The sequence below is a fragment of the Elaeis guineensis genome, chromosome 3 (assembly GCF_000442705.2).
Source record: "Elaeis guineensis isolate ETL-2024a chromosome 3, EG11, whole genome shotgun sequence".
Classification (NCBI taxonomy): Eukaryota; Viridiplantae; Streptophyta; class Magnoliopsida; order Arecales; family Arecaceae; genus Elaeis; species Elaeis guineensis.
The window spans coordinates 110,707,658-110,773,501 of record NC_025995.2 but is presented as its reverse complement, the minus strand read 5'-3'; the positions used below and the strand labels follow the sequence as shown (position 1 = coordinate 110,773,501).

The following is a 65,844-nucleotide window of genomic DNA, read 5'->3' as shown; positions in this document are numbered from 1 at the left end:
TCTCCTATATCTCCTAATTATACACGTTCAATGCGACTCCCACATCCTGATGGTCCACTACGGCCTACCTCACTATACCCAATAAAATTTGTGACATCACACTCATCTTCATCTTCAAATTGTGGCACTTTGAGTGAAAGGACCTCTATAAGAATATCATTTATCTCACAACTGAGAAGTGCATTCAAGACAAGTTCACCACCAACCTTGACCCCACCTCAGCTCTTCTTCAAGAATAATTGTGCCCAGCGAATCTCCCATGTCGATCGATAAAAAGATATTGTCACTATCATGTATGTCGACCCAAACCTCTTCCACCACTTTGATCTCGAGAAGACTATCAACCATATCGAGAAGTCTGTAACTGTCAGTGCCAAGTTCTACAACATTTTCAAATCGTTTATCCATATTTGTGTCACCTCCTACTTTGTTTGCACCTTCGCCTCCTCAGCGATGTCGGATTCCATATTTTTAAAAAAAAAAAAAATACATCACATAACAACTCTAACGAGAGATTATGTGATCACAATTATAATAAAAATACTTTTCATCTCCAATAAAATAAAATATTTCACTCAAATAAACAGTTGAAGTATCAAAACAATATTATGATCATAATTTCTATCCTACAAGGCTGCAATATGTGTTATTAAAAATTTCATAATTGTTAACGTGTGCTGTATACCTAATATAAGGTTTTCCAAACACGATAACGGTTATTTAAGTCTCAAAAGTGGCTGGTCTCCTCTGCCATACTATACAGTAAGCTAAGGGTTCAGTGGCGCCATGTCACGTTCATGATACTTAGGCATGAGCTTTGCTGCTGGGTTATGCTTGATTCTGCTTCTAAAATCTCATCATCGCACAACTCCCAGCTGCTGCATTATGAGTTCTTCTTATACGATTCTCTTATAAAATGGGCAATCAATTCTGTCTCTTCTATATGTACATCCTCTTGGAGTCCGCTAGTCTTCCTGGACTTATTCTAACTTCTTGTATGCCTCATTGTCCATCATTATTAGTGCTGCTGTACGTATCAGCGTTGCTGCTTTGGGCATGTAACATGTATACATTGTCTTATTTCAATTTAATATAATTTCGCTTCTTCTAACCGGGGAAAAAGGAGCTGGTTCATTTTTCACACCGCAGTCCCTCCACTTACAAGTAATACCCAGACCGCCTTCTTGTAGTGGATCGAGGTTCCATCGAGTCTTATCCTCTCTTTCCTCATTTCCAAACGTTCGATTCTTCTCACTTCCCCCGAGAAGGGATAAGAAAAACGACGGGGGCTAGTTTTTGAAGTGGGAGCGGAGTTGGTAGGTTGGCAGAATACAGAAAGGACAAGTCGCATGACTCCCTGCCTGCACTGATCTTGGCACGCAAGCAGAATGCAGGCCAGAAACCCTGAGGTTGCAGTATTAGCTTGACATCAAAGTCCGCCGAGACGGATTCACACCTGACGTGCAACCTTGCCATTGCTCCAAGCGGAGACACTGCAACATTTGCTCAAAGGCCGAGAGAGATTGAGACGTAGATAGAAAGCGTAAGGCAGAGCACAGAAGAGTACACCCATCAGACAGCAGCGACCCGGGACAGCTTTATAAAGCCAACACTGATGAGCATTGACTTCTCGCCCCCCTTCTTGAAAAAACGTCCAATGGGCATTTTATTGGTGGGATTAGAGGTCACGACAAGGAGGTAGAGAGAGAGAATCCCAGCCCTCCGTTTGCTTGAATTTTCCCGCATGTCTTTTGGCATATATGCCATCGGATGGCACTGGTTGGTTGGCATTCCTTCTCTCTCTCTCTCTCTCTCTTTTTTTTTGGTAGGGATTTGTTGAACGAAGACGAGAGGCTGGGAGCAAAGCGAAAGCCATGAATCTTAAATGTGGTGAGGGAGATTATTAAATGAAATAAAATGTTTGTGGGGGAACCATCAGACCACCCCCCAAACCATACAGTGGGTCTGGTTTTCTTGTATGAGGCCCACCACAGCTCCGTATGATGATACTGTTCCAGAGGGACCATTTTTTGGTTGGTCCACTAGGGTAATCACATGTACGGTTCTGATAATTACGCCCAGTTGCAGGGAAAGGGGAAAATTAGCTCGTATAAACTAATGATCACATAAATAAAGAATACTTTCCCTAGTTTAGATTCCTTGACTCTTGTTTTAACTTGTTCGTTTGTGCATGTAATCACCGTCAACATCGGATTATCAAGACAGCTAATGTTGCTATTTTTACTGATTGATGTTTTTATTTTTGTTGTCGTTAGCTTGAAGGAATAACAAATTATAACCCGATGCAGAAAGGGTGGAAAATATTCAACGCAAACTAATCCGTATATTGATAAACAACATCATGTACATCTTTCATATCTTGACACTTGATTTAACTTGTTCATGACCGTCAATGCGATTGTTAAGGTTTTGGTGATGGGTGATGTGATATGTTCTCTTCGCCTCTCCCCTCCCTCTCTCTGCGGTACGTTACATTGGAATGGTATTGAGAAGTTTAACGCCTGGGTGTGATATTCTCGTCCTCTCTGTGTATGTATCTGGAGGGTTCTCTGTCATATATTATTTGCGTTACATGCTCTCCTGAAATTTTCAAAGCTATGGGCCCACGGGTAGGCCTCCGAGCACTACAACGAAATGACGTTACGTAGTGGACACTGCAGAGATTTCGGATTTAGACATGGCTCAAGATGAAACTTAGCAAGCTAATCGTAAATAAGGGCATGCAGTACTGCCACAACAGTAGCTTTTGGAAGGGCTGACGCGCGCAACGTTTTAACTCCAAATTTAGAGAGAGTTTTTGGACATCTGAGTCGTAAATTTGCTGCTGAGCCAAAGCTCACCTTCAATGAGCTGGTCTCAAATAACAAGTCACATGTCACAACTTGAATGATGCTCCCAAGGAGATGGAGAATATGGGGCTAATCTAAAGGGCCCTAGGATCAATGTTATTCTGCACTTCACAAGCTACGGCTTGACATCTAACGTTCAGAGAAGTAAGAAAAGAAGATTTGGGGTTGAGCCAGTCCAGAAGAAAGTATCAATGTATGTTTGAGTGTAATATATATATTATTAAGGTTGCACATGCTGTAATAGATGGTACTGTGCGTGCTCTTCATCCGGCAAGATTTCAGAGGTAGGATTTTTTGGTTATACGATTATTTTATTAAGGATTGATTATGCAAATAAATCTCAAACTATTTGGGAGTTTTTAATTTGATCATGAACTTCAATTTAGTATAAACAGACCATCAAACTTTTCAATTCATTTAATTCATACCTTAGCCGTAGATTTTATGTAGCAGTCACCATAAAATTATTATGTGATGTTACCTTCCGCATCATCTTACATCATAATTCTATCACAGAAAGCAGATAGAATTTATAGGCATGATCCGAATTAAATAAATTTAAAAATTGGATGATCGAATTACATAAAATTAAAGTTCAAAAAAAAATTAGAAATCTCAAATAGTTTAAGATTTTTGTATAATTAATCCTTTTATAAGAAACTTACTGAACTTATGCCATGTTCTTGGTAAGAGAAATTTTTATTTTTACTCATAAAATTAGTGAAAAAAATGCATGTGCAATGAGTGCAGTTGGAATTAGTGGCTACACCTGTGAGATGCAACTAGCTATCTTAATGTCCTTTTAGGAGGAAGTGCATATGCTAAATTTTAAGAATTAAATTAACAGCTGATTTATTGAGATTCATGGAACATCATTAGTTGGCTGTCAATATCGAGGAAATAGCAAGCTGTGACTCAAATGATGGGTCGAATCATGATAACATTTACTTGTCTGCAAGTACTCTGCTCCCTGGAGCTCCATTTCATAATAGATAAAGGAGCAAGATTCTATCCATTTACACAACTCCAATGAAAATATTTGATGAGAACATTAATGAGCATATAAAGGTTAATAGATTTGTGGATTTGCTTAGACTTGATGCTAGAATATATATCTTGCATGTTTTTTACTTGGTCAATGTTATTGTCATCAGCATAATTATATAAAAAAAAAACACTAGGCATTTTATTAATATTTAATTGATTTGAATATTATCTCATTCACATTTAAAAAAGATGGGTCATTGAAAGAGGTATGGGATCATAAAATAGTTAATTTTTGGTAATTGAAAAGAAAAACGGACATAGGCATATGAGCAAGCATGAAATGGTGGTTGAACCTTAGTCCATCGCAATTTAATATGTGAATGTTTAAATTCAATTTGGGGCTTGATCCTCCAATGCGAGAGTGGGCCCTGTAAGCTGAATACAACTCACTCGCATGAGCCGACAAAGCAGATGAACAACCAGCCAAAAGTAGTGGGGCTGACTCCTTACGATCAAGTTGGACCGGACTCCCCTAAAATGTAGTCGCAAAACCTGGGTCAAAATCTACCACCGTCCTTTAATCCATGTAAGTAGGCCATAGTCAAGTTTTAAAGAACTGAGCTATAAGCTTGTGTCCATGACTGCTGTACATCATCTGCAATCTAAATAACTGGTAGGTGGCAATATAATCAACACTGTGTCCAACCATATGTATCTTTTAAGCTTTGGATCCTTCAAGACCTAGTTGTTAAAAAACTAAGGAACATGAGAATCTGATTCCCAGATGCTGCGCGCATATTGTGAACAGAAATTGTACAATATTACAACACGATTCATGCAAAATTTTGGACAACCATTATTTGACACCCACCATGCAAGGCATACAAGAAGAACCAGGATATTCTTACCAAAAAAAAAAAAAGAACCAGGATATTAAGGAATTTAATCTAAATAATCACCATTAAATCCCAGCCATCCAAGAGACCAGCCAAGCACCTACCAAAAGGAGTTCTCACATGATCCATAAGCCCGAAAAATCATCAGCTCTCCTGACAAGAACAATCCCTTCTAAGAATTAAGTACTCTCATTTTTAGTGGTCGGTAAACCAATTTCCATCCCAAGCATCTAAAAATTTCTCAAGCTCACGTAGTGACGCGTAAGTGCCCTTGGCCGCCCCACTTGACCCCACTCTCCTCCTCTTCGCCCTTTTAGCACCGATGATACGGCCGGATGGCCCCTGCAACCGCTCTCTTGTCGACAGCCCAAATAACATATCCCCACCACCAACAACGCCCCCGCCCCCTCTCTCTGTCACACACAAACACCACCCACCTTCGTATGGTTGGTAGTCCTTGACTGCACCTGAACTCGTTCACAGAGAGGGGGAGAGAGAGCTAGAACCAAGCTTCCAAGACTCTCCACCATGAGACTTGTTCTTGTCTTCTCTCTCTTCTTCCATATTTTTAACACCTCTCTCTCTCTCAACCAAGAAGGTCTCTATCTTCTCGAGGCCAAGCGAGGCCTGGACGACGCTGGCAATGCGCTGGCCGACTGGAACCCCCGCGACGCCACCCCGTGCAACTGGACCGGCGTGTTCTGTTCCCCTCCCCTCACCCCTTCCTCCGACCCCATTGTCACCTCCGTCAACCTCTCCGCCAACAACCTCGTCGGGCCCTTCCCCGCCGCCCTCTGCCGCCTCCCCTCCCTTGCCTCCCTTTCCCTCTCCAACAACTACATCAATTCCTCCCTCCTGGACTCCTCCCTCCGCCCCTGCTCTTCCCTCTCCCACCTCAACCTCTCCCTCAACAACCTCGTCGGCCCCCTACCCGCCGCACTCGCTTCCCTCCCTGCCCTCCTCTACCTCGACCTGTCGTCGAACAACTTCTCCGGGCCGATCCCTCCCTCCTTCGCTGACTTCCCTCGTCTCGAACGCCTCTCGCTTGTCAACAACCTCCTAAACTCCGCCATCCCTTCTTTTCTTTCCAATGTCTCCACCCTCCGCGAGCTCAACCTCTCCTACAACCCCTTCACTCCCGGCCCCATCCCCGCCGAGCTCGCCCAACTCCACTCCCTCGAACAGCTCTGGCTCGCCAGCTGCAATCTTATCGGCGAAATCCCCCCCGAACTGGGCCGCCTCGCCAACCTCACCAACTTCGACCTCTCCACCAACTCCCTCTCTGGACCCATTCCGCCGAGCCTCACCCAACTCTCCAGCGTCGTCCAGATCGAGCTATATCACAACTCCCTCTCCGGGCGCATCCCTTCGGGCTTCTCGAAGCTCGCCAATCTCCGTCAGATCGATGCCTCCATGAACCAGCTCGAGGGTCCGCTCCCCGAGGACATCTTCGACGCCCCTCTGCTCGAAAGCGTCCACTTTTTCGATAATCACCTCACCGGCAGCATCCCCGCCCGCTTGTCTCGCGCTTCGAACCTCGTTGATCTCAAGCTCTTCCGCAACCGGCTGGATGGCTCGCTTCCGGCGGATTTCGGCAAGAGCTCCCGTCTGGTGTCTCTTGATCTCTCCGACAATTTGCTTTCTGGGGAGATCCCAGCGGGTATCTGCGACCATGGCGTGCTCGAGGAGCTCCTCTTGATCGATAACTTCTTCGGCGGGAGCTTGCCAGAGGGTCTCGGACGCTGCCGGACGCTCACACGGGTCCGACTCACGAACAACCGGCTCTCCGGCGAGGTCCCGGCCGGCATGTGGGGCCTGCCCCATATCTGGCTTCTCGAGCTCAAAAATAATTCCTTTTCCGGTGGGATCTCTCCGGTGATCTCCAACGCGGCAAACCTCTCCAACCTCGTCATTTCCGATAACCAGTTCAGTGGCGGTATCCCATCGGAAATGGGAGCTCTGTGCAAGCTATATGAGTTCTCCGCGTCGAACAACCGGCTGACGGGGCCCCTGCCGTCGTCGCTTGGCAACTTGGCGGAGCTCGGCCAGCTTAACCTCCGCAACAATTCCCTTTCCGGAGAGTTGCTCAGAGGAATCGAATCATGGAAAAAGCTCAGCGAGCTGAACCTCGCTTATAATGACCTCGCCGGTGGGATACCGCAGGAGCTCGGCGACCTACCGGTGCTCAACTATCTCGACCTCTCAAACAACATGCTCACCGGCGAGATCCCTGTCCAACTGCAGAACCTGAAGCTCAACCAGTTTAACGTATCCAACAATCAGTTGTCGGGATCTCTTCCTCCCTTGTTTGCGAACCAAGTCTACCGCAATAGCTTCTTAGGCAACCCTGGACTGTGTGGGGACTTGTCGGGGTTGTGCCCTGCTTCGGAGGGAAGCAGGGCTCGCCATGGTTTCGTCTGGTTGCTCTGGGCGATCTTCATTCTCGCGGCGCTGGTCCTGGTCGTTGGGGTGGCGTGGTTCTACTGGAGGTATCGGAACTACCGGAGGTCCAAGCTGGGAATGGACAAGTCTAAGTGGACGCTGACCTCGTTCCACAAACTAGGATTCAGTGAGTATGAGATCCTGGACTGCCTCGACGAAGATAACGTGATCGGCAGCGGGGCCTCCGGGAAGGTATACAAGGCGGTCCTCAGCAATGGAGAGGCAGTTGCGGTGAAGAAACTCTGGGGAGCATCGAACAGGGATGCGGACAATGTAGAAAATCAGATAGTTGATGACCATTTCGAAGCGGAGGTTGCGACTTTGGGAAAGATCAGGCATAAGAACATCGTGAAGCTATGGTGCTGCTGCACCCACAAGGATTGCAAGCTTTTGGTCTATGAATACATGCCAAAGGGAAGCTTGGGGGACATGTTGCACAGCAGCAAGGGAGGGCTTCTGGATTGGCCGACGAGGTATAAGATTGTAGTGGATGCGGCGGAGGGGCTCTCCTATTTGCATCATGATTGTGTGCCACCGATCGTGCATAGAGATGTGAAGTCGAACAACATCCTGTTGGATGGGGAGTTTGGAGCACGGGTGGCAGATTTCGGGGTTGCAAAGGCAGTGGAAGCGATCGGGAAGGGGCCAAAATCTATGTCAGTTATTGCGGGTTCATGTGGATATATCGCCCCAGGTTTGTTCGATCCATGTTTCTATATATTCTTCTTTTGTTGGATATATTTGTTAATTTCTATCCTCCCATGACAGTATTATGCAGGCAATATCTGCAATCTATTCTATACTTCCTAACTGCTGTCTTGTTCGGTAATACTACCTTATTATATCCACAGATTTTTATGTTTTGATATATATGTTTCATATTTTCTTCTCTATGCAGTTTATTCTTACTGATTACTCTCCTTATCTTGAGCTTTTAGTCTTGACAACTTTCAGAAATTTGCGTCACTAGTCTAGACGGAAGAGGTTTTTTTTTTTTTAATTTTTTCTGTTCTTTTCGTTTAGATTCGTTTAAGCTCTGTAGTTGAAGATTACTTGTCTGCCGTTCTTATCTGATTTGCATAAAACTTGAGGCCATAGTCTACTTTTCTTATCTCGTGGAAAGCCAATTTATTTCCATGTGTATGGTTGGAAGACTTGCCCGTGTTCTCTCTGGGAAAAAGTCTAATTGTCTCTGCCCGTGCCTTACTCTTCAACGCTTGTGTTTTGTCTCAATGCATATATTTAGTCAACTACTAAAGCCTTAGAACTTTTATGTTGCAGATTTCACATACTAACTTCTGATGTATTGCAGAGTATGCTTACACTCTTCGGGTGAATGAGAAGAGTGACATATACAGCTTCGGTGTCGTCATTCTGGAGCTCGTGACAGGGAGACTCCCTGTGGATCCAGAGTTTGGGGAGAAGGACCTGGTGAAGTGGGTATGCGGCACAGTAGATCAGAAGGGTGTGGAACATGTGATCGACCCTAAGCTTGATGTGTGCTTCATGGAGGAGATCCAAAAGGTCCTCAAAATAGGCCTTCTTTGCACCAGTTCTCTCCCCATCAACCGCCCTTCTATGAGAAGGGTGGTGAAGATGCTGCTGGAAGTGAGTCCCGACAAGGCTAAGCCCGAGAAGAGGGATGGAAAACTCTCCCCCTACTACTACGAAATCGCATCCGATCAGGGGAGTATTGTTTGAAGACGAAGGCTTTTCATCCTGGCTGATGTTGGGAAGCTTCATTTCAGTTTCCGTCCAAGTTTTCTGTAATTTGCTTTCAAGGAAAGTGATTCAACTTATCCGGTGGAAGACTTATGAGGCAGGTAAGAAATATTGTGAACGGATTCTCCGTATGCTCCTTTTCTTGTAGCTCATGGAGCTCTGAAGGAGGGGAAAAAAAAAAAAAAAAAAGCACTTCCTTTAGGCATCATGCTATTTGCTACTTTGTTCTGGTTGCTGCTGGCACAGGATTCGTGCCACCAGTCAAGTGTTAAGCAACCTTAGATTGTACAATCTGTTTGAATTCTTGAATGACGCCATGTGTGAAAGAGTTGGAATGGCATTCACTTTCACCCTGAGATATTACAGTTACTTTAGCTTACAGGTATGTTACATCGCTATCTGGAAGACAGCTATATAAATTAGGGGGAATTGCTCTATGGACCTCATTAATTTCTAGAATGCCAGATGGTCCGCACTCTGCAGTATATCTAGGCAATTTTCTTACTCCCACCGAGAGCCTAGATTCCGGGGCTAGTCCTAAAATCTATTTTATCCTTGCCTGTTGCTGGTAAATTGATAACTGGCTATGCAACATGTCAAAATGCCCTTAGATATGTCCACCTCCCACTTTGCAAAAAATATTCAACTAAATTGTATGTTCTTGAAACTAGTATTAGGTTTTAAGGGCGGTATGATCTGGTAGATCAGAGTAATAATATGGAAGGTACAGGTGGTGGTTGCCCATAAATTGTTTTCCGAAGCCAGACAGAGACAAGCTTGGAAGGAAAAAGACCGTGGTTTTAACCATGATGCTAATTAAGGTAAGTGATCGTGAGACAATGTTAAATCAGGAACTAGCTGGATGACAGTTTGCTTGGATAGAGAAAGATATGGCCCAGCGAAGTTGAAGATAGAACGCCGAGCAGGTTGAGGGTCCTATCGAAGCATTGATGCCGAAGTTGTTCAAAAGAGTGCTGATGGTTGAAATAGTTCTTGTTGGTATGTTTCTAGAAAGCAAGAGGATGGTAGAATAACAGGAAAAGATATCAGTGCCCTTTCAGCTATCAGAACCTAATTCATGACAACTGAAATGGGATACGGACGAATCTGATCCATGGAACGAATCAACTAGTAAATGAATGGTTTTGAGTTTTAAGATGGAAGGAAGATGTGAAGGATGGAGGACATCACTGTCATGACAGTGGCCGCAGTGGAATAGGCGGGGAGAATTCCTCTTCTGATAAAAGCGGCATTAAGGAGCACCTTAGTAAGTCTATGATTTCGACAGTCAAACTTTGCTTTTGGCACTCCCTCCTGAGGCTAACAATGGTGAAGTAAATTACACTGAAAGAAAATCCTGTGACATAAAAATTGATCATGCTCATCATAAAGCCATACGACTTAAAAGCAGCATTATGGAGCATCATAGAAAGTCTATGGATGATTTGGGCAGTCAATCTTTGCTTTTGGCACTGGTTCTTGGGGTCAACAATGCCGAAGTAAAATAATCAATGAAAGAAAACCTTCTGACATGAAAATTGATCATACTCATCTTAGAGCCCCAAAAATTTGCATAATGCTGCTTCTTAGGTACAAGAGTTAGTAGTTTTTATTTTTTATTTAAAAACATTCCAAAAGCGTTTTGTCAATTTGTTAATAAGTATGATCAAGGAACTAATATTTTAAAATAAAAATAATTAAAAAAAAGAGGCTAAGCTCCAGAGGCAAAAAAAATTACTGCATCACAGAGGTCATGCACAAATTTGAAGCCATTCGATCTGCAAGACTTGCACATGTTTAATATCACGTTTCTCTGAGCAGCTTTGTTGGGCTGCTTCTGCTTCATAACAGCATGGACAGAGACAATGGACTCGTCTAATCACTGTAAATGATATCTATTAAGCCCAAAGAACCTGAGTCAAACGTTAGACATAGCGAAATTCTGTGTGCACCGTGCGAAAATCGCGCACCACGGTGATTGAATCACACACAAAACCGAAGAGGGCGAAAAAAAAAAATTCAGACCCCACACATCAATTCATCGCGCGCGGTGCGTGGTTTCGTGCACCGCGCAAATTGCTCGACATAGATATGAACGGCCGCCCTAGCCTCCACCATGAGGGCACTAAAGAACATCCCCTGGTAGCATTAATAAAATATGTTCACTCCTACTCTATGTACACAACCATTTACCATATCAGCGAAGGAGACCAAAAGAACTTCCCAGATTTTGTGTTTGATTCCATTGGAAAAGATTACTTCAACTCAGGATCCTACTAGGAAGTCTAAACTTCACACGCCTCCATAACTTTCCATAGATTTGGTATAACGGTGCCTCTCAAATGCAACAATTTATCCACTAAAGCCATTTGTCTTTTCAGTTTTAAAACTCTAAATGATCACTGATTGAATGCTGGAAACCTCTTCACGGCTTACAGGTTCCAAGGTTATATGCAAGGCATTTAAAACATCCAGATAATGAGAACTCCACGCTTGTACTCTACTTCAGTTCAAGGTATCCAAAGTTGTACCTTTCAACTCATCGTCGTGGTTACAATGTTTTATTGCAAACTAAGCACTGTAATTGGAGCTGCTGTAATCCCCATAGAGCTGTTCTTCAGGGAAAACAAATCCATCCAGCAGGGAACTTTGCTACGAACTCATTCAAATACCTGTGACTGAAGTGTCATGGCATTCTTTTTTGCCAAAATGAAAGCTCTGGAACATTTCCCACTTTCACTAGGAACAACTGCCGTCTAAGATGGAACAGCTGCTATTAAGTCTTAATCATTGATCAAATGCTTAGATAATTAGAAAGTAACTATTAGCCTGATAGATGGCATGATTAACCAGGCCACTGATTATTAGATAAAGAAGCCAAGGATCCACCTTCAGTTGAAGGAAAATAACGTATCCATGGGTTGAGCACAATTAAATGCTCCATAAATTTAAAATAATTCTATGGATCACTAAAAATATAATAAAACAGAAAAGGCACACGGTCAGAAAAGCACATCATTTAAGCTCAAATCAAACCCTTTTTTTCCCTTTTTTGTTGTATGGGGTGACTAGTGAGATTATCACATGGTGCTAATACAGCAGAACATTTGGCGACTAGGGTGTCTTTGCACCAAGACTTTCACTCAAGGGAGTGGGAAAGCTGCTGTGAGTCGCATACCAAGATTTGTTTTACATGAATCATGTCATTGTTCCATACATCAAAACGGACTAGCTGAAATTTTAACATGGCTGTAGATGAGAAAGTATGTACTAAAATCAACAGACTGTTCCCTTTCAAATGCGCAGAAACCAACCAGGAAAAATCACAAGCATACTTCTGTACAGATGCCTAAACAAAGAAATGAACCATCAATCAACAGTATGCAAGTTAGTATGAACTCAATGATGACATGATAGCATTACAAACATGAAAATGGCGCTTACCTTAAAATATATAGGGCTCTGTAAGTACAGAACATCTGTATACGGAGCAATTTGTGCTAGTTTAGATGATTCCACACCCTGCGAACAAACCACGCACATATTTTATGCTCTCTCAAGTCACCAGATGGTTACATGATGAAGAGCTACTTTTGAAGGACATGCTTCTCATAAAGAGCAACAATCTCCTTTTTGTTAGGATTCCTCAGCTGCAGCAGTTGTCCACCAAACCCATGCTTAGTGAGGTCCTGCTTCAGCTTCAGAATTGTGAACTTTGTATGGTCATCTGATTCAGTTTCTTGATGTTCCTGGCTCTGGGTGTAATTTTCTTCTCCTTTATAAACAGAACCACCATCTTCTGTCTGAGTAATCTTTAAAGGGCTTGTAGTACTCTTAGATCTCTTTCTACCCCTCACCAACCCTTCATCAACCTCCATATCTTGGACAGATCCTGTGCCCGGATAATTATCTACTCTTAACCGTTTCCCATGAGAAGCAGCCCTAAGCTTACTATCAAGTGCGGTCTCATTTAGACGAACAGATGTCAGTTCTTGATGGAGTGCATCTAGTCTGCCTTGAGTAGCTTGTAGCTGCAAAGACAAGGCCTCTGATCTGCTGTTGGCCTCAGCTCGAGCTGCACGTTCTGTAGCCAGAAGACTCTCAAGGACTTGGACTGTGTTGGACCTTTGTTCGTTGCTCCGACTCAATAGATCCTCTATTTCTTTCTCTCTCTCACCAACTCTTCTCTCAAGTAACGTGACCTTAGATATGGCATCCATTTCAGATTGACGCAACCTCTCCACTTCATCCATCAGCTTCACTTTCTCTTGCTCCATGCTATCGACCTGTCGTTCAACTCTTTCAATTATTGCTAATCTTTCCATTGCCAACTGCTGCATTTCACTCTTCTCCTTCTGAGCAGCAACTACTTCTGCCCGAGCGGTATCAGCCAACTCAGTAGCTCTCTTTGCATCCCTTTCTGCGACCTTGAGCCTCTCTTCTGCATCATCAAATTTCTTGCACTCAGCAACGTACTTTTCTTGGAGATGGTTCTTTTCTTGTTCCAGTATTTTGGCTTCCCTCTCATATGACAGAACTTTAGCTTTCACAGAAGCCAGGTTTGAATTTAACTTTTTTATTTCATCCATCAAGGCCAAAGTTTCCAACTCATGATTCTCCAGCTTTGTCTGAGCAGCCTATAGAAAAAATTGGATGAAATTGCAATCATCATCATCCTGAACATCATCATTATCCACTTGCATGTAATAAAAGAAACACAGATTTCATTTAAAAGAAAAATGAAAGAAGAAGCAAATGTTCCCTGAAGATCTAAATTTTACCTCCAGCTGCGCAACAAAAATAGTCGCATGGTTCTCAGTAGAGTCAAGCTTGGCATTTAAGTTCTTGATTTCCTCTTCCTATCATCAACAACAACATATAAGGATTGAACATATTATTACGATGGATGAAAGGCAAAGAAACAATGACTGACCTTTTCCACCAACTGGACCGAGAATTCTGCCCTTAAGGCATCTTCCCTTTCTTGTGCTTTTTTATTAGTGCGCTCCTGCACTAATGCTGCTCTCTCCAAGGCAGTTTTGGCTTCTCCAGCAGCAACAGCATACTTCCGCTTCCACTCTGATGCCTCTTCCTGAGCAGATTCTGCCTGTTCACGAGCAGCAGCCAATCTTCCTTCAGCAGCACCTAACCTTGACTCCAGAGCTGAAAATTTAGCTCTAAACCTATCTTCCTCGGCCTTCAGCTCTAAACTGCTTTGGTCATACTTAATTTTCCAATCAGCAGATTCCTGTCTTGCAAGATCAAGATCTTTTTCGATACTCATACAACGCTCCTCCAATGTGCTGCATTTGCTCAGCAAATTTGCAATACGACTGTTGTACTCCTCAGAAAATTTTTGCTTATCACTGATAGCTTCCTCGTATCGCTTCAAATATTCAGCCCTATGCTTTTCATTCACCTCAAGTTGTTTCTTAAGCAGCCCCAGTTTGTCTTCGTTTGACCGGCATTTCAATGTGAGGGCACTCCGTTCAGATTCAGTTTGATCTAATTGCTTTTTGAAGAGATCCAATATGGGCCCCTCCAAACTACAAAACACAATTAGAATAACAGCTAGTAAAACTTAAAAGTTCAATAAAATTATTGAGCGTATATAAGATTAATTAAAACTTGAGAAATCCAAAGTCCATGAGCCATCTGGCAATGCAAACGTATTAAATTAAAACTATGAAACCATCAGATCAGTGTCAGGTTTATAAGTTCAACATGCAAATACAGTAGTCCCATCTTTCCCAATCAACAGTAACTTCCTTCAGCCAACATAATTGCAAAACAAAAGGGCGGAGCCATACCACTGTCGCAAAAAGGCAGCCAACATTTTCCATTTGCCTGGACCATGAGAAGATGACTCATACTCTGAAAGCAGACCTTCCAGAACCTGCAAAGATAAAGCTATATCATAATCTTTCAATCACACACAGCATAATTCATTGGACAATTGCATGATGCAACCATCCATCAATGAAGCCAGCAATTCTGACCATGTGGAGCTTGGGAATACTCACATGATTAAAAAGCCAAGAGTGAAGTATATATAACTCCAAAATGGACACTAAAGCGAATGAACTAGTCACGTGTGGGTGTCTACATGCGCTATGGTATTGGACACATGATGATAGACACCAAATTAGTGTTACACTGAGCCAAAGAATTCACTAATACACCTGAAGCTGAAGTATAACATAAAGCAGACATCAAGTTTTTAGTCACATGATTCAACAGAGTAGTTATGTCTAAAAAGTTTGGAAGAAAAGGCATGGACATATTAAGAAGAAAGATATTTGTAACTGAAAAATACTGAGATTAATTGGTAGTTTTACGCTATTGTATCTTAATCACGTATTGGACACAATTTTTTATCCAAATGTCTTCATATTTCCAAACATTGGCCTAGATGGTACCATTGTGACACACAATAAGCAATGTCAAAACTGACATAGTAATACCATCAAAAGAGGTCCAATGGAGTTTCCAGGAAATGCGAGAGACATCCATGGAAGACCAGCACAAAAATTGACAAATCACCACCAATCTAGGTAAAACATATGAAACAAAGAAAAGACACTGATGAAGAGAGATCTAGAAAGTGTTTGAGGATTACAGAAGAGGAGGGATACCATGGGTTGAATATTCAAGAAAAGGTTTGCAGAAGTTCATGTAAATATTCACAGCTTTTAACAGGAAAGGCTGGTGAAAAAGGATGTAAAAAAGAGAGCCAAAAAAGCTGGGGTAAGGCCTGATGGTTATGAATATGGTTAAAGCCAAATGCATTTGACAGAACATGTAAAAGGAACCTTCTACAGAACAACAAGGTATTAAAAATCTCAGGATCAAAAGAAATGGGCTTTGCAGCATCCCATTTAATACATATTATCAGTGTTTGCAGTATCTTTCTGTACCAACAAGTTCAGGGTCTAGCAAGCCAACAGCATACCATGAATTTGCATAGGGTGTTCCAGACCAACCCAACCCGTATCTATAATTACGTAAACTGAAAACATTGCACACTATTCCTTAAATAATCATAGTGCAATGTCTTGTAATGTTCTATGATAACAAGAACGCCTATTCCATGCTGGAGCTTTGTCATAAATATTTATGTGAATAATATGTACATATAGGCAGATGCATATTCAAGCAGATGCGTGCTGCCACAATAAAACTGTTATTACCTGAATCACACTATCGAGTTCCACATTTGGTACATGACAAGCTGCTCGTAGCTTCTTTTCCATGCTCTGTATGGTGTTTGAACATCGCAAATGAGCCTCCAGAAAGGCATTCCTTTTGTAGTCCTGCATTAGCATCAGAACAACAATGAGAAATATACAACAAAATCCCTAGAAGCAGAACTAGATCATTCATATGGATGCATGACCTTGTAGTCACAAACTGATGACACCAGTACAAAGGAAAAAATTGAGTGTTACAAGTCCTGATGATCAATCAGTAACCTAATTGACCTTAGGAAAACTTGTAGTAGCACTCCAATTCTTGTTTAGAATCATCTGGCAGTCAGCTATGGTTCTGATTAATTCAACAATTGGTGGGACCAATTAATTTAGGAACAGTGTGGTATCAATGTCCACAATGATCTCCATATCTTTGAGCTTCCACAGGTTGTTGCCAGAGCCAAAGGCAAGAAAGTAAATGCTGATAGTAATAGCATATCTAATGACCCGCAAACCCCTAGATTTGTCGTGCCATGATTTAAGATTTTCAGGTTGATCTCACTCCATCAAAATTGATCCGATATACTCCTTGAATTAGATAATGACATCACATCAACATAAGTGAATCGGTCTACTCATGAATTCAAAAGGACTAGATAAGTGTTCTGTTATGTTCCCATACCATGAGTAGAATTTATGGTCATCCTAAAGACAAGAAAAAGAGGGCAGCAATATCATCAATACAAGTTCAGAAATCAAATCGTTATACTTTTCTTTTTTGCAGGTGACGTTTCTTGGGAGACAATGACAACAATAGTGGTGAGCTTAATTTTATGAAGAACAATGCTTGTAGGTGTCAAAAAATGGGGGTCATTTGAGGCAGCTGAATGGTTGTCAATTTTTTGTGAGGTGAAGAGATGAAAAAAATGTTGACTTGCAGAAATGGGCAAATAGCCAAGAGATCATATGGCACACATTAATGTCAATTTAGGAAAGTAGAAGGGAGAGAGCAGGCCAACTAAAAATTTTGAGCTCCAAGCTTATCCCAAAACATATATAGATACATATAGATACACACACATTTTACATGCCTAGCAATGTGTATGTGCCCCTGCCTCACAAGCATACAAGAAATAACAGAAAAAGGACCGATAAGAACAAAACGAATAAAGTTGCTGCATTAAACAAAAAAACAGTAACATGGAACAAAGAAATTGATGGATGATAGGAGGCATATTACTCTTACTGAATATACTCAATCGTCATCCAGGTTATATTAAGCTAACTTGATGGAGTTGCACCACCAAAAGGATTGAAGTCATATAAAGACATTTAATTAAAGAATTGGAAGTACACCAAAAATATTCATAATGATCTGTAGTTAATTACAAAACCCTACTAGACTTTATTTTTGCATGAAGCAACCAAGAAAGTTCAGATCTCAATATAGAGATTATTCAGTATCCATTACAATCACAGTTAAGAGCACCATATATACACAAATATGAGCTTACCTCCCAGAACTACAGAGACTATTCCCAAAACTAACAATGGACATGTAAAATATACAACATTTCAATTTATGTAGACCATACAAAGTCGGAATTTCAGGTTAATTTGCCAAATGCCAAAAAATGAAATTCATCAAAAGCTCAGGAAGTTGGGAATGTTATTTTTTTTTTTTTAACAAAAAAAACAAAGAAATAATTGTAAAATATGATATATAGGAAAATAAAATTAAGTTAATTACTTGAAAATACATGAAAAGTACACAAAAGCATGTCATTATAAGAAGTCAAAGGAAAATCACTGAAAAGAGCTTTTGGCAAAAATTTGTAAGATTAATTGGCAAAGTTTTCAGTAAGCTGGAAAATCTCTTCTTTGGGACACAAAGCAAAAGTTGTACCAACTAATTTAGGAGGTTTCTGCAGATATCTGGATGGCTGTCTTTCAGCAACAATAACAAGTTATGTGTTTATTAGCTTAAGTTCTAGTTGGATTATGGCAAGTCCAAAAGAATTAGAAATAAAGATAGGTGCTTAAATCAGTGACATCATGGGAGTTACCTTGAAGTTCTAACCAAAACCCAAATCTATATTATTGGATGCTCTCAGTGCATAGCCAAGTAGAATCAACTTGTATTGCCTGACCAGATCATGTGGTTCCCAATTAAATTCTGCAGAAATAAGATTCAGCTATGCACCTTATCCCATTATTTTTTTTCATCCCTTATTCATTTATTAACCTAGGTGTATCAGACAGGTTTAAGTGAATATTAGATTATTATTATTGTAGAATGAATCAATCAATCAATGAAGATTAGTGCTGTCCAAAGCATGCTGCAAGGTGCACCCAAGGCACAACTTTGATGCCTTGCCTTCCACGATGCAAAGACATCTTCATCGAGGTGCTCAAAAAGCACACATTGTTAAGGGGCCAGCACACGGAAAAGGTTCATGTTTATGACTGTTTGTGTTCTGTATATGAAAGTGGATGGGTGCAAGTGTGTCATGTGGGTGTTGTGTGCTGTGATGACTATGTATTTGTCTATATACTGTGTGTGTCTGTGCAGCGCATCAACTTCAAGAAACTATTCCAAAGAATCAATGGTTACATTAGCAGCCACCTCTAACTATTGCAGTCCAGTCTGAAGACATAAATATGGTCATAAGATCCTGCTATAGGGTGAAACAAAACGGTGGACTTGTCTCACCAACTGGATCATGGTTTAGGTCACCAAGTCGGGCATCAAAGAAGGTTATTTGATAGATTGTGAGCAGCATATACAAGAGCCAAAAAGAAGGGGAAGAAGATGTGGGCTACTAAAAACACTTGAAATAAAACAAGCAAGATGACCAACAGCCCCAAGACAACCTAATATATGTGGAAGCATTTAATACATTGTGGCTCTTTAAAAATCCAAACATGCAAGATTTCATATAGGCAACAATTTAAATGTTTCAAATGTGAAGCGTTAAATTGAGCTTTTCTCCTACATCAAAGATAGAGAATATCTGTCAGAACTACACAGAGCAATGCAAGATAGATAAAACACTAGAATTTATACAACATTAAAGTGAAGATTATGACTCAAACTTCAAAGGGAATATAAAAAAGACACTAATTGCAGAAAAAAGTGTAAAATTTTACTACTATAACCTTGCAGATTATATCATCACAAGTATGGTTTCAAAAACCACCAGAACAGGATGGTATAGGAATGGTATGACTACCACACCGTTCCAGTGGAAAACAGGCACCACTATGGTCGTGGGACGTCGAAACAGCTGTACTAGTACGTACTAGCCGTATCAATGCATATCATTGGCAGGGGACCACACTGACTATCCTGATTGGTACTGATAGTTTTGCCATTTTCTGAAAGTTGTCGGTTACGTTACAAACTATCAGTACCGGTATCATGCCGATACTGTACCATTCTGCTGAAGAAACAATATGGGATACAGTATCAGCATTTCAAATCTTGACCACAAGCATAAAATGCTTATAGTAGATGGAGCCAAATGTGCTGACATAATATAGCTGGAATATATTTTCTGGTAAAAATAAAAGATACCAACATGTGCTTCACCTAAACCAGAAATCCAGGCAATTTCAGGAACACAATCAAGGTTAAGCTAAAAATGTCAAGCCCCTTGTTCCTCAGATCTTGAAACAGAAAGATTACAGAAGTAGTTCCACATATGTGCCAACAAAATGAGACCATAAAGAGGATTCTTCCCATTTTATTCTAGCTTGAGTTAAAGAAATAAGTTGGTAGGTGAAAGATGTCAACAAGAACATACTGCAAAGATCTAAGTAGAGACAAATTTCCATCATAGTTTGTTTGCAGTGCAGGAAGTGAACAGATGAAACAGATTATTATGATGGCCAAAGAACAGGGTTATACCATACCTCATATGCCTTTCTGAAGAAATTGTGAAGAAGCTTTTCATAGTTCATACGTGCTGAGCCAGATCCCACAGCACTGTCATTAAATACAGCGAGTGATTTTTGAACTGCATCTTCATGCGCTTCTCTTAAGAAAGCCTAAAACATATAAAGTTAGTAATGACTAATGTCCACCACCAAATCAATAACTATCTGGTACGATGTCAATTTACCTCCTCAGCTGGTCTAGCGCGATCAAAAGATGACATGTAAACCTCAGCAGCAGAATCATATGCCCTACGACATTCCGCCTCTTCGACACTCTGAAATATATCATAAATGGATAAGCTTCAAACAATGCAGTGCATGTATGCTCATATCATTTGATTACCTATTAGTTTCTCATTTTGGACATCAGGTCTGCCTTGGTGAGAAGCACAGCTTTAACATCATAACACAAGAAAATATAGAAAAAAATAAAACTAAGGGCATGAATGTTGCCATATAAGCTACTATGATATCAGATAGCTTAACTCACTTTTGTGCACTTTTTTCTGCACTCAAAACTAGAATTTCCTCAAAAAACAGAAGAACAGGTAGCCAGTAGAGTTCTCACGTGCAAAGCATTGATATAGCCTTCTCTATCAATACTATGAGAACTTCATGAATGGATTAACATCAAAAAGCATGTCTACCTTTTTGGTCAAGGAAACACCAAAGGCTATACACAAAAGGAGCTTCACAAGTCCTTTCATAAGGGCTCCAATAAAAACTTTTGGTCACAACTATGGACATCAATATGTACATACATAGGTACATGCATACAAAAAAAATATACGTGTATCTATATATATATACATATATATATATATATATATATACATACACACGTAACATACATATATATATATATATATATACACACACACACGTAACGTACGTACGTACGTATGTATGTATGTATGTTACGTGTGTATGTACGTACACAAGAACACGAACTTGCACACATATGCATTAATGTTGGCATCTTCAAATTATACTAGCATGAAAGAATTAAAGACAAACAGCTCGATAATTTATTATGCAGTGATAGTTTGCAATGTGCAAGAATTGTGCAACCATTTATACAAGGACAGATAAATGATATGATGTTAATTGTTAAGTCGAATGCCCTTAGAGAGCTACATCCTATGGCAAGCATGAAACCTGGGATTTTGTCAATCCAGATACCAAATCACAATTGCTGTGCTACATTAAACAGGTAAACACTAAATACAATTATCTTTTCTTTTTTTTTTAAAAAAAAAAAAAAAGATGAGGCCAAAGCATGTAAAATGAACCTCTTGTATGTCAAGTGGACAATTACAAATTTCAACTTCTAATTTGTCAAGGAAGAAGTGTAACAAAGGGGTTTGTTTCTACTTGCTCTTTTAAGAATATATGATGAGTTAATTACTGAGAAAAACCTGACTCCTCATCATGGATGAATGCACAAGTGGTATAAGCAACAATATCTGGGTTAGAACATTTATTTTTTTTGCCTAAATCAGAAGAGACAAGGTATGTCAAGGGCAGATGACAGCAAAATGAATTTCAACAATTGGACGATATCCAAGTACATGATAAAACTTTGCTTGAATCAAAAGGAATCAAAACGTTAACTACAACTATAAAGTTGAGGATGGAAGCCACATTCAGGGTGGCGCAACTAGTGAGGAAGAGACTAACAATGTTGCACTTCATAGTCAGCCAAGTGGAGTCACCCTCATGACCCTAATGCTTAGTGCTCCATGCAGCTTCATTGGACTTTATCCACGTGGACATGGGCTTCTATAAGAGAATGAGAAGCTCTCTCTCTTAACAATAAATGCAAATCACGCAGAGCCCAGCCGAGTTCAATTTCTGCTGCCACTGGGTGGCCCCTGGGGAATCACAGCCAAGAACCCTTGCTCGCGAATTGGTTCCTGGAGTCATTGAATAGTTGGTTTGGTGAGAAATGAACCCAATTGGGGAATCCTTCTCTCTCTCAGAAATCATATAGCAGCATACAGAAACTTTTGTGGTTTAATTTTCTTCCAGATCACAAAGGAAATCAGTAGTTCAGATGCTTATATTACCATTAGTAATAAATGACAATGAAATTTTTGGCTCTTCATCCTAAGCATCATGCCTCAGGCTTGAATGCTAATCCTTATAACAAGCCCCACAATTCTTCCAAGAACAAAGGAATATTGAAGAAAAGCAACCTACTTATGTCATCTTGAACTTCAACCAATAAGGCAGGCTTCTCAACTTGCCAATTGGTCCTTTAGGCCATCTCTTACCAAAAATTGATGGATTGTCCTTGGATCCATGAGATGGAAATCACACAAGTGTTAGCAGTTTACGGTAAGATCATGGACAAGTTTATTTCTTCATGACTTCAAAAAGTCAACATGTGGGGGCAAAACTGCTAATTTACAAGCAATACATTTAATAACTTCCCCAATCAAAGTTCTTGGCCACAGTTCACAAGCCGCTGAAAGATTGCATAGTGCCTAAATGCTACACAAGCACCAGGCAATTAGTCTGTAAGAAACAAGGGAAAACAAAATATTAAGCATGAGATATAAAAATCGAGGTAGAGGAAGGAGAGGAGGTCAAGAAGAGGAAAAGAGGAAACAGGAAACGTGGTAGACAAGGTAGACTAGTAAAGGAAAAAACTGAGGCCAGGAGTAAAAACACAGCCATTTCCTGCTGTGTGGCACCAACTCCTTGTGTTGTTGAAGACCACCCACCATCAACCAGGCCCTGATCCTCCTTTCCGGTGCTTGATCTCAATCAAGATTGACCCTGAACATTTGAAAAAAGCCGAAGGGCTTTACAACCTGCACCAACCTCACAAACAGCCAGACCCTCTGACAATGAACCTTATATGTGTTGTGATCCCGGTGGTGGGCCCAGGGGACCAAGGCTAAGGCCAAGGTCCATCATTCATGAGGGCTTCATGGAGGCTCTAGGGCTAGTTGGACCCTAGGTTGAAAGGCTGTGAGCCTTTCGGATTCTTGAGGTCTAGGTTATGTGGGCCTCAAGGGACCAACTCTTTATGGACCAGGTCTGGGCCCAGGATAGGTGAGATTAGGTCGAGTCATGGGTGTACATGGGCTTGGGTTAACCTAATCTCCCATAGAGTTGGTCAAGAGAGTTTTGGGTTTGGATCACTTGACCCTGTGTTTATATATACATGCACTGTATAGGTTTGATTAAGCCAAGGAATACGAAAACTCTTTCTCCCAAGTCTCTCTCTCTTCTCCCTCTCTCTTCAGCTATTCTCCACGCCCCAGAAGCAAGAAACCCTAGGGTTTCTTGCTGCCAGGTCCATAGAAGGCAGGAAAAGCAGGGGAGGCGCTAGCCCCTCCCCCTTTGTGCCGCCAACCATATTGCCTCTCCCTCTCTTGCAGCCACCCAAACATCAGGTCCAGGACTTGGAATCTCTTGCTACGAGGTTGATACAAGTTCCTCTCAGATCTGGAATTGATCTAAGATCGTTTGAGGCGCGGGTGAGATCTCCATTAACAGATCTACAGGAAAGGCTGCAGCAGGACAGATCTGCAAGGTCTGGTTCTATCTACCTTCTTCCCTATCTAGAATGCCCCGATTCGAGATCTACGAATTGGAAGACCTCGGTCCAGGCCTGATCTGGTTGGGTACCAGATCTTGGATTTTTTAGAGGTGATCTTAGAGGCGTTCTTCATCTGGAACGAAAGGCTAACGAAGAAGATAGCAACCAAGCTGATTTCGTCAAGGGCCTTCGATCGAGTCCAGAAGTCTCCAGATTTGTTCGTTGCTGGTTCTGCTGCACCCAAGGTCCATGGGAGGAGCTGGAATCGTGCTCCAACAGTTGGTATCAGAGCCACAGTGGTGAGGAAGCGGTTCCAAGCACGAGAAGTTAAAGATCCCAAGTGCTGAAAATTTTCAGCAAGGTACCATCAAGGTATATTCTACACTTCTTGATTTTATATTGCTTGTTTGGCTTGTATCCAGTCATGGGCAGCAATATGAAGGTCGATTTCGAGAAGTTTGATGGCAAGAAAAATTTTTCCATATGAAAAATCCGGGTGGAGGATCTTCTGGTGCAAGCAGACTTTGGATGAGAAGCCTGAGGGAATGACAGATAGACAGTGGACATCGTTGGAGAAGAAAGCATGCTCGGTGATCAGAGGATGTTTGGCGGATGCGGCATTGTATTCGGTGCTGGAAGAAAAGACCCCGAAGGGTCTTTGGTCGAAGTTGCACACCATATATATGGGGAAGAATATGTGCAACAAGCTAATGCTGAAGAAGAGGTTGTACAATCTTCGGATGCAGGAGGGATCTGATGTGATTGGCCACATTCAGAGGTTCGACCAGTTGTGCACGGAGTTGATGAATATCAGGGTGAAGCTGGATGAGGAGGACAAGTCTCAGTTGCTTTTGTGTTCGCTGCCAGGATCATATGACTCTTTGGTGACTACACTGCTCTACGGCAAGGAGACTCTGGAATATGAGGACATAGTCTCGGTGCTGAGGTCTAATGAGCAAAGAAAAAAGTTGACCAGAGATCGGGCTCCCCAGGAGGGTTTGGCAGTAGGGGAGAGGCAGAGGCAGAGGCAGAGGCAGAAGCAAGTCCAGGGGGCGGTCCAAGTCCAGGAAGGGAAAGAAAGAGATGAAATGCTTCAAGTGCAATGAGTTCGGACACTTCAAGCGAGAATGTCCACTATGGAAGAGCAAGAAGGGAGAAAGAAGTGGCTCAGAATCAGTGAGTGCAGTTGCTGGGCAGCAGGTGGAGGATGATCTACTTGTGGTATCAGATGGTCACAGGCATTACACAGAGGAGTGGACACTAGACTCTGCGTGCTCACATCACTACACACCACACAGGTCTTGGTTTGCGACATACACCAAGACAGATGAGGGATCAGTGACTTTAGGCGACAATCATCCTTGCAAGGTGGCTGGGATAGGGACAGTCAGGGTGAGGATGTTTGATGGGATTGTGAGGACATTGACAAATGTAAAGCACGTCCCGGAGCTGGAAAAGAATCTGATGTCACTAGGCTACTTGGAGCACAGTGGATACAGCTTCAGCAGTAGGACTAGAAGCGGAGTATTAAACATCTCCAATGGAGCTATGTGGTAATGAGAGGCAGGAGGTTGGACAATAACCTCTATCGCATGGAGGGATCTGTGGTGACCGGAGAGTCTGATGCAGCAGCTGCAGCACAGGACCAGCAGGGGGCTTACAGGATGTGGCACTACCGCCTAGGCCACATGGGTGACAAGGGACTGAGGGAGTTGAGCAGGAGAGGACTCATCTCTGATCTGGAGGATGGTGCTACAGGGGAGATCTGTGAGCCTTGCCAGATGGGAAAGCAGAGGAGAGTTCAGTTCAACATCAGTACAACCCGCAGTGCAGCTCCTCTGGAGTTAGTACACACGGATGTGTGGGGACCAGCCCCAGTTTCAGCTAGGAATGGGGCCAGATACTTCATGACCCTGATTGATGATTTCTCAAGGAAACTCTGGATTTACTTCATGAGAGAGAAGTCTGAGGTCTTCACCAAGTTCAAAATCTGGAGAGCTGAGGTGAAAAAGGAGCAGGGGAGGAGCGTGAAGTATCTGAGGTCAGACAATGACGGGGAGTACACCAGCAGAGAGTTCCAGGATTACTGTGAGGAGTGTGGGATCAGGAGACACTTCTCAGTTAAGGAGACTCCACAGCAGAATGGGATGGCCGAGAGGATGAACAGAACACTTTTGGAAAAGGCACGATGCATGAAGCTGCAGGCAGGGCTTCCAAAGACGTTCTGGGTTGACACAGTAGACGCAGCGGGTTACTTGGTCAATCGGTCACCTCACACCAGGTTGGATGGTAGGCTTCCAGAAGAGGTGTGGTCTGGGAGGACAGTTGGACTGGACCATCTACGGGTATTTGGGTGCACGGCCTATGTGCACATTGGAGCTGGTGAGCGGAGCAAGCTAGACGTCAGATCACGCAAGACGGTGTTTCTAGGCTATCCGCGAGGAGTTAAGGGATACAGGCTGTGGGATCCCTTGGAAAAGAAGGTCATCATTAGTCGAGATGTGATTTTTGATGAGTCAATCCTACGGAGGCGAGCAGGCATGGAGGAGCAGCAGGAGCAGGAGGAGGTCCAGCAGGACGCTGCTGGACAGCTTACCTCTTTGATTTTGCCTCTTGCAGGTACTACGGGAGGACATGACATTCAGGTGGAGAACCTACCTAAGGTGTCTCCACAGGTGGAGAAGACTCGGACGGATGATCGAGGCGGAGAGGTCCAGCAGGAGCGAGCTGGACCGAGGACTGATATCGGTGTTGCCCTACACAAGCCCAAGAGGACCATCAGGCAATCGGACCGATATGGCTTCGAGGAGACGCTGTCATATGCCCTGGTGACAGCGAATGGAGATCCATATACGTATCAGGAGGCTATTGAGAGCCAGGACAGAGAGCGGTGGATCCAGACGATGTCCGAGGAGATGCAATCTCTCCACCAGAACCAGACGTGGCGATTGGTGCAGTTGCCACAGGGAAAGAGGCCCATTGACTGCAAATGGGTCTACAGTCGCAAGGAAGGACCTTCAGAGCAGGGAGGTATCAGATTCAAGGCGAGGTTAGTGGCCAAGGGATACTCCCAGAAGGAAGGCATCGACTTCAGCGAGGTCTTCTCTCCCGTCGTCAGACATACTTCCATCAGAGTGTTGCTGAGCATTGTAGCAGCTCAGAATTTAGAGCTGGAGCAGATGGATGTCAAGACGGCGTTCCTCCATGGGCATTTGGAGGAGAAGATTTACATGAAGCAGCCACCCGATTTCAGGGATCCAGGATCAGAGGGAAAGGTTTGTTTGTTGCAGAAGTCGCTGTACGGGCTGAAGCAGTCGCTGAGGCAATGGTACAAGCGGTTCGACTCCTATGTGCGCAGCATTGGACTTTCCAGGTGCGAGTTTGATCTCTGTGTTTATGTTCAGTCTCTTGAGGATGGTTCTAGGGTGTTCCTACTCTTGTATGTGGATGACATGCTTATAGCATGCAAGAGTAGGAAGGTTGTGCAGGATCTAAAGGCATCCTTATCTCGGGAGTTTGAGATGAAGGATTTGGGCCCTGCAAGGAAGATCCTAGGCATGGAGATTTTCAGAGACCGAGCCCGGAGGGTGCTGCATCTATCTCTGGGGGGCTACATACAGAAGGTCTTAGAGAGGTTCGGGATGAAGGGAGCAAAGCCGGCAGAGCTGCCACTTGCCGGTCACTTCAGATTCTCGAAGACCATGGCGCCACAGACTGAGGTAGAGGCTCAGGAGATGGAGACGGTTCCTTATGCTTCAGGAGTTGGGAGCTTGATGTATGCGATGGTTTGTTGTAGGCCAGACATCGCTCATGCAGTGAGTCAGGTTAGCAGGTTCATAGCGCAGCCTGGCAAGGAGCACTGGAGAGCTCTGAAGTGGATATTCAGATACCTGGCGGGTTCAGTTGGAGTTGGCATCTGCTACGGACAGCGAGGAGGTGCAGTGGGATACTCTGACATGTCCAAGGAGGCTCAGGGACTGATTGACGGTTATGTAGATGCAGACTTCGGTGAAGATGTGGATACCCGAAGGTCTACGACAGGCTTCATCTTTAGCCTGTATGGAGGTCCTATTTCTTGGAGATCGAGTCTGCAGCCTATCACGGCCCTATCCACTACAGAGACGGAGTACATCGGGCTGACAGAAGCAGCTAAGGAGGCAATTTGACTGAAGGATTTGTTGACGGAGATGGACCTTACTCAGGCGGCCATTAGAGTGCACTGTGACAGCCAGAGTGCACTTCTATTAGCACAGAACTCAGTCTATCATGCAAGGACAAAGCACATCGACATTCGGTATCATCGGATCAGGGAGCTTGTGGAGGATGGCGAGGTGGAGCTGGTAAAGGTACACACCAAAGAGAACCCAGCTGATGCACTTACGAAGGTACTTCCACGGGACAGCTTTCAGAGATGTGTTGAGCTGATTTGGCTGATGGACAGAGTGGAGCTGGTTGAGGCCTTGGGACACCAAGGTGGAGATTGTTGTGATCCAGGTGGTGTGCCCAAGGCCCAGGGGACCAAGGCTAAGGCCGAGGTCCATCATTCATGAGGGCTTCATGGAGGCTCTAGGGCTAGTTGGGCCCTAGGTTGAAAGGCTGTGGGCCTTTCGGATTCTTGAGGTCTAGGTTATGTGGGCCTCAAAGGACCAACTCTTTATGGGCCAGGTCTGGGTCCAGGATAGGTGAGATTAGGTCGAGTCATGGGTGTACATGAGCTTGGGTTAACCTAATCTCCCATAGAGTTGGTCAAGGGAGTTTTGGGTTTGGGTCACTTGACCCTGTATTTATATATATACATGCACTGTATAGGTTTGATTAAGCCAAGGAATACGAAAACTCTTTCTCCCAAGTCTCTCTCTCTCTTCTCCCTCTCTCTTCAGCTATTCTCCACGCCCCAGGAGCAAGAAACCCTAGGGTTTCTTGCCGCCAGGTCCATAGAAGGCAGGAAAAATAGGGGAGGCGCTAGCCCCTCCCCCTTTGTGCCGCCAACCATATTGCCTCTCCCTCTCTTGCAGCCGCCCAAACATCAGGCCCAGGACTTGGAATCTCTTGCTACGAGGTTGGTACAAGTTCCTCTCAGATCTGGAGTTGATCTGAGGTCGTTTGAGGCGCGGGTGAGATCTCCATCAATAGATCTACAGGAAAGGCTGCAGTAGGACAGATCTACAAGGTCTGGTTCTATCTACCTTCTTCCCTATTTAGAACGTCCCGATTCGAGATCTACGAATTGGAAGACCTCGGTCCAGGCCTGATCTGGTTGGGTACCAGATCTTAGATTTTTTAGAGGTGATCTCAGAGGCGTTCTTCATCTGGAACGAAAGGCTGACGAAGAAGACAGCAACCAGGCTGATTTCGTCAAGGGCCTTCGATCGAGTTCGGAAGTCTCCAGATTTGTTCGTTGCTGGTTCCGCTGCACCCAAGGTCCGTGGGAGGAGCCGGGATCGTGCTCCAACAGTATGACCCAACCAGCCCAAACTGACTTGCATCTGCCTGCCCCCTTACGCAGAAACCTAACTTTATGCAGCTATCCAGGTGCCTATTATGTGGCCCAGCTGTGTTTTCAAGTCACAAAAACTTACATGAAGTGCACAGGGGGCTGCGTTCACCTAAGTCAATGTAGACTTTCAATATGCATATATTCTTGGAATGACCAAATAACTGCCAAGAAGATCTCTTGAGGTCATATTGATGTTCAGGCGAAGCAATGCTTTGATCCTATTGTTACCTCCTAGCTGCTTCAAGAACAATCCTAATGCTTAATTACTTGTATGCAAGCATCAAGATTCAGCTAACAAGATATGCAATAATAGATGCGCTTATGAACAGTTATACTCTTGTTTTAGAATCAAACAGCAAAGAATGAAAGTATCAACCAACCCCCCCCCCCCGGCCCAACACACACACAAAAAAGAAGAAGAAGAAGAAGAGCAAAGCAGTAAACCATTCCCCTTGACCAAATTTGATATAAATAGAATTACATAATGACAAAAACCATAAAAAGAGCAGAAAACAGAAAAAATAAAACCCTAACAATTACACAAACCTGCCATGAGGAGGATATTGTAGGCACAGCTCCATTGTTAATGGCATCCAAGAATGACCGTGCGATACCAGCAAGAATTGGACCAGTCATAACAGTAGACCCTACTTGTTTAGGTCGAGTTCGCTCAAATACAAACTTTGTCAATGCATCTAGACCGGATCTAAATTCTGGCCTTAATCTGGTTAACTGCACAATGAGCAGAGAGCAAAAATATGATAAAGGTTGGAGACAGGAAATCTACAATTGAACACAAAATAAAACATAAGCAAAACAAAAGATAAGACTCACAGGGATTTGATCAAGGCGTTGGAGATCATTTTCATCATTCAATGGCCGCACAAGTGTGAAACAATCCCTATCAGGGAAAAGAGATCGAATGGACTCCCGTATCTATTAAATGGTGTTTACAGAATGAATCAGCATACCAACTCCAAAAAGAAAGCAGTGAATGGAATAGCATATAGAACTACACCCAATGGCAGGCTATCATTTTGCCTACCCCAGCACATTTTAGTGAATGTAAAATGACATATGCATGATACCTCATTCCTTGCAGATAAATCTTTCCCTCCACCTTGCATGGGTCTCAAGGCTAACTCTAGGTAATCACGTGGAGTAATTCTTCGGTTATCCTCAACTAAATCTAAATAGAAGTCCTACAAGTCAGAAAACAATAATATGCATCATTTATTGGACAGGAAAACAATCATGCAACCTGTGAAATAAACTGATCTCAACAAGTATGGAAACTGTCAGCTTAATATGATAAACATCAAATACAATTACCCTCAGCAGCCAAATAAAGACTGGTGAAAATTGCCCAAGCTCAGCTGTTGTGGACCTTCCTCCAGTCGCCCTAACACGAATATGCTTAGTCATTTCAGTAACAAGAGAAAGACGATCAAGTGCAGCTTCATCTATACCACCCATCTGAAGAAGACAAGAAAAATCAAAAGGCAGATAAGCAAGTAATTACCAAACACCTGGTTGGAAAACTAACCTAGTTGCTTCATCATGAAGTAGAAAAGAATTGAAAGAGAAGTTTAAAAAAAAAAAGAAAAAAAACCTCCAGCTTCAGTTAAGCCAAGTAGGTCCCACTTGAATCTTTTTCACAAGTTATCTTTACCTGGTTATATATAAACATGCTTGATAACAGAACAGCAAGGGAAAATATCTGAGTGCTGTAAGTTCCCTGTCAAAGAGGATGAAAAACTTAAATGAAGGCGATGAGACCAAAATCACTATCATAAAAAAAGAATCCTACCACAGTAATACAAGATTTCAACCTCCATATTATAAAACAAAGAATTAATCAAAGATAAGATCCACTGGGTACTTTAACCTGCAACGTCATACTTATGGTGCTGCAAAAGTTACCACCAAGGCAATATGCATATCATTCACCAGCTTTACTGCCGCATATCGGACAGGTCAGCATAGGTTGGTGCTTCATGAGAATGAGAACTTATCTTGATTGATTATCTATATATATTCAGACAGTATATAACTTTCACATAAATATTGAATATTAATTTTCTATTAAATTAGAAATTAATCAATAGTTAATGTTAGTAACTTCTTACTACAAATATATACACTTACTACATATACATACAGAAAATGCATACTTATGTGTATCACAGGATCAGAGTGTGTGTGCACACATGTGCTGATAGAAGTGAGAAAGTCAAGAGAAAATGATGTCATTTCAGTGCCGGTCCAAGACCTCAACCAACAACTAAAGCAGCAAACATTAAAACATTAAGCAACAGTGATAGCATATACATCCAGCAGTCGTGTTCACAAATTAAAAATCCACATGCCAAATGTAAGGAGAATTTCGAAAAAGGAAATACAAAATGATGTGTCATTTTGGAATGAATAAGATATTTGCAGAGTCCATGTGTGGAAACAACATCCAATTACATACACAAAATCCAAGAACACATGTAATCATCTACAAGATAATACTAAAAAGAATCAATTCTAACCGTTTGATCATAGGCATCAACTCCTTCACTATCCAGCAGCAACAAATTGTATTCACTTCCATCAAGAGCAGTTCGCTTTATCGGGGCACTCCACATCCAAAGCCCCTTGGTACATGGTCGGTGAGTAGACGCCACCTGAAATCCATTGCTCCTACCTAAAAGCTATGACATATAACAGATGTAAATGTTGGTTAAAGACAATAATTCCCAAGCATTACAAGCTAATGCGAAATATGTATTTGCAAAGTTGATTTTATAGTTGGCAAGTAGATAACAGGATGAGAAAAAATCCAGATAAAGAAATTTGATAAATCAATCAAACAAGGATCCAGAAAGAATCAGATGATAATAAAAGAGAACATATGAACTAGGCATGGAAAGGAAAAATATGTTTGTAAATAAATTTCTGAAAATATTGAATACAGAAGAGAACCAAGCAGACATCCACAACTCTGATGTTGAGGCATTCCTAGTTAACAAAGAGCAGATTTGACCAGGACTAGGCATGGGGGAGCATGATGTCAAGAAGGGTTGCATAGGCATACTCTACAAATATTGATTATATTTTTTTACACATTTATTCTATTTATTTTGGAGAGGGATATTAGCAAGGATTTTTATGTCTTAACACAGAACTTCCGAAAATCAGGAGTTTGAATCTAGGCTAAGAAATAGCTTTTGCATGAATAAAGTCAGTATCTAATCTAATCAGCAGCCTACTTTACTGCCTAGTAACAACAATAACCTTGTCTGGCAACAAGGATGATAATGAAAATTTCTGAATTGACTAGAACTGTAATCAGTCCCTTCTAAGTGTCAAATATATATAAGGCAAAGAGTACTTTTTCTTTTCAGCTAGAATGCATTTATGTTCTTCCCGTTAATGAGATAATAGACCATACAATATTCCCTTTGGATATCTTCATAATTTTGTAACACTACCATTCCTTGCACCAGATTAATGCACGATTATTGTTACAACAGTACTGTTGAAGCAACGCGCACCGGATTGGATCGATCTGGGCTTGTGATCTAATATCTAATTTCTTTGAGACAATTCACCAAACACATTGCAGGCATAAATAAACAAAGACAAAGAACCAAGATTTACGTGGTTCGGCACAAAAGGCCTACATCCACGGGGAGGAGGAGCAATCCACTATATATCCGTCCCGAAATTTAGGTACAATATGAGGTATAAAATACCTTTTTCCGAAACCAACAAGAAGGCAACAAAATATCGAATAGAAGGCAACCAAGATCCAATAGGATCAACCAATCTCAGCCTCGGCAATAGATCAAGATAAAACAATACCTGAGATGAAGATGCCTTCCTCAACCTTCGGCAAAAAAATCAAGATGATACCTCCTTACCAGCTGTAGCAGCACAAGGTGTCCGTGAAATCGAGAAAGAAGAAGACAGGTAGATCACCAACCGAAGGCCAACAGAAGAAAGCCAGAAAGCAACCCGCACAAGAGGCACAGCCAAGAGATCGGCCAGAGAACAGGCCAGCACCGAAGCACAAGCAAGAGAGATCGGCCAGAGAACAGAACCCGCGCACAAGAGGCACAGGTTAGAGATCGGCCAGAGAACAGGACCCGCTCACAAGAGGCACGGGTGAGAGATCGGCCCGAGAACAGAACCCGCGCACAAGAACAAGCAAGAAAAAAAAATCTCGCACAAGAAGCCCTAGAAAAATCTCCGCCCGCTCTTACCTCTGTACTCCAAGAAAGGATGCCAGTGGCCTTCTTATAAAGGAAGAAAGCCTTCTCAAAAAATAGAGTTTGAGCCGATGTAGTATTCCCAACTGTCACAGGAGTCAAATAAAGAAATATAATTTGGAGCCAAATATAACAATCCTCCTCCTTGCGACAAATATTGTACCTTTTATATCAGATGAAAAATTTATAACCTCCTCCTCACCACAAGCCCCGCAGGGCATTACCAGATGCTTATTCCAATCAAGTTCAGGAAATTCCTGAACTTAATTGCAGGGATTGGTTTAGTGAACATGTCAGCTGGATTATGGGCAGTGTATATTTTCTGAAGTCTGACATCACCTTTCTCTACCAGATCTCTGATGAAGTGATATTTGACATTTACATGTTTTGTTCATTCATGATACATCTGGTCTCTGGCAAGGTGCAAAGCACTCTGACTGTCACAATGAATGTCTAAACAATCCTGTTTGAGACCCAAATCCTGTACTAACCCTTTTAACCAAATGACTTCCTTTGCTGCCTCTGTCAATGCCATATATTCTGCTTCAGTGGTAGATAAAGCAACTGTAGACTGCAAAGTAGCCTTCCAACTGACTGCACATCCAGAAAGAGTAAACACATATCCAGTCAAAGATCTTCTCCTGTCCAAGTCACAAGCATAATCTGAATCACAAAATCCTGTAACTATGCAATTACTCTGTGTAGAGAATATCAATCCCAATTTAGAAGTGCCTTTCAGATATCTAAGTATCCATTTCACAGCTGACCAGTGAGCCTTTCCAGGTTTATCCATATATCTGCTTACTACGCTTACTGCCTGTGAAATATCAGGTTGAGTGCAGACCATCGCGTACATGATGCTGCCAACTGCGCTCGCATATGGCACTCTAGACATATATCTCTCCTCATCCTCAGTCTGAGGAGAGTCTCTGGAAGAAAGTCTAAAATGACTGGCAAAGGGGGTAGTGACAGGCTTGACTGTAGACATACCAAATCTGTCCAAGACTTTTTCAATATAACTATGCTGAGTAAGGAAAAATCTACCTGACTGCCTGTCACGAATAATCTCCATCCCAAGTATCTTCTTTGCCGGTCCAAGGTCCTTCATATCAAATGCAGTACTGAGCTCGGCTTTCAGTTTCTGGATGATTGTCATGTCTTTGGCTGCAATTAGCATATCATCCACATATAATAACAAATAACAAAAGGACCCATCTGAAAGCTGCTGATGATACACACAACTGTCATATGGAGATCTACTGTATCCATGGTCAACATAAATCTGTCAAATTTGCGGTACCACTGTCTTGGAGACTGCTTGAGACCATATAATGATCTCTTGAGTAAGCATACATGATCTTCTTTATTTGGAACCTTAAAATCAGGTGGTTGTTGCATATAGATCTGTTCCTCTAAATCACCGTGAAGAAATGCTGTCTTAATATCTAGTTGTTCCAGCTCCAGATTTTGAGAAACAACAAAAGCAAGTAACACACGGATAGATGAGTGTTTGACTACAGGAGAAAATACCTCATTGTAATCAATACCCTCTCGTTGACTGTATTCCTTTGCTACCAACCTGGTCTTATATCTAAAATCTTGAGGAGTGGCTCCTTTTCTTTTGAAGATCCATTTGCAGCCAATTGCCTTCTCTCCTTTTGGTAATTTAACTAACTCCCAAGTCTGATTCTTTTCTAGAGACTGAAGTTCTTCAACCATAGCCATGATCCATTTATCAGCTCGTGAACAGCTAATAGCCTCCTGATATGTGGTCGGCTCATCACCAATGGTGTCTGCAACACTCAGAGCATAATAGACTAACTCAGCACAAGCAGAATCCTCAAAACCATACCTTTGAGGTGCTCTGATTTGACGCTTAGGTCTGCAAGTGACAATACTCTCAATCTGATCATGATCTTGTAATGTCACCTCCTCCTGAGTCTGAATCTGTGCATCTGTCTGTTGTTGTTGTGATTTAACAGTCTGATCAATATCTACAACATTTCTATCCTGCTGACCCAGATCCCGATCACTTTGAGAAGAATTGGGCTGTAGCTGCCTTGAAGCAGTGGCTGTCTCATGAAATGTCACATCTCTGCTGACTAGAAATCTTTGAGATCCAGGCTCTGTGCACCATAATCTGTAGCCCTTTACCCCATATGCATATCCAATAAATATGCACTTTTTAGCCCGAGGGTTCAACTTCCCATCTTTTACATATGCATAAGCTGGGCACCCAAAGATTCTGAGTATTGAATAGTCTGCAGGTCTTCCTGTCCACATCTCTTCGGGAGTCTTCATGCTTAATGCTGATGCTGGAGATCGGTTTATAATATAGCAGGCTGTGTGAGCGGCCTCTGTCCAAAAATCTCTACTTAATCCTGAACTAGATAGCATAGATCTGACTCTCTCTAATAGTGTCCGGTTCATGCGTTCTGCCACACCATTCTGTTGAGGTGTACCCACTGTTGTTCTATGTCTAATAATGCCTTCTGACTTGCAAAAGTCATCAAATTCTATAGAACAAAATTCTAAACCATTATCAGTCCGAAAAGTTTTCACCTTCCTTTCAGTTTGCCTCTCGACCATAGACTTCCACCATCTGAATGTTTCAAATACATCACTCTTATTTTTAATGGTGTATATCCAGACTTTTCGGGAGTAATCATCAATAAAAGTAAGTATATATCTTGATCCACCCTTGGATATAATTGGGACAGATCCCCATAGGTCAGAATGAATATAGTCTAATATACCAGTTGTCCTATGCACGCCTGTAGTGAAGCTGACTCTGTGTTGTTTTCCAAATATGCAATGCTCACAGAATCCAAATGCACCAATCTTCTGACCTCTTAGCAGACCACGTCTGCTCAGCTCCTGTAGACCTCTGTCTGAAATGTGTCCTAGTCTCTGGTGCCACAAATGTGTCAACTGCTCAAGAGAAGATTGTACTGCTGATGCCTGACCAACAACTGTACTGCCATCCAGGTAGTAAAGGGTGCCACTTAATTTACCTTTCAATAAAGTTAATACCCCTTTATTGATGGTTATAGATCCTCTACCCCATCTGCCCTCATATCCTGCTCTGTCAAAGGCATGTATTGAGAGAAGGTTCTTTTTTAATTTAGGAACATATTTAACATCATCCAATATCACCATGGTATTTGAATTTGATTTAATTTGAATTGTTCCAATACCTTCTATATTACAGATGCCATCATCTCCAAGAAGAACAGTACCACCTTCACAGGATCTAAAGGAAGAGAACCATTCCTTGTGAGGTATCATGTGGAAAGATGCTCCAGAATCCACTATCCAAGCGTCAGCATGACTAACACTGCAGGCAGCTGTGAATACTGCATCATCTGATATACTGCTATGACTTCCTGAAGAAATTGCAATTGATGCTGTATCAGAGATTGTTCCTTTATCCTTTTGTTCCTTTTCTCTTTTAGATTATAGAAGTCTACACTCAGATTTCCAGTGACCTGGCTTTTTGCAATAGTGACAGATACCTGATCTTTTAGGCCTAGACTTTGATCTGTTTTTAGACTTACTTCTTCCTTATCCACCTTTTTTCTGTTCATCTCTATCTCTAACAGTAAGACCTTGAGCTGGAGTCTGAGCCTGATGCTGAAGCTGTACTTTTAATCTAAGTTCATTGGATAACAAAGTAGCTTCTACTTCTTCAAGACTTATTGTTTCTCTTCCATAAAGCATGGTAGTGGTAATATGCTCAAAGGACTTAGGCAAAGAGTAAATTAGAATCAAAGCCTTATCTTCTTCATCTACATCGACACCAACATTTACTAGATCAAGCAGGAGCTTATTATACTCATCCAAGTGATCTTTAAGTGAAGTTGCTTCTGTCATACGAAATGTGTGTAATTTTCTCCTCAAATATAATCTATTAGTCAGGGATTTTGCCATGTATAAACTGTCTAGTTTTTCCCATACACTTTTGGCTGTATCTAGTTCCACAACATTACGAAGGACTTTATCACTTAAACCTGAAAACAAGGTTCCTAGGGCTCTCTCGTTAATCTCTTCTTTAACAGCTTCATTATCTCCCGGAATTGAATCCATACCCTTAAGGGCTTTTGCAACACCTTCTTTAACTAACAAATATTTCATCCTTACCTTCCATAGTGAAAAATCTCCCGTGCCATCAAAGACGGCCACTTCATGCCTGACAGTGGTGGAGTGAGAGACAGATACCGGATCATTAGCCATTGAGAAACTTGATTTCTTGTCACCAGCCATCCAAGAGCTCTAATACCAATTGTTGAAGCAACGCGCACCGGATTGGATCGATCTGGGCTTGTGATCTAATATCTAATTTCTTTGAGACAATTCACCAAACACATTGCAGGCATAAATAAACAAAGATAAAGAACCAAGATTTACGTGGTTCGGCACAAAAGGCCTACATCCACGGGGAGGAGGAGCAATCCACTATATATCCGTCCCGAAATTTAGGTACAATATGAGGTATAAAATACCTTTTTCCGAAACCAACAAGAAGGCAACAAAATATCGAATAGAAGGCAACCAAGATCCAATAGGATCAACCAATCTCAGCCTCGGCAATAGATCAAGATAAAACAATACCTGAGATGAAGATACCTTCCTCAACCCTCGGCAAAAAATCAAGATGATACCTCCTTACCAGCTGTAGCAGCACAAGGTGTCCATGAAACCGAGAAAGAAGAAGACAGATAGATCACCAACCGAAGGCCAACAGAAGAAAGCCAGAAAGCAACCCGCACAAGAGGCACAGCCGAGAGATCGGCCAGAGAACAGGCCAGCACCGAAGCACAAGCAAGAGAGATCGGCCAGAGAACAGAACCCGCGCACAAGAGGCACAGGTTAGAGATCGGCCAGAGAATAGGACCCGCTCACAAGAGGCACAGGTGAGAGATCGGCCCGAGAACAGAACCCGCGCACAAGAACAAGCAAGAAAAAAAAATCTCGCACAAGAAGCCCTAGAAAAATCTCCGCCCGCTCTTACCTCTGTACTCCAAGAAAGGATGCCAGTGGCCTCCTTATAAAGGAAGAAAGTCTTCTCAAAAAATAGAGTTTGAGCCGATGTAGTATTCCCAACTGTCACAGGAGTCAAATAAAGAAATATAATTTGGAGCCAAATATAACAAGTACAGATGTCATGCTCCATTTAATAATTATACTGTATCCGTATGTTATCTTGGCTGAGGAAAGGAGGAAGGGAACTCCCTCCCATGTTTCTATTCTAACTGTGAACAAAATAAAACTCATCAATCTCTCAAAGAATCTCATTTCTACTCCAAGATTTTAAGGGCAGAATTAAATCACCCTCTTACTGCAAATTCCTTGATGACTGAATCAACAAATTATAGCTAAACTATTTCTGCAGGTTGTCTTATTCCATATAGGCAAAGTTTCAATCAACTTACAAAAACATGATTGTAGCAACATTATCTCTTACTCTCCTGCAGAGTGCAGACAAAAACATCCTCAAGAACTTGCTTGAAGCAAAAATCACCAACCACCTGGTCAAACCTCTTCATGCATCTCCAAGAGGCTTGCCACATGTCATAGATCGATGTGGCGGGCGCCACATGTCATAGATCGGCGTAGCGAGCATGGACATCATTCACTCACTGAAATTCCTTGCCCAGCATATATAGAAGTCATCATCCAATACTCCACGATATTATTTTTACCTTAACTTGCCGCACCTAGTCATTTGGTCAAGGGAATTTTAAACAGACATCATCATGACAACCAGCAAGTTTTGCTTGTGGCCTACTACCATAACTTGGGCGTAACCTTTTGCCATAACTCTATACTAAAACATTCACCTTCCCGTATATAGATTTGTTTTCTCTTGAGGTCTTTTAGCACCAAACAAGTTTTATTTTGTCAGATTCAAGTACCAGTCCACAACAAATGCTCTGATACATGCTTTGTCAGTAGTTCATAAGTACCTCTTTGTATTGACCACAGTGGCTGATATCATTGCATAGAAACTGGTGTGGATCTGTAACTTAAGTAGGTTAATATCTGAAAGTACAATCACATACCCTATTTTCTGTCTCTAAATCTATGTTCAACTACTATGAGTAGCCAATTTTCTATTGAGAACGGTCCAAAGCTCTTTCAACTGTACTTCTTAAATTCATCTTGTATGGATTTGAAAGCTTCATACATAAATCATGCAAGGTAACAATGCAAAATCATCACGCTACATAGGATTGATAAGGACTAAGTGGATTCTATCTATAATTTCACAATTTTCCATAGAATATTAATTAACTCATGATTTTCTTCTTGCTTTAAACTTGCATTGAATTTTGGAAATCAAAAGAAGCTATGATATCAGAGACATCATGCAGCGCTACGAGACCTCATGGATGCTAATGAGGACCTTTAGATAATTCAAACTGGAAGAATATGGGCTCATGATAACATATGATCCCAAGTGAAAAAAAGGGTTTATACACATATTAGTCTTAATATTACTTTGTTTCCAAGAGGAAGTCTAACAACTATTCCACAAATATTTCATAGTCATAGAAAAGTAGTGATTTTGTGTGCCAATTGCTTTGCTGCACTTGCATATGTCAATGCAGTCCAAGTTTTAGCATCTTGTGACTTGTGCATACAAGTACTACACAGTAAACAGAAGGATTTGATGGCTAAGAAAGGGTTTTTTCAGAGAACTCCTTTGATTATGCAGTCTTTTTTTCCTGTGCCCCGTAATGGGTTCAGCGTCATTCTTTGAGAATTATGTCAAAACTTAGCATATCATGGATCTCCTTAAAGTTGCTAGTAATCTTCCAAGGTCTTGATCCAAGATAAGACTTATCAGCTTCCAAGATTGCAACTAGATGATCATGAACATGGGAGGGTGAAGCTGTGCCAAGTTGTCTTAGTCGATTTCAGAATGATCAAAAGATTCTATCTCCTCCACGACATTGATCAGTCGTCGGAGGGCCTGCTAAGTCGTTTGAATTTCATCCTTAATAAAGAAAATAACATACATCAAAAAACCAAAAAAAAAAAAAAGCCGCACCGAACCCAGGGACAAGAAGTAACTGGAACTCGCAAAACCCTAACTGTTCAAGAAAAGGGCTTGAAAATATCATTTTTCATAGAAACTGCAAAATCCTCACATAAATACCCCGTCGTATTAAAACAAAGCCATCCCTACAGCAACATTAACCAAAATTTAGATAAGAAGATGAACAAGAACAATCCTAGAATCAAGAAAATAACACAAATAGAAAGAAAGGTGGAGAAAGAGGAGGAGGAGGAGGAGGAAACCTGGTTGAGGATGAAGCTCTTGCCCTGGCGAGCGCGGCCACAGACGGAGACGACGCCGATGGGGCCTTTGACGAGATGGAGGGCGGCGACGGCCTCGGGATCCATCCGGAACTTGCCCTTCTCGTCGCAGTACACCAATCGCAGCGGCCTCGCCGGGCCCACGGATCCCGGGGTGATGGAAGAAACAGGAGAAGAAGAAGTAACCGCGCTACGGCTAGGGTTCGGATGATCGGATCTCGGAGACGCGTCCCGGCCCTTAGGCGACGACGAGGAGGCGGCCGAGCCCCCTCGGAATCCAAGAATTTGCATCATCTTCTCTGTCTTCCTGTGCTCTATTCCTTTCTTTCTTTATATACCGTTTGTAATCTTTTCCCTCCTTTCTTCGTAATCAAGAAGAGCGAGAGGAGGCGGTGGTGGCGAGGGGACCTGGGGAAGGAAGCCTTGCTTCGGAATTGGGTGCGGGCGAGTAGGATTTAGAAGGAGTGAAGTTGCGCCGTTGGGGTGGCCGGAAGTACAGCAGCGAAGGTGTCCCGTTTCAACGGCTGCCCCCTCGAACACGACGCACGAGGTTGTTGTGACAAGGATGCCCCTGGAGGTCGGCGGACTATTTTGCCTGTGGGAAGGGTAGGTCATGTCATTTTGGGTTATTCACCCGAACCGGTTTTTTTGCTTGGGTAAAAATTCAACCGAACCGGTTGGTCACGGTCTCATGGACTCATAGCGGCCAACTGAGAAGCTCTTTTGACGGCTGATGAAATTTTCAGCCATTTGCATATGGAAGTCTTATGGGGGGCACTGGATCTGCGTTTTTGGAAGTTAACCTTCTTGTTACATGCAAGTGAGGATGGCAACCGGGTTGGGTGGAATCAAATATGAATCGGACCAGATATAGAATAGACTAAAAGCCTGTCTCCCTGAATCTGACTTATTTATTGAATGGGTTAAAAATTCAAATCCTAATCTGATCATTTTATTCAACGGATAATCCAACTAACTTATAATAGATTTCAACTGAAACAACTTAAACAGATTAAATATTGCTACTCCTACATGAAGGCTATTATATTAGTTTATCTTCTCATCGAGCTCTATATGCTACATTAATACTACAATGGACCTATGCTGGCCCATCCACAATGCCAATGTCTCAACATTTTTAAGCTAATTACACATATGTAACAAACCTTGGAGATCTTTTTCTACAGCCAATAGGTACCCATGCCTTCCTCGAAGCGTAAGGAGAAATTAGTTGCCATCAAAGCAACGGAGAATATGCACATATGAACAAAAATTGTTGTGAATACTAGATTAACAATTTGGATATAACCTTCTTTTGAGAATGGTATTTACCAGCTTTAATTTGCTTGACTTAAGATTCAAATTGTTGATTTTTTTTCATCGAATGACACCAAGGAAGGTACCATCAATCATTTGTTGTTAATGAGAGGGGGGACTAGTCTTCTCTCAATACATGTTGCACATGCATGCAAACAATAAGAAATTTAGATGAAAAATATGTTGCAAGTGAGAAGAATATTTTTACAACTAAATGGCACCGCTCAAACCAAGGGGCACGGGTAATATGCCCGTGATCTTGTAGTTAAGAGAAGAGGTAAGATTCTAATACATTCGACATTTATGTGGAAGAGATAAATTTGTGCATTTTCTTTTGTCAACAATATCAATGATGGATGAAACTTTAATATACCCTAATCTCTTATATAGCATGCTTGGTAATTTCAGTTAATTACCTCTTGTTCCTTTACTTGCTAAACAAGTTACATATATTGACATAAAGTCTAGTTGCTTCCATTTACCATCAGATCAAAAAATTAACAACACCCAAGTTTGACACCAAGAACATATCCACAAAAACCAATAACCTTGGAGAATAGAAGTTCAAATGATTTTATCTCTTATATGTTTCTATATTAGGTAAGCATAAGTATAGCGTAAATTTAATCATTTTTATGTGATAATCCCATTAGAAGTTTTTCTTTTTTAAAAAAATAAATATAAGCTCGTAAGAAAGAATATCGAATTTTACCATGCCAAAGAAGACCACTCAATAAATATTCCGAGTCTACGTATGGCAATGAAATCGATTGAAGAAGATCCTTGCATTATGTTCTTTCCAACAATTCCAAATGAGTGTAGTCAAGAGTAGAAGGATAATTAGTTGTACTACTATTGAAAACACATTTTTTCTCCACCTCATACAAAAAGATCGGCAAAAGAAGTTTAAAGGTGCAAAAGCCCAAGGCAAAGACAAATATTCACCTAGATATAGGAGAAGAACTAACGTGAGCCAAAGATATGATCAATATTTTATCCCATAACCATAGAGGACATAGCCTCGCAATTGCTTATCAGATTTTTTTTTTTGAAATAACTCTCTAGTATTCAGTTTTTTCTTCCAGCAGAGCCACAAAAAACATTTAATTTTGAGCCGGCCGGGCAAGAACAGCCTAGAGAGATTTGGCAAACTCACATTTCACCTCCTTTTCCGTCTAGTTTCTAGGTAATGTGATCGTAATCCTAATTTGGGCTAACAAAAGTAAGGATGGAAAGGAGACAATCAACTTTTATTTGAATTTGCAATGAAGAGAGCTTGGGACTTTTGAGTCTCCAACTCGAAGAAGATCTAAAGTTGTAAGAATCAACAATTACTCTGTTCTTTTTCTTACTGATGTCGAATAGCTTCGAAAATATATAGTCTATAAAGAAGCATCAAAAATCCAAATATTCTTTCTAAAAATGATGTCCTTCCCATTACCAAAGTAAAACCTTGACCTATTCTAAACCACAGGTAGAGCATTAATAAATCCTTCTGAATAATACAACATTTTCTTCTTGGCTTCAAAGAATTGATGGTTCCACCCTTTTTATGATTGGCAAAGTGCACTTGGATATATGGAGGTTACGATGAGAGCGAATTAGTGAGCATTAGTATAACTCGTGGCTGTCATCTAATTCGAGTTTCTTGGGGTGTGTTTCGTAAGGGTGTGATTAGAATTGGCCGCTATCATCACTACAACCAATTAAAAGTTTTAAAATATCCAAGGCGCTGGAAATTCCTATAACTTTTATGGGAGAATATGGTTCCATTCATAAGATTCCAATTCTTTTCCTGTTATTTTATTATTTATCACTAGAGCTGATCATGGGTCAGCCTCGAGCCTAAACTCTATTCATTTTTAATCGGATTTCAGGTCGTGCCTACATAAAATTTGTCATTTTCTAGATCCAAACCCGGCCCATAATCAGATCTATTTGTCATGCTCAAGTGTTGAATTAGGCCATGTGTTTATTAAAGATCCATGATCCATCAACGGTTGCTACTCCATGAAGATCAAGAAAATATATTCTAATAGCGAGCTAAAAGAAGTATGAGATTGTGCCTATCTTCTCTCAAGGAAAAACTATGTTTTCTTTGTTATCCATCGTTCAAAAACAACCATGGAGATCGAGTCTCATTTGTAACAGTACTACTTGATCTGGACTCCATTGACAGGGCAATCGTGCCCGCTACTTTCTGACTGCACTCAAAGGCATGCTAACAAGATCACTTTTAACATGGGAGAGGAGAAAGAGGAAGCACCGAGAAGTTCCCACGGATTGAACTTGTGTACAAATAGATGTCCGTGATTATTGAGGTCATTGGAGTGAGGGTAGAGCTGAATAGGGACCGTAGAAACGAGCATTTGTGATTGGCGTGGTGCACCGCCAAGAGGTACATGTGTTGTAGGAGATAATTTCTTCTAATATAAGGAGAAATATGGTCGGGGTGCTTGTCGTCTGCGTACCCAGCAGCAATGGAAGGCTCGACGTACAAATTTCTCTGTGCTGGGAGATGTTGTCACAGTATCAGATTCTCAATCCTAAGCAACACACCAAGTGCAACTTTTTTTGAAGAAAGCTACGTCCATGTGAGGCCATGCACAACGGACACATGCATGACTCCAAATCCTGGAAACTTTTCTAACAAAGCGATGAGCGGTAGAGCAGGATGGCGGATCGAAGGAACATAGGGAACTTTTTGACCATCCAAGGGCGTGTGCCAAAGTTTCGGGGTTGGATAATGCTGAGTAAGTTTGGTACGTGGACTATACAAACGGGATAATTGCATGGGAAGAACTGCAGAATTAGTTGGTAAAATCTGACGGTCATTAATAAGCATAAATTCCACATTTAATAATATCGTCCATTAGCTAATGTCTTCTATCTGGGTGATAATAACCGGTCTAGGTCAGGGACATCTTATTTTTACTGAGAGTTTGTGAGCGTTATGCTATACGTACAGTTGCAGGAGGTTTATCAAATAATCGATAAACTGCTTGTTTTATTCTGTACTGACCTTATTCTTATTTGTATGGTGGTTGTAGAAGAGCTTGTAAACTTTATGCTGTACTCCAGCAGAAGGTGATTAAGGCCATCAGTGGTCTCCATTGGCACCTAGGGGAAAAATCTTTATGTTTCCATATCATGAAGTGCATTGGTGTCGTTGGTGGCCTTCAATGGCACCTAAGGGAAAAGTTTTTTGTAAGAATTTTAACTTTTAATTCTTTGAACAGGTTGAGATGGGGGAATATCTTCTTGAAAGCTAACCTGATGGCTCGTGAGCTAGTACGAATCTGACAATGCTGGAATCCCTGAACCCTCTCGAAAAGGAATTCTCAATTCAAAGAGTATCATGCCGAGGCCCCGGAACTGTTTGGAATATTTAAGTGTAGGGAGAAACATGAATTTTCTTCGGTTAGGGAACAGGTCCCTTCTTGCAAAAGTCATTTAGTAGCTCTAATAATTTTGTCATTGAGATGGCATCCCAGCAGAATGGGCCTTTGTTTCCAACGGTGTGATCCAGAATCGAATCACAGTGGATACCGGACTGCGATTAAATATCAGGATGTGAATGGCCGTCGAATGAAGCGTATCCTAACAGTCTGAATACGATATTTGAAAGTGACATTTGGTTCTTCGATGGTACTGGAGTGAGGTACTCATCCGTTGGGTTCGTCCATATGGTAGAGAGGAGGTCGCCTATTAACCCAAATTCGACCTCGAATCGAATATTCTCAAGTGAGAATTGAGGTTCTATGGTCACGCCCAAGAGAGATAGATGCACTGGGTCACCCTCCTCCAACTCTCTTTTTATTTTTTTTTTAGCAAAAAAAAAAAAACCTCCGATAATTTTGGACCTGTGAACTTTTGGATCAACCGAGCTCATAGTGTCCTTAACTGTAACTGTGGAGAAGGTTTACTCAACATGGAGCCATGGGCCAAAGTATTGGGCAATCTCACCACAGCCCGAAACTCTATGCATGGGCTTCGCTGGCAACTGCCCTAGACATGTCAGGCACCAAGCCTGGCCCAAGTTCAATCACGCCTCCGATTCTTGCGCTCACACCTTTTCGAAGATCTCTCTCTTAACGCATTCTCTGGCCAGCTACAGGGCAGAGCTGTTTTTTTTTTTTTTGGTTGGGTTGGTGGGGGTGGGGGGTGGGGGTGGGGGAAGATGGGTGTAGAAGAGCTGGGTTTTTTTCAAGTGGGTCTTGTGACCTCTTCTGTAAATCTTTTCCTTCACTCTGTATATATTTTCTGATTTTAATAAATGCTGGGTGGCTTCCAGCCTCCCATCTTCATCAAAAAGAAAAAAAAAAAAAAAAACACCTTAACCATAATTAAGCCACCCCGAGAGGTTAGCAATTTGTATTGCCAAACCCATGAAGATAGAGCATAAGGTGGGAGATCCGTTCGGTACGCCTATTTCCAACTATTATATAACCTCCTTGATAAGTCAACAACATTCAACATATTACATTTTTTTTTTAAAAAAAATATTGAAATGGTTATAAAAGTATAGAGCTACAACCTATGATGAGTAGCAGCCTAAAATATCTTGAGCTAATATGACTCTTAGTTCGTGAACCACAAACCTCCAAGCACCCATCTAGCCTTTCGTTCATTCCGCCTTTTTTTTTTTTGTTTTTTGAAGATATGATGCTGGTCATCATCACTTGTAATTGAACTTACCTCTCAGGTGAAGAGAAGGTATCGATCATCTGATAACATCTCCAGCTCTAACCAACCTGTCATCACTTTTTAGTTTAAACACCATACAAGTTAAGTTAATGTGGAAGTCATTAGGCCCATTTAATAACTTGCCATGGGCCCAATAATATTCCTGACGCTTTATGGATCAACATTACTAGTAGTACCAGGTTCCCATGTACCATGAAGAAGTTGGATGCTACCAACCAAAATAAGAAGTTGAAGGCCCAGTGAGATTGGGTTAATAGTTCGATTTTAGAAAGCAAAATCCAGGAATCTATCAATTACCAATGTACTTTGGGAGCGGATGAGCGGGATGGTCAGCGGGGGATGGAAGGAGGACAGATGCATTGTTGTCACAGCGGAAGCCGAAGCCAGTGCCGTGTCTGGTCTGGCCTCAAAGAACGTGCAATTCACGTGCGCTGGTGCTGGACCACCCCCCCACTTCTACTTCACTCCAGACTAACGCCTCTGCCTCCTCTCTGCTTCTCGAGCTTGTTCCGTGGAAGGTACCGTGGATCAGCTGTACCACCCGATGTACGTATAGATGTCCGCCAACGGATCAGAGCGTGTTAAGACTCGATACGTAGCTTCAAAAAGAAGTCTGCTTGCTGTTTTACTTATGACAGCTAATCGAGTCTCTCCATGGCATGTATTTGGTCAGAAGTAAGTACCTTTCTTTTTCCCTTTTTTTTTTCGCTTTTTTTTCCTCTTTTTTCTTTTTCTTTTGAGTGCATGGTTGTTGTGTAGGGTTAGCTTGACGCTTCGTTGATAAATTATCGAAGGAAAAAAATGTAGGCGTGAAGAGGCCTTAGGTCCTTTAATTTGCTTTCTAGCCTTTTTTTTTTTTGGCTTTCAATCTCCTCTTGAAACAGCTTCTGTGGAGTTCTACCAAAAAAAAAAAAAAAAAAACAGCTTCTGTGGAGGAGTCGTGCGGCAGTATCATCATAGGTACCAGTGAAGGTCATGTCAAACATAAAAGGTGTCCCACATGTATTGTTTGATTAAAACTATCTGCTAAATAGAGAGTGGTTCACCGACCAGTATACTTAACACGTAAATTGGTTCGCCGGATTTTTTTTTTCTTAATTAATGTATCTAGTCTTCGTTAAGGATCTTCTATAAAATAATGGACCTTGAAATATCCATTATTAATCCTTTTAGCGAAGAATAGATGAACAACAATGATGACAAAAAGTATTACTTAATTATGCTATTGCTCAAGTGTGCTATACGGAGTCAAATTTTATATGAAGGCTAATTTAAAAATATCACTTGAATCTAGTAAAAAAACCACTTATTAGTTGTTCTTATTGTTAATAAGTAATTACTGTTGTGCAATGAAATGGTAATGAAGTAACCATTATATTTAAACTTAAAAAGTTGTCACACTAACTATCATAATACAATGACAGACTACATTTTGATGTTGCATAACTCATGGCTAAACCATGATTATTCAGATATCCAGCCAAACTCTATCACTTTTTTGAATGATATTTTTGGCCAATCAAAGCCATTTTAGCTAACTAACCTGGTTAAATTTGTTCTGGAGAGGAGGTGAAATACTTCAACAACCAGCTCATCCCACTTCCCTAATTTTAGGCATCCCTTTTGTCTTTCTTTCCCGATCCTTTTCAGATTATTGTACTTTGCTTTTTTGTCCTTATAGCCCAACTCCAGTCCTTGACCGCTTAACACATGGCTTTTTTTTTTTAACCAAATAATATATAGATATATATATATATTATTTTTATGAATAAGTTGATAAGTGATTGTTAAATGTGGCTCGACTTATCAACTATAATTACTTCAGGAATATAATTGCAGCAAAACAAGAGTAAAAGTCGTGAGTAAGGTGACTCACAAGTTACTTTTACTGCGAGGTGGCTATCCAATGAGCCCAACTTTTTCTGTTCCAGTTTTTCTTATTTCAGCACCAAGTGGAGCAAGGGAAGGGTAGAAAAGGGAGGGAGATGGAAAGGATCAGCTTATTTTCTGGCTTCGAGCCGGGTCCCCTACAAATGTGGTGTCCTTTCTCTGTTTTTTGTCGGTACTTTTAAAGGATCCGGTCAAAGTCCCAAAAGGAGAAACCCAAATCATAGTTAATTGAAGAAGGGGAGATTGGTGCCATTAGCTCTCCTGTTTTGGGAGCGAGGGCTGCACCGAAAGCATCTTTTACAACTTAGAGATGAAGGGCCGCACAGCGAGGAGACCACACTGATCAGATTCCTTCTCCATTTCACCTCTCTATCTCTCCCCCTCTGCCACCATGCAACAATTCCATCCCCATCATATATCCTTCTTTTTTTTTTTTTTGATGAACATCATATGTTGTATTCATTAGCCCTCTCCTCACTCTCTGTTCTTCCGGCCGAGTCCACAGGCATACAGCCTTTTTGGAACTTTCTGCTGGTCCTTTCCACATGGCACGCGCCCCATGTGTGGCCACACCCTCTCCTCTTTCTCCTATGTTAATTATTTTAGTACATCATATAATTATATTTTGTTATCCTCATACATTTTTATGTAGTCTAATCTTTGTTTGGATGCCATCCAACAGCGACTATTAATCAAGACCAACTCATAAGTTTAGATTGCTGGCATTGTTGGCAACGCCAAACGATAACAGACCAAGTAGTGCCACGTACTTAGCCACGTACCACCACCCAAGTTTGATTGGAGGATCTATACAGGCAACCGGTCATGGACAAGCAAGGCAGAAGCTGCCTCGATCATTGCTTCGATTGAAAGTGTTGTTGGAATTTATGGAAGTGGAGAGTTATTGTTGGGCATAAAATGTTTAATTGAACTAGATCCACTATTGAGCTAGTAGATCAATCAATCATGAAGCAACAGGTACAAAAACAAGCAAACAGTAAAGAAGCGATTAATATGAATTTATACACATTGCTTCTTAGTTGGATCGATCCATCAATGCAAATCTAATCAATAATTTTTTAATATATTTTCAAATTACTTTTCTATCTTTGTCCCCCTCTTCTTTCTTTTTTGAGTAATTGTTATACAGTCATAATATTATCCAGGAAGAAAGTTGACCGTATACGACAACCTACCGTTTATTGCTTGAAATCAAAGATCCTATTATGTCATTTCTAGTCAATGACTTGCATGCATGCATGGGACGATCCAAGCTGTTCAATGGACTGTTGCATTAAACAATGCCAGGACCATCCTTTTGGTGGCTGCCTTTGTGCTCTCCACTCGTTGTCGCTTGATTGGATGGTCTTCTTTCTTCAGGTCAAAACCTAACGCTGGAAGATCGATTAATTATTTAATTGGACTCTTGGGACCCTTTATGTTCCCATCAATGGTCTCCACTTTGTGCGCTTGTAACATGGGCTGTTGGGCAGCTGAAAAGGATGCATCCATTATTCGCCTGTTAGACGATAAGACAAGAAGAGCCGCGGTTCCCATTTTGCCCTCGGTCATGGGATACCAATTTCAAACCTTTAGACCGAGAAAAGAGATGCTCCATACTGCCAACACCTCACTCATCCTATGGCAAGGTGGGGGAATGGGTGCGATCTATGGCAAGGGGGGGAATGAGTGCGATCAACACCGGATATTATTATTTTCTTATTGTGGGAATGATTGATTCTGTCTAAGACTCCAATTAAAATTAGTATTAAAGTGGATGCTATACTGCTGCAAAGAAGCGGAAGAAACGCACTGCTTCTACCACCCCATCTTGTTTGATGGATCACTTAATCTTTTAGAATAGTAGTGACTCATCATCTATAAAAATTAAGGGGTGCTCCTGTATAGCTTTTGATTTTTAAAAAGCAGGAAGATATGAAAATCTTTTTTTTTTCTAATTTATTTGTAAAATATTTAGAATTTTTGTTTAAAGAAATTTTATTGCTTTAAAAAAAAAAAAAAAAAAAGAGAGTGAAAACTAGATGAAGGAATAACATGAGTATCGTATAAATGCTATTTTTAACAATAAATATTTATATGGTATTCCATTAATTTATACAAAAAAATGAAAAACAACAATATTACCCAACAAGCTCTAAAATATCTTTACTGATTCGTTAAGTTATTATGTTTTTGGACTCGTTTGAGAGGCTAGCCACCATCTAGCAAATACTTACTCATCAAAAAAATTTTAAAAAAAAAAGTTCAATAAGATACGGTCATAATCAGTAATTAAGTGTTCTCCTCCGTGGGAACCACTTACGCATACTGCTCGATAGGGTCATAATCATGCATGGAGTACTACTTTCCTCTTGGATCAATCATGATAATTTCACGTGACTAAGCCTAGCAACTATGCTTTCAAAAGAAACACAGATGCAAGGTTGCTCTACTAATAAGCATTTAAATAAAGGGGACATGGTGGCCTTAGTCCTGCACAATTTACCGCTTTCCTCTCGCTGTTCCCTAAGCTACGTCTAAAACGGCTCTGCCAGAATCCAGAGCCCTTGAAAGAGGAAGAAAAACCCTAATCTTTTTATGCCCATCTGCTTGGTCCCAAGAAGGCCTCACACTCTTCTCTAATGACCAGATAAATGAGGAAGAAGAAAAAGACAATGGAAGCAGGAGAGAGGGCGCAGTCCCACCGGAGCGGCGGCGGAGGACGGGGGAGCGAGCTCTTCATCTGCTTCACCGGCCGTCATTCATCCTCCGCCACATCCGCCTGCGCCGCCACCGCCATGAGAACCCCCTCCTCCAAGTCCCTCCTCAGCCCCGGCCGCGGCCGGGACCCTGCGGCGCCATCGCTGTCCGCGTCGCTGAGCAGACGCCTTCGGAGCAGCGGGAGCCTCAAGGGCGGCCAGTCCCCGATGTTCCCCGCCGGGGTGGCGACAGGCGGCGGCGGTGGGAGGAGGAAGGGGTGCGCGTTCGAGGCCGCGGAGCCGTCGTCCCCCAAGGTGACGTGCATCGGCCAGGTGAGGGTGAAGAGCAAGAAGAAGAAGGCCAAGGCGAAAGCGGCGGCGGCGATGGCGAGGTCGAGATCGAAGAGGGGAAGCAGAAAAGAAGCGAGCTTTAGGAGGACGGAGGAGTGCTTGCCGAGAAAGAGCGAGAGGTGGATGTATCAGCTGCCGGTGAGCATCTGCGGGGCGTTGCGGTCTTTGGGATCGGAGTTCAATTGCTTCTTCCCATGCGGAAGCTCACCTTGCTCTTCCTCGAGAACGGGGAAAGAGAAGAGAAAAGAATGCGAAGAGAAGAGGACCACGAGCTCTTGTGGGCAAGTGCTCGCGAGGTGGCTGATGGCGATGCAGGAGGGGGAGGAGGGGAAGAGGGGGAAGGTGGTGGGTTTGGTGCTCGAAGAAAGGGGGAAAGGAGAGGTGGATCTGGTGATTGGAGAGAGGGAGAAGAGAGGAGTGGAGGGTTTGGAGCTGGAGGTGGCGAATGGCAATGGGAGGGAAAAGAAAGATGAGGTTTTGGTGGTGCGAGACGAGGAGGAGGGGGAAGCGAGGGTAAATGTGTGCATTCCGCCGAGGAATGCTCTGCTGCTGATGAGGTGCAGGTCCGATCCGGTCCGAATGGCAGCGCTGGCTAACCGGTTTTGGGGTTCTCCAGCTACGAAGGTCGAAGTCGGAGAAGAAGAGGAGGAGGAGGAAGAGGAAGAAGATGGCGCTGAAGTTGGGCAGCATCTCTTCGGTCGTGTAGAAGTGGACAGAGAGGAGGCTGGAGCAGAGCGAGATGAAGAAGCCGCCGCCGCTGCTAAAGTTGGTCCAGAAACAGGGGAAGTAGATAAAGAGGAGGCAGAAGAAGAGAAAATCTCCCAAGGTGCAACCTTGGATGTAGGTCTTGAAGAAATGGGAAGCTCAGCGGAGGAGGAGAAGCAACAGAGATCTAGTGAAGAGAAGCAAGAAAAGGAAGGGTCTTCTGCCGACTCTGTTAATGTTCAGAGGAACTCACCGAGGGAAGAAGCGGTGGATGCTCATTTTTTGCCGAAGTCGGAGGAGATAGTGTTGAAAGAGGAGACCTTCTCGCCGGAAAGAGAAGAAGAAGAAGGAGAAGAAGGGGAAGAGGAGAAAGGCAGAAGGTCCAGCAGCTGCTCTTCTTCCATGGGGAAGGCAGAGAGGAGATCCCACAGCCACAAATGTCTTTCGAGAGCAAAGGACGGAGGGGGGCGCTGCTCCTCTTCCAAAGACAAGCAAAGGAGGCGGCACAGCTTTTCCACGGACGGGGATGTAAGGAGGCACAGCTACTCCAGCGAGAAAGAAGCGAGGAGAGCCAGCTTCTCCATTGAACGTAGGAGAAGATGGAGCTTCTCCATCGACAAAGGAGACCTCATTCCGGAAGAAGAGAATGCCTTTCGTGAAGGGGAGGAGAAGAAGAAAGAAGAAGGTAGCTCAGCAGAGGGAGACGAAGCGATGGAGACCGAGGCAATAGAAAAGCCAGAGCCTGCAGAAGTGGGAGAAACCGAAGTAAATGGAGAAGAAGGAAGAATAGAAGAGGTGGATGGCAAGGGAGAGGGAGGAGTTAAAGGTGAGGAGGCGGGGAAGAGGAGAGAGCTGCCGGACTGCCTTCTACTGATGATGTACGAGCCCAAGCTTTCAATGGAGGTCTCCAAGGAGACGTGGGTGTGCAGCACCGATTTCCTCCGGTGGCGCCCTCACCACCACCGCCAGCACCACCCAAAAGGGGGCGGAGCTGGTGAAGAAGAGAGAGCAAAGACCGAAAAGGTGGAGGGCAGCGAGGACAAGGGCGGTGACAGGAAGGACGTGACCGCACCCCCCGAGCCGGCGGTCCTCCAGGCGTCGCCGCCTCCTCCGCCACCGGCGCCGCCCACCGCGACGGCCGTCGAGCAGAAGTTGATGAGCGCCGCCGCCGTGCCGAAGCCGGCGGCGTTTGGGCCGTTCGTGCTGACGCGGTGCAAGTCGGAGCCGATGAGGTCGTCAGCCAGGCTGGCGCCGGACGCGTGCTTCTGGAAGGACCGACATCGGCCCATCGGCGCGGCCGGGATCGGCTTCTGAGCCCAGCCGCCAAGCCTCTGGATATTTTGTCGGTTTGTGTGTATACGGAACTATGAATGCTGGTGTTGATGTGTTACTTGTGTGATACACTGAAATTAGCTTCCTGCTGTTGTTGTTGTTTCTCTTTGCGTATAACTTGAATAGCAATAATAATTTGTTTGTCACTGGAGACCCCGTGTAGTCGAGCAATGCTTTAGCTCCTCATGATCATTGTTTATGCTGAAAAGATGAACGAAAAGAAACAAAAACAAGTTTTATTTTGGCAATCTATGTGCAAGATACTTTTACTTCGCTCTTCTCTTTGATTTCCAAGCATGGAAAGTTTAATTTATTTAACGGTTAGAAGGCCCATGTTGTATTTTCCTACCCCGAGAAATATATGATTTGTACCTTATTTTATTAGCTGCTCTCAATCTCGATGCTTTTTTCTGTTTGTCCTTTGAGCTATGACTCTATGAGAGTGCAAGCCTGGCTCAAGCAAGCTAACTTATTCTCAAGCATGGATCATAACAAACTTGAGCCGTTAAGTTTTGTGAGATGTTGATACAAACTTGCATTTGGAGCAAGTTTCTGCCGTCATAACTCATTCTTTATGTGAAGTATGCCATACCTTATATTTTTTATTGGAAAATAATAATTAAGATGATATTAATGTTATTATTTATCATATTGTATTTGACATAAAATGAGATGAACAAAAGTAGTATATTTATTTGGTGCATGCTCCTATCAATCTGAAAATAAATCTTGCTCTTGAATGATCTCTGAATTTGATTGCCTTAATGAGCTTTGTTTCCTCCATTGGAGATCAAAAATAAATTTAAAAGAAGGTTTTAGTATATGCTACTTGTTATAAGCGTGCGTCCTTCATAGAACACTATGACCAAAGAACCTAATTTTGCTCTCAAACAACTTTGCCGTTTAGGAATAGAATCTCGGTTCACCAGCCTTTGTACCTTTCATAGGCAAACTGTACTTTCTGCTTAACCCCGCTTCACATATGCAAAAGCGCAGCATTGGCAACAAAGAATCCGTGGTGAAACTGTCCTTTTCAAAGGATTAATCACATCAAACTCAAGTAACTTGAAATTTCATTCCAAACTGCACATACCATGCAACTTTTCTCAAGTTCTAAATCATTTTTTAAAGCAATGTACGGGAATCAGCTTTACAGAGACGCAAAACAACCGGTCATATTTGAATTTAGAGGTAATGATTCTAACAGCTATTACAGCAGAGCAACTTCGAATTGTCAAAAAGAAAGAAATGATTTCTTGTCTGCAACCCCATCATACAAAGTTTCAGGTATCCAAATATTACACAAAGTACATTAACTCGAAACTAATGCCCTTTCTTTCACAAACAGTATTACCCATTAAAGCCACAACTGGTACAATAATGGCGTACTCATGCCCAAGATCTTCGCAGAAGGATGTGACTTCAGCCACTAAACCAAATATCCACCAGCCAATGGCTGTCTCCTGCCGGCCACTGAATAAAGGGCCAAGCAAAAGAAGTTGGAGGGGCCTGTGACTGACATCCATGATTGGGAGGTGATGCAGAGTATCCTTATCTACGATCGTCGTCACCCTTCACCCACATCCATCCTCTTTACCAGCTTTCTTAACATGATTTGATTGTTTCTTACCCTTAACCACTCTCCTGAGACCCATGCCCCTCGGCAGCAGGTCAAAAGAAAAGGATCCCGCACCAAACAATGCAGTGCATGTTAACTTCTGTCTTCCCAGGATGGATACGGCTAAGCTACCAGTTGGATGCTTGGATCTGTTTTTAAGGCTGTGGACAGCATTATTTGGACCCACCACCGCGTGGATCCAAGCTCTGCTAGGTCCCATGCCAAAGTCAAGTCCAGTTCAGTGTCGTTCATTGTTTTCTTATAGATTTTGATTAATTGTGTCAGAAGGCCAGCACTTAATTATCCATTCAGTGGTTAGTATGCCAAAATTTGCAAACTTGAAAAGGGATTCTGGGCATTCAAAATAAAAACGAACAGTAACAAAGAGTGGAGAAAATTCACCCACTATTGTTTTATTAAGATAATTAGGCATTAGACGCTACAAAAGCTCTCGGGCCTACCCAGGCAACATTGTCCTATAACTCCAAGGTTTTAGGCACATCCCACATGACTTCATAAGCCTTCATGGCCATGTGCATCATGCCATGAGCTCCTACAGCAGCAATTACACCTGCAATAATCTGAAAATCCTGGGTCACCCTCTCAATATTTGAACCACGACATCCTCTGAACAATACAGAGGTAACAATCACTCAATTTCTTATGATCACCCTCTTTCTATACAAGGATGGCACCATAACTCCATTCTCTGCCTCGTTGCATGCCCTGGTCCTGTCCGCAAGTACGAGCTCAGTCTTAGAGAATTGGTTCTATTGCTGTATGATCTGATGAATTACAAGCATTTAAAGCATCAATGTGAGTTTCTTTGAAAGTCAAAACTTCCATTTGTTTTTATATGTCTAAGCAAAGGCTAAGACAACTAGAAGGGAACAGGAATGGATTTCGCACAAGGGAGATAGGAATCAAACCTCCTGCCATCATATTCTGTTGCTGTACTAATCTTTATTTTCACTTGAATTTTGCTGCATGTCATTGCTTCCAGATTCCACATTAGCTGTGGAGCTATCTGCAGAAGCCATCGTGTTTAGCTGTCCACCTTCTTTCTTAGCAGACAGGGAGTTACCAGATATAGGTTCCATGAGAGAACTGATGGTAAGCTGAATAGAATAGAGCAGCAAACCGATGGAATTAATTCCAAAAACACAGGTTGCAAGGTAGCACAAGCCATTCACGATGGTCCTGAAGAAAGAAGGTGAGAAACTTGTGAGAAGTCTAACGGAGTCAGATGTGAACAAGTTGCCCGGTGGAAAATGATGAGGACACACCTTATTGTTATAGTTATTTGCCGAACCTGAAAAATAACAAAAATAAAATCTATTAGGCAAACAGGAAAACATTTAGACAATCTGATTGTTTGTTTTGAATCATTAAATGATGACTTAACTATAGAGTACTTCTAATAGGCAAATGAATATGCTAGTCAAAATAAGTGTTTGAATCAGCAAGGAAGGGGGAGAAAAAGAAGTTACGGGGACCTGTGTAAAAATAATTATAATTAAAGTATCTATTTTTCAATATTGTATAAAAGAAAATATTAGAATATATATTATTTATTAAGGTCTTTCACTATACGTATTTTTCAAACTTTCTAGTTTGTTGAGAGATACAAGGGATATTTTATAAAGTTATTTCAATATCTATAACCTTGACCAATCCCTAAAAAGGGAAAAAAGATCACTTCCAACATTATTATGGTGGGTTGAATTCATTATTGGATGAGTCAGACCATCCATCCATCCTTAAAAGCTGGAAAATAAAATATTAAGCATCCAAGTGCTTGATGTCAACCTGGATCGGACATGTATGCGATATGTATTATTGGAGCCGTACATGAGTGTCCATGTAACACAAGTTGAAAGGGCATATGTTCTGTATAGAACATAATATCAAGATATAGGCATGGAACTGACAGAAATTCACAGCTATGACAAAGGGCTCAGTGAATGGTGGCCTGTACTAAAGGATAAATCCAATGAACTATTAAGATCTGGGCTTTGACATTACAGGAAGTGTTGGTATTCACATTATCATGCTATCAGATTAAGGTTAATATTACCATAACTAGAACCTATATAACTTGAAAAGAGATAACAGCGAATGGATGAAGCAGCAGATATTATTTCGTTTTCCCTGAAATTGTATGCATTTTATGTCAAATTATCTGGACTTTTTAATTGATTCCTTTGAGAACAGGCCTCTTTCTATTTACTTCTATTTTGTGTGACAAAAAAAGTGTGAAGTTCCGGGCAGGACATAAATACCACAAGAAAATTTAAATAGAAGAACATTCTACTGGCTAACTACCTAACTTATGGCCTCAGTGGAAGATTAAAGGATTCTATCTCAGAGCTTGCAAAAAAAAAAAAAAAAAAAAAAAAGAAAGAAAAAAGAAAGAAAGAAAGAAAAAACTATTCAAACTTTACTATTCTAGTGAACGCTAGTGTTCGATGAGATCAAGATTATCTATTTAACATGAAAGAGGCTTCTTTTACTTTTTATTGGTTTTCTTGCTTGTCATAACGCTTTGCCTTTATGTTTTTATACTCATATATACTAACCAAAAGAAATATTATGACTAAAAATCATCATGCAATGGAGAATACCAGTTCTGTTTTTAGTTACTTCTCATGTTGCAGTTCTTGTTGTTCTTGTTAACAATTACACTACTCAATTATAACCCCTTCCTAGATACATTGGAAGTGGACACTGATAAATAATTTCCAGATACACATTATATCATTGTGAAGTCCATTTATAAGTATAAATGCTTGATAAGTGATCACCCTCTTTAAGAGTAACTCCAGATACCCTGTTTTGTCTCTACATCCAAAGAAATGCCTTTTTTGCTTCGTGAAATTACTCCATCCTTTGTCTGTCAGGTTCTCATGCATAGAAATAGAAGCAAGCAACATTATGTGCAGCTACATTCCGAACCTTTGGTCATGTATAATTCTTTTACTTACATGGACGTGGATGCTAATCCAACCCAAAAGGAATTGATTACTGCTAATACATTTGGACCTAGTCTCCCTACTCATTAATCTTGTTTAAAATTAACGACATAACCCTTCACTTGCTTGTAGATCAAACAAGTAGATAACAAAGCTTAACCAGTTGCTTACTGAGTAAAAGAGCATTGATCATGAAGAAAAATAAACTTAGATATGCCAAAATAACTTTGAATGAGGTCATTGGCATTCCGCATCCTCATAGATTAGGTAAAATAATTGATTTCTTTGGAGCAACATGTGAATGCTTCAATATCTAGCTTTTCCTTCCTGCAACTGTCTTCTAGATTTAAGATGATCTTATTTCTGATACAGACAAATAATACAGTGAAATACATGAAGCAATTATCCACTACTGATCAAGATCTTGCAAGACAATCAAAAAAAGCATGCAGATCTTAAGTTATTTAAGAAAAAAATCTAGCATAATATCATATTAGTAATCAAAATTGAAGTACAGTAACCCTGTGTAGCAAAGACATTTCTTTGAGGGGGAATATGAAAGATGTATTGTCTACAACAGCTAAAGATCTAGTTTGTTAAGGAAAGTTGAAGAAGATTGGCATAATAAAACAGATGCAGCAGCACCAAAATATACTTATGTATTGTCATTTGTGAGACACAAAATTCATGTACTGAAAGATGAAAATGGTAGTAACATGTCAGGTTACCTAAAGCCAGGGGCTACTCAAGTCATAAGTTTTTTATTAGAGAAAACTGATCAAGGGACCAAGAAAGCTCATAAAGCCACTAGTTAGTGTGCAAGTTTCCTTTAGATGGAGAAACTGCACTATAAAGTCGTCAAGTTCCTCCTCAACAAGTGAAAACAATTAGCAGGATATCAATTTAAGCATATGACGTATCAGAAATAGGTAGTGGTCTATTCATCAGTCAGTCAAAATGCAAAATATTGGCTAACAAAACTTCATGAGATAAATTTTCCAAGTGAAAATGCTTTGTTAAGATTAGTGGTACAGAGTTTTAAGATTTTGTACAAGTGTGATGATGCCTATTTTTTCAGAGATTGCCAGTTTGGGTCCACTTTGATAGGATTTCATGTGGAACAACAACTCATTGGATAAAAAGAAAAGAACAAAGAATAAAAGCATGGGATCCAGCAACTGAAGAGCTCGAAAAGGAGTTATTGTGGCAACATATTGGAAGATACATGTAACATGTGCTCCCAATTTGATAGGAATAATGTAGCAATGTCCTAGTTTGAAACAAACATATACCTTGTATTTCTGTGCTTATCAAATTTTTGAGACATAATAGCCCCTAATTCTCTTACAAAATTTTATTTAGATCACAAGTATTGACAGAATAACATAATCACTTTTTGATGTTCATGATATTTCCCTCAGCAATCACAAGGTCAAGCTCATTAAACAATCTACAAAGCTCTTCCACAAAGAATTCTGCATATCCAGCTTTTCTCACTCAACCTCAAACTATGTTTTATCCCATGCTAATATGTTTGACCTCACTGTCCACATGATTCTTTTGCAAACTCAGATGATTACAAAATTCATGTCATGGAATTTCTACTCCTCACTCAGTGTCTATAATCTCTATACAACATTACTTGGAGTTTCAAGTCCAATTAAAAGTGACCACTTAACATGCCCACATGAGCCAAAACATGTGAATTGTTTCGAATTACTGAAAGCACGATGTAGAGATTGAAGCTATAAGGCTGGCAAACTATGGTGGCATAACATGATTTTACAGAAAAAATTGCAGCTGCATTCTTTTCATATTTATGAATTTACCTCATAATTATTTACCTGTAATATTTACATAAAAGATGGGAGATACTTTATCCTTCAAGCTCAACTCATCTAGTTGAATATGGATTATAAATTGTAATAACTAGATGTAAATATTAGTTTATAGTTTTACTCTTCAAAGTGTTATATTCCATATCCCATCCACATCCATGCAAATATAATCCATGGGTCTTCCTTTTATCATTTCCTCCATGTGCTTTACTAAACATATCGGTTCAACATAAATCAGATGTTATAATTTTGAATTGACTTCTTTGAAGTTTGAACTGGTAAATTATGTTAGGCACAAGGAAAAATGGATAAAAAGAAGTTCCATGGATAGCATTTGCATGGACATGTGATCCAGATCATGATGCTTTGGAAGTCAAATTGCAAAAAAGAAGTCCAATTTAGTTTAAGTCAAAATTTTGTGGGCCAATTGCAAAACATTTTCTCGCAAAAAAGATAAAAAACTGTAAGCCAAAATTGTTTTAGTTGTTTTGTAGAATAAATCAGTGATCCTCTGGTCTCTAATGATGATATAACAGTACATGCTTTGGTCACCTTCACTAATGAACTACTAATAGATTTACAAGGATCATCTTGATCAGAAAAGTAAGATTTAGTCAACTATGGCATCAAACATAAACCACAATGTAAGTGGCTCCCATGTTTCCGGAACTCAACAACAAAAGAAACCTCCAATAACATGCTGACCAGTTTGAACTGAATGAACCAAAGAGTTAAACATTCTGTCTTCTCCTATTATTCCTTCTTAACCTCTTATTATTACCTAATTTTCTGTTACATTCTCCCTGATCTCTTCCTCGTTTTATCACTATACGCACATGTTTATACCACTATAACTTAATCAACATGATATCATCATGTTAATTCTTCTCACCAGAGCAAATTATCACAGAGACGACGTGATTATTCAGCGAGCAACCCATGGTTGTTACAAAGTTAAGCATATGCATATGGTCACTTTAGTTTCCAAGGAAATACGCTATCTTGCAAAACATACATGAAACGGAAGGCAAATGCAAGACTCTAATTAGCTAAATGCAATGCATAATACTATTTTCCTGGTCCCCATTTTTCAACGTACATGTCTGTGTTTGGAGAGAAATTACAAATTACAATTTAGAAGATTCTAGCTGAACAAATAAAGGCCCAAGTCAAAGACAAAAGGCCAACGAAATGACTATGAAATTAATTATAATTATTAATTAAAATCAACAAAATGGAACAGAGCAGAACAAATTCAAAAGCTAGGCAAACCCATAATACCTGCAAACAAAAAGAGCAAAGTATCAAAAACAGTGAGGAAGCTAAATGCAGCACTGACCGAGAAGTTATCGGAGACTGCCTGGCGATTGAGAGCAGCCTCAATGGTGGTGGTGAACTTGTAGAGGATGACGGCAATGACGCCAGCTGCTATCGAACCCAACAAGGCCTGCACAGGGGAGGGCGGAGCCCCAGCCTCAACCGGTGTCGCCCCAACGGCCTTCAATCTATCCAAAGCCTCCTCCTTAAGATCCTTCGTCTTCTTCATCCCGGTCGACCTCACTCTCTAAACCACCAAACAAGTATCTTCTAAGATAATACTGCAATCAAACATATACACAGAGAGAGAGGGAGAAGGGAAAAGAGGTACCAGTTCCTTGGCGCGCTTGGCACGGCGGCGGAGGGAGCGGTAGAGGAAGACGGCGATGGCGCCGGTGAGGAGGACGCTGGTGGAGGTCTGGAGAGGGGAAGGGTTGTCGTCGACGGAGAAGAGGGTGGAGGTGGAGGAGGGCGGAAGCTCGACGGGGCCGCCGCCATCTTCGGCCCCTTGCGGCGGAGGTGCCGCGGTCTCGGGAAGCTCGGCGAGCCACCGGCGGGGCCCCGCGGCGCGGACGGCCGTCCGGCCGGCGGGGGCGGGGCGGAGGCAAAAGAGAGGCGGGGAATGGGGCGGTTGGAGGTGGTGGCGGGAGGGAGGGAGAGGATAGAAGCGGGAGAGGAGGTGATCAGAATGGAGCATCGTCTTCTTGTTTCGGACCGCGGGGCGCGTGGGGAGTGGAATTGGGAAGAGGTGGATAAAGAGCAGTAGGCTGATGCCTCATGTTGGGCAGGAGATTTTTCTCCGTTTCTCCTCTTGGGCGCGGTTTCGCTCCGCAGCCCGGTGCGAACTTGATCTCGATGCACGGCAGAGTTTGAGATTCGCGCATTTCCCAGTGATTATTTTAAGCTTGGAGGGTGCTTGATTCACGATTAAAATTAAAATTAAAATTAAAATAATTTAAAATTAAAATTAAAATAATTTAATTTTATAAAATATTAGATTCATGATCGGAATCGGAATCAAAATTAAAATAAAAGTTTGGATCTATAGAGAAGAATAGGATTTGAGTTTTATATAGATTTGATCATTTTCATTCCACTCCGAAATCGAAATTGGAATGAAACTTCTTCCAAATAAACAGTTGAAATTTTTATTCCGATTCCAAACTCTTATTTTCTTCAACTAAACATCCTCTTAGAATAATGATAAATTCTGATCTAGATCTGCCTGTCTGGTTGCACTTATATTAATCAGATATGAATAATTTAGACTGAGAATGTTTATAATTAATTTAAATTTATACTGAGTAATTAAGATTCATTCGATAATAAAAAAATTAGATTGGCTATTTAATTTGGATCGATCATCATGTATTAGTTAAATTATTAAAATATCGCATGATCTGGTTGTAGTTGTGCAATGAACCGTGGCCTAAATGAAAGGTTAGTTTAGTTGACAAGGAAGCCTATGCAATTAATGGTCCGAAAATGGAATACAATTTAGTGATCAAAAGATGGAGGAGCAATGTATTTAGGATTTAGAATTTATGATTTATGATTTTTTTTATTTAAATTAATTTTCCATGCTTTTCACTTTTCTTGAGGTATGATCCTACATTCTCTATTTTAGACTCTAGCTCATATAAAATAAAGATGTGGATTTATTCTTTACAACTCAAATATAAATATGATGGCTTCTTTTAAAATAATTTATAAATGGGCTAGGTACACGTAAAGAAGTTTTTGATCCAAACTCAATACAATCTACTTTGATCCAACTTAGCCTGTCCCGTGGCGAGCCAAACTTACATGCGCGGATCTCGTTAGTGCTTTAAGGCAGATGCACTCGGTGGATTGAAGGAGCTAAGCAACAACAATGGTGGTGCCTACTATTGCTATCATAATGTCTATGGCGGGTTTTGTAGGGTTAATAAAATCCTTGTTGACCAATGAGGATATTGATTTTTGTTGTCAAAAGATGCTAGTCTAGATGCTTGTTGGGTGGATCAGCTATGCTTGCTGGTTCTTAGTTGCAGTAATCATGGATCTCAAAGTAGGTAGCGTTAGTATTACCAAAAGAATAGGTAGTGTGAGCCAACTTTTTCATAATGATTAATATACTATTTTTAGGTTGGGCATCCTGTCGAACAATTATTAGACAGTATCTATAGTGTCAATGTAGATTGGCAAAAGTTAGGTTGTTACCACAGTATAATGGGCTAGGCAGGAGTGATGACTAGCAAAGCAATGGTGTTGAGTGAGCATCAAGGAGAGGAAGGAGATGAAGGTGTTGAATTAGATGAGATATCTTATGGCAGTAGTAAAAGAGTTGGTCAAAGTTGTCATTGAAGGATTTTAGGAAATATTTGATTGGGTAAAGTTGGTGTCTGAAATTAGAATGAGAGTCACAAGCATTGAAGGATTTTAGGGGATGTTTGATTGGAGAAAGTTGGTGTTTAGAATTAGAATGGGAATAGATGACTCCCATTCAAATATTTAGTTAGAAGGAGTGTCATTTTGATTCCGATTACGATTTCAAAGTAGTATAGGAATGATCAAATCTATCTAAAATTTAATTTTTTATTCTAATTCTGATCATGAATCAAATACTTCATAAGATTTAGCCATTCCGATTTTTATTCTAATTCCAATTTTGATTGCGAACAAAAAATCTTCTTAGATTAAGTGGATGAGGAAAGAGGGTGTGTATTTGCCAAGATGAACATTAGAAATGTATATTAAAGTTTATTAATTTTGAAATCAACCGGACTCTGTTACTCTGTCAACCCACCCAGTGAATCCATCTTAAAACATTTGCAAAATCCTGAGGCCTCCATTGGTATGAAAGACTAGATTGTCCCGATAGGCCTAACCGGAACCCTTGGATGCATTGCAGGGTGGAAGTTTAGATCGATTCTCCTAATATATATGATAAGATTTTCAAATCTGAAAGCAATTAACCATCGGCTTATCAAGTGATGCACTAAAAAAATCATGAGAAAGTTGCTTCCCCAAGCTCAATATCTGCCATGTACAACAAGCAAGTCCAGATGGAAACTTGTAGCAAACTTAAAACTGCAACTTGATAGACACACTCGTTTCCACATTAAGGGCTCAAAAAGTATGAGTTTTATTCTAAATAGGACCAAGGAACAGGATCCAAAGAGGGGAAGAAAACGAAAAATAAGAGAATTAATTGCTTGGTAGATATTCATATACAGAGTTTGTAAATGGATCGAAGTTTCTATTGACTTGGTGAAGTGATGGGGAATGGCGAGTCTTCTAGCGCGGAAGATGGAGCAACTGATTCTTCTTCCACGCCTCCATCAATATTTCCATTTTCTTCTTGAATTGATTATCCATCTTCTATTTATATTGATATTCTCATATCTCTCATAGGTTTTTCATATTTTTTTTTAAAAATTAGAATTCTTATTAAAGTTCTATTTATTACTTTATATATATATATATATATATATATATATATATATATATTGGATACAAAAATAGATATATTTTAAATCTATGCAGTATGGAAATCGAAGGTGTTTGGAACTTCTTAAATTTTCCAAAATACTCATGCATATAATTTTCTAAAAAAGACCAATAATAGATAGCTTTATCTTAAGGATTTTTTGTTCAAAATTTTAGAAATCTTTTAATTAAAGGTTTATTTGTTATTTTAAATAAGCATCTTTTCAATACTTATGCATATAATTTTCTAAAAAAAGATGAACAATAGGTAGCTTTATCTTAAGGATTTTTTGTTGAAAGTTTTAGAAGTCTTTCAATGCAAGTTTTATTTATTATGTAAAAAGATATCTTTTCAATCTATAATGTGCGGAAGATGAAAATATTTGGAGCTTCTTAATTTTTCTGAAAAACTTATATGTGAAATGTTCTAAAAAGGATTAATAGATGGCTCTACCTTTAGAATTTTTTACTATGTAGAAGGCATGATTTTGTTATGTATACTTGGCATTATTATATGCAATTTTTGCAGAAAAAAACCAACTTTTATATTTTATATATATAAAAAAAATTCTCTCCCTCTGTCTCTAAAACTACTAGCACACTAAAGAGGTTATATTACTGGTAATCACGACCTGCATTAAATCAAGAACATTTCAAAGTACATGAACTCAAACACTTGTAGAAAAGTCTTCCATTATCTTCACATTCGTCCTTCTTATTAAAAATCAATTGATATCGCCTTCTACGACCATCATTGGCATGTTCTCTAAGACGATCTCCTCAATTTCTGGAGGAACAAATGTTAAACAACTCTGCTCAACTACTCCTCAACGCTTGACGTTTCGGAGCTCAAAGTGTTGAATACGAAGCCCATTGTCGTCTAGATTTCATAAACCTGGGGTAGCGGCTAACGAGGGAGTGGAGTGTGAGAATTTGTGATTATTTAGCG

At 41.2% G+C, this 65,844-nt stretch overlaps 4 protein-coding genes across 4 annotated transcripts; 2 read left to right on the top strand and 2 right to left on the bottom strand.

Annotated features, from left to right (window-relative positions):
* Nucleotides 1–5,123: 5,123 nt before the first annotated feature.
* On the top strand, nucleotides 5,124–9,267 carry LOC105041524 (uncharacterized). The gene is made up of 2 exons (XM_019849432.2): nucleotides 5,124–7,889; nucleotides 8,508–9,267. Exons 1-2 carry the CDS (start codon nucleotides 5,282–5,284, stop codon nucleotides 8,894–8,896), a joined length of 2,997 nt encoding a protein of 998 aa, XP_019704991.2. The 5' UTR covers nucleotides 5,124–5,281; the 3' UTR covers nucleotides 8,897–9,267.
* Nucleotides 9,268–11,935: 2,668 nt separating this feature from the next.
* On the bottom strand, nucleotides 11,936–41,226 carry LOC105040953 (uncharacterized). Its single transcript, XM_010917720.4, has 15 exons — nucleotides 40,661–41,226; nucleotides 31,634–31,795; nucleotides 30,769–30,834; nucleotides 30,429–30,572; nucleotides 30,185–30,298; nucleotides 29,931–30,032; nucleotides 29,643–29,828; nucleotides 20,232–20,321; nucleotides 20,023–20,157; nucleotides 16,108–16,230; nucleotides 14,728–14,813; nucleotides 13,851–14,463; nucleotides 13,699–13,776; nucleotides 12,362–13,554; nucleotides 11,936–12,266 (listed from the first exon to the last, which is right to left on the bottom strand). Exons 1-14 carry the CDS (start codon nucleotides 40,970–40,972, stop codon nucleotides 12,505–12,507), a joined length of 3,261 nt encoding a protein of 1,086 aa, XP_010916022.1. The 5' UTR covers nucleotides 40,973–41,226; the 3' UTR covers nucleotides 11,936–12,266; nucleotides 12,362–12,504.
* Nucleotides 41,227–51,067: 9,841 nt separating this feature from the next.
* On the top strand, nucleotides 51,068–53,825 carry LOC105040955 (uncharacterized). The gene has a single exon (XM_010917721.4). The coding sequence runs from the start codon at nucleotides 51,247–51,249 to the stop codon at nucleotides 53,659–53,661; it is 2,415 nt and encodes an 804-aa protein (XP_010916023.1). The 5' UTR covers nucleotides 51,068–51,246; the 3' UTR covers nucleotides 53,662–53,825.
* Nucleotides 53,826–55,675: 1,850 nt separating this feature from the next.
* On the bottom strand, nucleotides 55,676–62,192 carry LOC105040956 (uncharacterized). The gene is made up of 5 exons (XM_010917722.2): nucleotides 61,756–62,192; nucleotides 61,447–61,671; nucleotides 56,584–56,609; nucleotides 56,227–56,497; nucleotides 55,676–56,082 (listed from the first exon to the last, which is right to left on the bottom strand). The coding sequence occupies exons 1-4, from the start codon at nucleotides 62,119–62,121 to the stop codon at nucleotides 56,254–56,256; spliced, it is 861 nt and encodes a 286-aa protein (XP_010916024.1). The 5' UTR covers nucleotides 62,122–62,192; the 3' UTR covers nucleotides 55,676–56,082; nucleotides 56,227–56,253.
* Between the last annotated feature and the right edge of the window lie 3,652 nt (nucleotides 62,193–65,844).

Excerpts from the sequence above, each read along its gene's own strand:
- LOC105041524 (XM_019849432.2), top strand. The coding sequence starts at position 5,282 with ATGAGACTTGTTCTTGTCTTCTCTCTCTTCTTCCATATTTTTAACACC. Across the intron at positions 7,890-8,507 it reads ATGTGGATATATCGCCCCAG|AGTATGCTTACACTCTTCGG; the intron begins GTTTGTTCGATC and ends GATGTATTGCAG.
- LOC105040953 (XM_010917720.4), bottom strand. The coding sequence starts at position 40,972 with ATGATGCAAATTCTTGGATTCCGAGGGGGCTCGGCCGCCTCCTCGTCG. Across the intron at positions 30,299-30,428 it reads TCTTTATTTGGCTGCTGAGG|GACTTCTATTTAGATTTAGT; the intron begins GTAATTGTATTT and ends TCTGACTTGTAG. Across the intron at positions 20,158-20,231 it reads GCGCTAGACCAGCTGAGGAG|GCTTTCTTAAGAGAAGCGCA; the intron begins GTAAATTGACAT and ends TATATGTTTTAG.
- LOC105040955 (XM_010917721.4), top strand. The coding sequence starts at position 51,247 with ATGAGGAAGAAGAAAAAGACAATGGAAGCAGGAGAGAGGGCGCAGTCC.
- LOC105040956 (XM_010917722.2), bottom strand. The coding sequence starts at position 62,121 with ATGCTCCATTCTGATCACCTCCTCTCCCGCTTCTATCCTCTCCCTCCC. Across the intron at positions 56,610-61,446 it reads CAGTCTCCGATAACTTCTCG|GTTCGGCAAATAACTATAAC; the intron begins GTCAGTGCTGCA and ends GTTATTTTTCAG. Across the intron at positions 56,498-56,583 it reads CAAATAACTATAACAATAAG|GACCATCGTGAATGGCTTGT; the intron begins GTGTGTCCTCAT and ends TTCTTTCTTCAG.